Below are 72,089 nucleotides of genomic sequence, written 5' to 3' on the forward strand. Positions count from 1 at the left end.
CGTAGGGGTTAAAATTACTATTCCCACTCCAAGGAGTGCAACAGAAGGGAAAGAGTTGGATAGCGTAGGGGTTAAAATTACTATTCCCACTCCAGTGGGTGCAACAGTAGGGAAAGCGTTGGATAGCATAGGGGTTAAAACTACTATTCCCACTCCAGTGGGTGCAACAATAGGGAAAGCATTGGATAGCGTATGGGTTAAAATTACTATTCCCACTCCAAAGAGTGCAACAGTAGGGAAAGCGTTGGATAGCGTAGGGGTTAAAATTACTATTCCCACTCCAGTGGGTGCAACAGTAGGGAAAGCGTTGGATAGCGTAGGGGTTAAAATTACTATTCCCCCTCCAGTGGATGCAACAGTAGGGAAAGCGTTGTATAGCGTAGGGGTTAAAATTACTATTCCCACTCCAGAGAATACAACATTAGGGAAAGTAAATATTCCATATATTATTTAAAAATCTTAAAATGAATATCTATTAATAATTAATTAAAATAAAATAAATATGTTATCTAATATAATAATTAATATTTAAAAATTACTAATTAACAATAATTATTTCAATTAATCACCTATTAATACAAATTAATTAAACATTAACAATTATTTATTTAATAAATACAATTAATTTTACAATTATTTCCCCCCAAAATTTGTTTTTATTAATTTAATTATTTAATTATTTATTAATAAATTACTTCCCACCCTATTCCTCTATAAACCCACAACCCGCTACCGAAATAAAATTAGTAAAATTTACATAATTACCAATTAATCAATTAATAAAAATTATTTAACAATTATAATTAAATTAATTAACACATATTAATTAATTAACAATTATTTACTAATTACTATCAATAAATACATTGACATATTTAAATAATTATAATTAAATTACTTCCCACCCTATTCCCCCATAAACCCACAACCCACTACAGAATTAAATTAGTAACATTTACATAATTACCAATTAATCAATTAATAATAATTATTTTCCAATTACAATTAAATTAATTAACACATATAAATTAATTAACAATTGATTACAAATTACTATCAATAAATAAATTTACATATTTAATTAAATTACTTCCCACCCTATTCCCCTATAAACCCACAACCCGCTACAGAATTAAATTACTCAATAATTATAAAAACAAAACTCATTAAATACAATTATTTATAACATAAATACACACGTTTCACACATATTATAACATAAAAATACACTATCAAAAATTATATATTATTAAAAAATCGATATTTTTAACTATCTATATTATATACTTCGATATTTTAACTATCTATATTTTTAACAGTCGATATTACTTCACTTACCTTAAAAACAATGTTTTTGTTATCTATATTCTGTCCTGTCGATATTATGTCCAATCGATATTTTGGACTCAATATTATGTCTGTGCACCATTTTATATGTGCTGGTGGAGAAAAACATCCACATTCGTTGTTCACTACTGTGAGGCCTACACCTTCCATAGGTTAACATTGAGGAGTCCTTATTAAATTTAATAGGTTGTAATTCCTATATGAGAAGAGGTAGATCTGTCATCTTTAGGACCTATTGAAGTGTAATAATAAGTCCTCTTAAATGGTAATGTCAAATTTTTCATTACAATTTTGAAAATGCCACTTTTAGAAGGTTGAGAATGTCCTGCTCTTAGCCCTGTGTTCCTGCAACCTGTCTCTGGGAACCGTCTGGGGAGGGTGATAGCTGGACTTTGTGTAGTCCTGCTAGACAGGAGTACAATGGGAGCTAAGGTGTGACTTGATGGGCCATCCTTGGATGACGGGAGGGAGGAGCTGTGCACTGCCTCAAACTTACACCTGAACAGGCTGTGTCCTGTCCCCACACAAAGGTCTGCATAACCCCCTGTAGTGAGTCTGGAGCCAGGGCAGGAAAGGAGGACATCTGTGCACTTCAAAGGCCCTTCTTGGAAGTCTCTCCCACTTCAAAGACACCACTGGGTACAATAACTGAACCTCAGACCCTAGCCCTTCAATACACTTCTTCACCTGTGCTGTTGATGAACTGTTGCTCTTGAAAAACGGCTGTGCTGACTTGCTGCCTTTTCTGGTCTGGATGGGGAGGACTGGATCTGCATCTCTGACCCCCAGAACCTAGAGTGACTCCAAGAGCTAGGTGGCTAGCCTCCTGATTTTAATTCTCAGGGCCATTACTAACTTCCAACTACCCTGCTCCTGTACCTGTACCTGGACTCTGCCCTGTGAGCTACACTGCCAAGTGGTAACCCCCAGTCTTGGACCTTTGACAGTGGTTTTGAGGGGTTTTCTTAACAGAACCAATGCATCATGGCAGCATCAGAGACAGAACCGGCACATCACCGTCATTATTTGATCAGCACCAATGCATCTTTGTTCCTTCGTGGATCAGAACCAGGGTTTGCCACTGTTGCGAGGACCAGAACCAGCACATTGCTGCTTTTTTGTGACTCAGAGGCTCTGTTCTGCCTTCGATACCACCACTACATGGCGCTCTTCAAGTAAAGTCCTTGCATCTCCTTCAATGACAGCATCTACGTCGAAGCTGTACCTCTGCATCACATTGGCCAACGCATTGCTGCTGTTGCATGACCAGGACCAGCACATTGCCACTGAATGTGTGGATCAACTTCGGCGCATCGTCCCCAAGCATTCCACAGCCTCTCTGCTGACAGAACCTATGACATAGACACAGCCTGAGCTAAAGTACTTTTGCGCAGCTGGCCCAACTTGGTCCCCAGATCCGGCCCATGCTCCATTGCATTTGGACTGAACTCTTGACTATGACCCGGTCCTGCACAGCCAGATATCCCCTGTTAGCGCTTAGTGCTTTTAGCACTATTTTAACTCATTTTGTTAAAAATCAATATCTTCAGTTTTATTTATTGGATTCTTGTTCTTTTGGTGTCAAATAATTTTTTTAATTGTCATGTTTTTTTCTAACTTGATTAGGGATTTTTCTTGTATTGTATTTTAACTTAATTTCTGTTTGTCTTCTACGTAAATACTTTACACACTGATTCTAAGTTAAGACTGACTGCTTGTTTGCCGAGTAACCCAGGGTTACACCCAGGTTAATTTCTTTGTGGTTCACCCTGCAAGAGATTGTGGCTGTTACTTGGCCAGTGCTCACACCCCAGTCAACCAGCAACCCCATTTTTCACAGTTGCATGCCTATTGCAATGCAATGGCTTCCACTGTTACATATTTGCAGATGCTGTATGTATGTATGTATAGGCATTTATATAGCGCACTACTTACCCGGAGGGTCCCAAGGCGCTTCGACCGCTGCGAAACCCTTCCTGGCTTCCCTGAGAGATGGTCCCTTAATGGGTATCTCCAGGGTGAGACCAGGCATCCCCGGCAGTCTGGTGGGGCCATTAGTGAAGATGAGGCAAGCTAATGCCCAGAGTTGCTGAGTGTGATCGCTGATCAGAGTGGGCACCGAGGCGAGAGAATTATCGAGTCCGCTGAGCCTGGTCCAGAAACCTGCCGCGCCGGGAATCGAACCCTGATCCCGGGCCGTCCTCTGCTCTCGGGTCTGCCGCCTCTAACCAGTGAGCCACACTACCTCACTGCTCACTGCCGCTCAGATCACCCTCCAGTCTGATGGTGATATTGGGTAGTCTGTTTAGAGCCTTTGCCGCTGCATGATGGAGGTGAGTGGATGGGAATCAGAATCAAGGAACTATGGAAGAAAACCTACTTACTACCACAACTTAGAACTTGCTCAAAACCATTTAGAACTGTAAAAACGCTAAGATTCATGATGGAGGTTAACCTGTCTCAGATCCCAAACATTGTTTTTCTATCCCTCCTTATGTCATCTTACAGTGGTTCACACGATTTTGTTTTTACCCGTGTAAATAAAGTTGAATCTGTCATGGCCCTCGAGCTTCCCAGATTAGATAATGGTAAGTCCCTTAGATTGGACCACTAAGAAGTCTGAAATTCTGGCTCCAGGCTGTTATGCATTTGGTTCTATAAAATAAAACAAAAATTACAGTTGGCAAAGATTTGACAACATCACTCTTAGGGCCAGATGTACGACCATTCAGTTTAGCAAGTCGCAAATTGCGCAGAGGTGGGACTCACAATTTGTAACTCACTAAACTGAACGTACAACAGTGTCTCAGACACTGTTTGCGATTCCCAATGGGGTCGCAAATTGCATGCCCCATCAATATTCATGAGGCAAGAGCAATTTGCAACCCCATTGGGAATGGCTAACACTCACAGGGATGGGGATGGTGGTCTGCTGACACCAGCAAATCTGTGACTGCTTTTTAAAGAATGATTTAAAAAAAAAATGCAGCCCAGTTTCCTTAAAGCAAAACGGGAGGCATTTAAAAAAAAAAAAAAAATGAAACTTTATAGTTTCATTTTTTAAAGGCAGGCAGTGGTATCTGGGAACACTGACTGCTTTTAAAAAATATTTTTTCACCAATTCACATGGGGACCCCTTCCTGTTTCCGAGTGGTTTACCACTTGTTAGACCTGGCACCATTGGCGTGGGTCTCCCCTGCATTTTTGCCTTTTCCTCCTGTTTTTGCTATGTATTGGACTCCGTTCTGCTGATCTAGATGCTTTGGGTGCTTTGTCACTGCTGTTCAGTGCCAAAGTTCAAGTGCTCCCTTTGTAAATTGTTGTTATGGATTAGTGATTCCATGATTGGCATATTTGATTTACTTGTCAGCCCCTAGAATAGTGTACCATGTGTGACCAGGGCCTGTACATTAAATGCTGCTAGTGGGCTGCAGCACTGATTGTGCCAACCACAGAAGCAGCCCGTAAAATGTAACTCTGGTCTGCCATTGCAGAGTCTGTGTGCAGCCTGGGACTGCCATGTCGACTTGGCAAGTTCATACACTTGCCAGTCCATAAACCTTCACTTTTCTACATATTCTTCACCCCTAAGGTAGGCCAAATGTACCCCTTTGGGCAGGGTGCATTGTATGTGAAAGGTAGGACATGCTCTGATGTGTGTGGCATGTCCTGATAGTGAAATACTGCAAACTAAATGTTTCACTATTGCAAGGCTACCTGTTCCCATAGGACAGAATGCGGAGTTTGTTTATAACATCTTATAAACATATCTTCCCCTGGGAACAAGGTAGAAAAATAAAGTTGATTAGTCAGAACTCAGAATGTTACAATACATCTTTTAGTAAGGGTGATTTTTACATTTTGTGTTTGAAAATACCACTTTTAGAAAGTAGGTATTTTCTTGCATCCAGTGTGCCTCTGCTAGGGTTGTGTATTGCTTGTCTGGCTTTTGGATGGCAGTGGCTCCAGAAGTCTGATGAGTCAGGGTTGGGCTGAATAAACCTGGCTACATTTAGAATAGGGGGAGAAGATTTCCTTTCACCTGAATGGGCCTGGTCTGCCTTCAACAATGCTGTCTCCACCTCCTGCCAGGAAGTTGCACCAGTGAGGTCAGAACTGGTTTTGGCTGGATACAAAAACCCTGCCTTCAGAGAACAAAGGATTTGTGTGTACAAAAAAGTGGGGCCAGACCCCAGACTTCTAGATCACTTCTGGGAAATCAAGAGGAACCTTTTCCAAGGAGAAAAGCCGGAGTAGCTGAGAAGGAATTCTGCCCCTGTGCTGTTTGCTGTCTGGGGTTGGCCTGCAGTAGCTGCTTGCTGCAGAGGAAAAAGAGAAAAGGACTTTGCTGGTTGCTTTGTCACCTGCTTCAGGAAAAGATATACAAGGGCTTGAAACTGAACTTGCTCCCGTTCTGAAGTCTCAGCGACACAAAGACTTCTCCCTTCTGTCTCTCTGCATCTGTAACTGCTGTTTCAGCTGCCACGAAAGGGAATTGCAACACCCACGCCGGGGAGCGATGCCATAATCTGCACTGAAGCCGTGGGGACCACTCGTGAAGAGCATGATGCATCGCCCTGACTTGCACTGTAGGCCCAACGCCTGGTGACGCTGAAGTCGGCATCAAGGCCGCTGCCTAGGCCGGAGCCGAAGACACTGCTTGTGACATCCACGAAGCAACATCCCGACTTGCACCGTAGCCAAGACCTCACTGACGTCGGTGCTTTTTCAACGTGGAGCCGAACCTCAGCATTGGTGACTCCAGAATCCATCGACATCGCACTGTTGTAAGGAACCAATGCCTTGCCGCCATCGTGACGTCACCTCCCCAACACAGTAAGAAACCAACGTTTCACCTCCCCCGCACAGCAGTAAGGAACAGAGGCTTCATCTCCCCTGGAGTCGTACGGAACCAACGCCGCTCAACGCCAACAAAGCATCTCCTCCCGACACCGTGCACCATCTTTGCTTTAAGGTTTCCAAGGTACTGTTCTTTGTGGGCCCGATGCTGCACAGCGGTCGGCGTCGTACTATGGGATTTTCATCTGTCACAACGTCGTTATAACTCCAGTTGGAGTTACTTCTTGCTATAAACTTTATTTTAGTGAATAACCTATTTTTAAGTATATCTTGATAATTGTGCTGTGGATTTTTGTCATTTGGTCGTGTTTTGGTTTAGATAAAGATTACTTATTTTTCTAAACTGGTGTGGTGTTCATTTGTAGTGTTTACACTGTATTACTTTTGTGCTCTCAAATGCTTACACACTGCCTCTGAGATAAGCCTGTCTGCTCATGCGAAGCTACCAAGGGGGTGAGCAGGGGTTATTTTAGGAGTGTATCTCCCTTACCATGACTAGAAGCAAGCATCCCTATTTGGACAAAGGTACCTACCTCTGCCATCTAGAGACCCCCATTACTAACACCACCTATTTAAAGTAGATCGAAAACTGCGATTGTTTTGGGACCGCAAATGTGGTTGCAAAACAGTCATATAATTGGTGTTAGACTTGCTATTAGGAAGGGACGCCCTTGGCACTCCCCTTCCGAATACTGAGTCGCATACCATATTTTGCGAGTCTCTAATAGGTTAGCCACTCGCAAAATATGGTTTGTGCATGGGGCAGACTCATTTCGCAAACCTCTGAATTCCTGTTTGCGACAGCAAAAAACGGTTGTACACCTGCCCCTTCATCCTCTTTCCCTACATTTGTTCTGGAATTGGACGAGGGACCTATTTGATGTCACTTGTATTGTACAGTGATAAGTGGTTGTTTTGAGAGGTTCTTTGGTTCCCCAAGAGCAAATGCTAATGTTTTCTGGAACAGTGTACAGATGGTTGTTCCTTCTCAGGGTATTGCTGCCTGGAATAAAACTCTTGTCCAGTGGCAGCTCACAATCTACCATCGAAATTCTGCAAGTTTAATCTGACCTGTCTTTATACATGTATCTCTTCTAGTTTAATTGGTGACCTAGCGAGGATCCAGCAGTATTTGCATTTCGCTTCAGTTAAGTGTGTCACTAAACCTGGTTGGGCACATTATTCAGGACACGTTCAATCATGAGAGTGCACATCATTTTGCAGGAAAGAACGTTGGAAATAAAATATTTTGTGAAACTGACATTTTCCTTAGGTAAGACTGTGCAGTATATGCAAATGTATGCAATATACACATGTACATCTATTAAAGAGGAGCAAACCACTTATCTTTCTGAATACTGTGTAGTTGGGTAGGCACACTTAATGTTTGATTGGATCAAAATGTAATGTCTTTGAACTAACCCTGGGTGTTTGACTCCCCTCCGCTTGCGGAGTTTTCAGAGTTTCCTGCACTCTACGTTATTGGGAGCTTGCGGAGTTCCGAAAAACTCTGCTTTGTGCAGCTGAGCAGATTTATTTTCCCTGCTCGCATTCACCAACGTCAAGATGGCGAGTGGGGAAAATCCGCCTCTCAGCGAGATTTTTCCTCGTTTGCGATCGCCAACATCAAAAAGGCGAGCACAAGCGTAGAAAATAAGCCTCCCGGCGTAGTTTCTCATTGCGGGGGGGGGGTCAGATTTCTCATTGCGAATGGTCGCGTATGCTCACGACTGCTCGCATTGACAAACTACTCAAGCGGCAGAAAAGGTAAGTTTGCGCTGTGCATGGTGCTGTTCGCAATGATTGCACAGTGCGGACAAGCATCTGGCACTGTGCAATCACCGCAAAGAGCATTTTTCTACTGTACTCCGCCGCTCACGGAGCTCCGCGTAGTGCAACTGAGGTTTTTTTGCACTTTGCGTAGCTTTGCGTTGTGCAACTCCGCAAACTCCGCCCAGGGTTACTTTGAATGCCAAGTCATAAATGATCTATACGGATACATTTCCATAGTTATGCATATACCGTGTGAAGTGGATTTTTAAATATTTGGTCAACTGGAATTTTATTCTATGCCTATCCATAGCCCATAAAATACTGACTCATAATCTAAGGGGTGAATATGTGCTCCTTTAGGAACAGGGAGTTAGAAGACTCTAATATCATATTCCTTCAGTGGAGATAAAGACTGTTTTTATGTTATGCAGGCACAATAGACTCATTTCTTACCTGAGAAGCAAACAACTTTACAATGGCTAGGATTTCATCCTAGAGGGAGGTCGGAGTCCAGCACGGAATGAGCAAATCATCAGTGCTAATCACTGTAGACAATGTGGAGGATCTCACAGAGCATGAGTGTGCAGTACTTCTGTTAATCGTGGTATCTTCATCTGAGAGAGCAGTGTCTCTACTTGATATTGTATGCGTGGAACATTCTTCCCTAATAAATTAGGTGGAGGAAAAGCCAACTTGGGACTATATGCACAGAATATACTTATAGCGAGGGCTTCATTACAATTTTTCCTCTGTTACTCCTTGATCACTCCCCTCTCCCCTGGTACTCACGCAACTCCCACTCCAGTGATTTCTGACTTCCCTGCTCCTTACTTGTTCTCCTACTCTTTAATTGTGTGCCTTCTTCCGCCTTCTATGCCCCACCTCTTTCTAGTCCCGCCCTCCATCCCCCATGTTCACCACCTCCCAGGACCTACCTAATGGTGGCTGCTGTGCATCCGCGCTACTGGTGCATTGAAGGCGCACTAAAGGCAAGCTTTTATGTACCCATCTGTGCCTGGACTGCATCCAGCACCGCTGTTACACATCCTCCCACCTGCAAGCACTCAAAACCAGACAACGCCACAGCAGTTGCCTCCAAGTCACACATCACTCAATGTTAGGACCTTTTTCATGCTCTCACTGCCACTTCTCTTGCATAAGAACTCCTACTCCACCCACCACACACCTAACACTACCTGTCATGCATGCTCATCGAACACAAGATCTCTCTGCAAACATGTATCCAAGGTCTGGGACATCATCAACACGTACTTCTCAGACATTTTCTTACTCAAGTAAGCTCATTCCATTATCCATTCCCATCATGACCAACAGCCATCCCATAAAGATACCATATCTCCCACCAGGGCAAGACCAACAACCTTGGAGGAGGTTTCACCATCGTCCACAAGGACTGCATCACCTCTACCTTCTCCACCTACAAGAACACAACGTTAATGGAAGACATGCACTTCGGACTACATGCCAGCAACAACACCATCATCAAATGCACCCTAGCAGACCAACCTCACCAGAAGACACACCATGATCATCATCTTCGTTATCAAATTTCATCAGCCCTATCGCCATCAGCTCAAAGGACTTCTTTCTACTTGGCAACCTCAACTTCCACCTCAATGACCCCACAGCACCCAACTCTACTGCCCTACCCAGGAGCCTTTACATCCTTGGACTCACCCAGCTTGTCCAAGGCCCTACCTACAACGCAGGACACACTTTTGACCCCTTCCTCACAGTCAGCCACAAGGTTACTTTTAACCAGCTCTCCCCCCTCACATGTATTGGCCACTCCATCGTTCAGTTCTCCATCAAGGCACACCAACTCCCCACTCCAAAGCCAACTAGCAACCCCAGATGCAGCTGGAACAAGATAGTAGAAGCAGACTGGACCAATACCCTCAAAGCCACCCAACCAGACCTCACCAGAGATCTGGAGACTAAAATAAGAACCTTCAACAACTGAGTCACAGTCTCTGCTGACACTCTAGATGCCTAAAGGATGTCAGACAATCAAGAACCATCTCGCAAGCCAGCTGGAATACTGAAGACCTGAGAGACTCCAAACGTTACTGCAAACAGCTGGAGAGAAGATGTAGATCTAGCCGGGACAGCAACACAAGAAACACCTATAAATTTGTGCTTGGAAACTTTCACTCCCAAATCAAAGAGGCCAGGAAATCAGCCCTTGTACTGAGACTATAAACTAGCTCCAACAACTGCAAGTAGCTCTTCAACAATGTCAAAGAATTCTCCAAGCCCTAAGGAACCACCAACACCATAACCCTATAACAGGACCTCTGCAGCAATCTCTCTGACTTTTTTCAAAACAAAATTCTCAGATCTGCATCAACTTCGACCCCCAACACATGACACAAGACCTCAACAACCAGCTACCCACTACCACGAAGTCTGACCACCAGCTACAAACTGGAGCCCATCACCCGAGAAGTGAAAGCCAAACACATGATAACAATGCACTCAGGGGCCCCTATTGACCCCTGCCACCACCACATCTACAACTTAGGGGGAACCCTGATCTGCTACAACCTCACCACCATCATCAATGCCTCCATCCATAGCAGAATCTTCCCAAGCAACTGGAAACATGCAGAGGTCACAGTTTTCCTGAAGAAACCTTCAGCAGACTCAGAAGAGCTCAGCAACTACAGACCCATGTTGCTCCTCCCTTCCTATCCAAAGTCATGGAGAAAGCAATCAACAGGAATCTCTCCAGCATTTAGAAAGCACTATCTCCTAGACATCAATCAGTCAGATTTCCACATCAACCACACCGCAAAAACTGCCCTCATCGCAGCAACTGAAGACATCCAAACCGTGGTGGCAAAGGAAAACTCGCAGCTCTCATTATTCTCGACCTCTCTGCAGCCTTCGATAGTGTCTCCCATGACACCCTCGCCCGAAGACTCCACAACTCCAGAATACATGGACGCGCCCTGAGATGTCTTGCCTCCTTCCTCTCTGACAGAACATAATGATTCACACTCCCGCCGTACACCTGTGAACCCAAGAACCTATCTGCATTGTGCCTCAAGGGTTATCGCGGAGCCCTACCCTCTTCAACATCTACATGGCACTATTTGCCCATGGCAGAAGATTCAACGGAATCAACGTTGTCTCCTGTGCAGACAACAGTTAGCTTATCATCTACCTCATAAACAACAACTATATCACCAGGACCAAGTTCACAACCTGCATGTCAGGCATGGCAAACTGGATGAAACAGAACTGCCTAAAACTCAACACTGACAAAGTGGAAATCCTGATTTTCTGTAACTAGAGCTCTCCGTGAGAATACTCCTGGTGACCAACTACAAAGGGACTGACTTACATCCCCACAGGCCACACCAGAATCTTTGGAATCATCTTGGATGACAAATGATGATCAAACAAGTGAACAGCATAATATTTTCCTACTTCCTTATCCTATGTATGCTCTGTAAGATACTCAAATGGCTCCCAAAAATCACCAGACGCCCAGTCACCCAGGCCCTCATCACCAGCACACTGTACACTGGTATCTAGAATGAACTCAAACAAAGACTCCAAACTACCCGGAACGCCGCTGACAGACTCATTCTCAAAATTCCCTGCAGATAGCTGTACTCTGCCGATTCAAACTGCCCACACACACATACAAAACTCTCCATATTGTTGGCCCCACCTAGCTCATCCATCCCCTCAGCTTCCACAATCCAACTAGGCAAGTGCGCTCAGCCACACTCTGCCTCGCATAAATACTATGCATCTGCAGAAACAAAACAGGACGACATCTTTTTCCTACGTTGCTGCCAAAACCTTGAACAACCTTTCCCATTACTTCAGGACCTCCTCAAATCTACTCAAGTTTTGCAAGAAACTGAACAACTGGTTGTTCAACTAGGAGCTCTGATCGGCCTACACAGGTGCTCCAGCCCCTGAATTCCCCCTCTGGTGATAAGTGCACTATACTAATCCTCATAACAGAATACAACACTACAAAGCGTGGGCCCAAGGGAAATTATCAGACAACCTAGACATTCTTCAGCTGGAAGCGTGAGCCAGGGGAACTTCACACAGGTATGAAAACCCCATTGTAGCAGCCTGGGACACTATGCTAATGCAATTCAAAGACCTAATGGCTGGGAAGCCCTGTGTACCTAATACATCCTAGAAGTACTCTTCCCAGTGAGTGATTAGATACTCTGAATGGTCTAGGGCTCCCCTACCCAGGACATCTTTCCATCACAGTGCTCTTCCAAATGTTGCATACTTAGAATGTGCTGAGTCTTCGCCTGCTTCCTATACATTGCTCTCCGTAGTGGGTGATAAGATACTCAGAATGCGCCTGGGATCCCCCTGCCCAGGATATCCCTTCCCTCCATTCAACCACCTATTTATGTTAACTGCTTGTGCACTCCACTTTGTTTCACCTCTCCAAGTTGAAATTCCCTAACTATACAAACCTAGCGTCTAGTCATATTTAGACAACTGATGTAATGTGAACCTGGATGAGCAAAATATATTAGACTAAAAGCTTTAAGATAATAGAGGTTTGCCAAAAGAGAGTTATAGTTCGAGTGATAACGAGAGATTACAACTATATTTAAGAATCTTTTTGCCTGCTGACACCTATTTACGTTTGTAGGAATGTAGGATCTGCTTTTATGGTTACCCCCACTTTTTGCCTGGTGCTATATTTTTTCTGACAAGTATGACTGGGATCTTGCTAATCAGGACCCCCGTCTCTCAGCTTTCTTCCCCAAATTGTTATGGTAAGTACTTATCAAGTCCCTTGTATATGGTACTAAGGTACCCAGGGCATAGGTAGCCCAGGGGTCCCGCATAGACTGAAGCATGCATTATGCCATCTATGGGAAACCATTCAAACTGACACTGCAGGCCTGCCATTGCAGCCTGTGTAAGCTGGTGCTAATACTACTTACGACAGATATAGGTTCCCTAAAGCTAGGGTCACTGCGCTGAAAACCTATGTCACCCTTACAGCAGGCTTTTTTAGTCCTGAAGGCAGGGTGCTCAGTTCAAAGTGAGCAGGACACCCCTAGAGCCCCCGTCACCCTGTCATGTTTGGTATCAAACATGTTGGAACCGTACCCCCCACTGTAAACTGTATGAGAGGTATGATTCCAAGCACTGTAAAGGCCCTCCGTTAGGCCCTCAGTGCTCCCTGTACCAGTCTTTGAGACCCGGACAGCACAACACGGCTGCTGCTGACCAGAGACATGATTCTGCCCTTCTGCTGTTGAGCCAAGCTCGAGCAGAGGAAGGCTGGAAAATGGATATCTCGTCACAGTGAGGTGTGACCACCACCCAGACAGGGTTTACTAAATTGGGGCCGGGTAGGAGCCCTTGCCAGCGCCGCTCAGAGTGCTTGAAGGGCACATTTGGTGCCCTCCTTAAATAGTCCAATTCAAACCAGCTAAGGGAGCCTTTGACTCCTGCACCGGCGCAAAACTGGACAAAGGACATGGGAGTATCCTCCTGTTTGTCCAACTCCTCCACTGGGAAGGAACCTTGAATCGTCCCAACCCTCTCCTTAGGGTACTTTAGGGCTTACCTGAGGGTGGGTCCTTAGATTCATTGTGGGACACGATTAAGTTCAGACACCACTTCAACTTCGACCATCTGGCCACACCCTGACTTCGGTCCACTGTGCTCTGAGCATCAAAGCCGCAACCGGGAAGACTCCTGCTGCTCCTGATCTATTTGCCCTTATCTAAGTGTACATCATATACCGAGCCAGCCTCTCACAACATTGCATTTTATGTCTGTAAATGTATAAGAATTTTCCAAGTGTACACTGTGAAGTGATGCTTATTGATTTGAATTACTGTGATCAACAGCATTGATTAATCTTAAAACTTAATAAAAACTATTTGAAATTAAGTGTCTGTGATTCTTATACATACAATATGTACAAATATATTTGTAAGGCAGTAGAGGGCATTTTCCTGGCAGTGTCAAAACAGTAGTTACGGGAAATAAAATACAAATTAAATGAATCAGAGTTGCAACATACCGTCAAGTCAGCAATGCACATGAACACCTGCTTATCACACCCATTTAGCTGTCTTCTTTTGCTGGAAATCAAGTGTATCTTGGAATCACCATGTATTAATCAATAGCAGAGTCTAATCCGTCCTCCTACTGAATTATTACTGGGGAAAAAGAGAGGGAGAAAATATACCCAGGATTTGTCTTTATTTTCTTGGAAATAAAACCCGGAAAGGCGGGAAATTTAATCTAGATTTAGAATCTCAACTCTAGATTCCCGTCACAGGTGAATTAGACCTTTGTACCTGTCATAGAGTGTAGAAGGCAATCTTTTTCAACAAATCAATTCGGATCACTTCCATTTCCTTCCCCAAAGAACCACTGACAAAAGGTCAAGTTTGAAGATTTATTATAAAGCCAAAAGCAATTGTGTATATAAACACCTCAGTAAAAGGTTCAGCAAATACACAGGTACTAGTACAAACATAATCCTACGGAAAAGTCTCAAGCGACTGAGAAACAGCACTAAAATAATTTCCAAGACCACTAAGCTTGCAATCATTGCTATGATTTGAGTCTTGGTAGGCATGGAAGAAAGGAAGAAATACATCAGGATAAGTCTATCCCTACACTAAACTAAGTGTCATCCCTACAACCGGATCTTCCCTAACAAAAAGGTGTCAGCCGTGGTGACTTCCAAAGAAGTTCACTCACTCTGTGGTACGGGTTCCCAAGGCCTACATGCTCCGAAGATAACCCACGTACACCAAAAGAACTGTTGGCACGGAAACTGAAAAGTACAAGAACAAGTTTATTAAGACCCCATGGGGTGGTGGTACATTCCTACAGCACCCTTCGGCAATGCAAGAAGTATCACACCGAACGTTGGTGTGATTCGTTCTTTTATACAGTTTACAGGTAATAAAAAGATAGGCGGTACAAAGTTACAGAGCTTTATGTACATATATGGTCATTTTTGGAACACAGCCAACTCATGGGAGGAGTTACAACTCCACTGGTCAGTTTGGCGGCACATTCCTAAGGGGTGACTGGTCAGTTGGAACTGCGCATGTACAGGCTTGACCGTTGCTAAAAATAGCCTGTTGCTGGGCAAAGTCGAGTGGTCAGTGGTACGGACAACGGACTAAAGGGCATGCTGACCACGAGGCCGCTCATTCTCTAAAATGGCCGCCGTACCATACAAAATGGCGTCTTCGAGTATAGCCAAGTGAAGAGGAAAAACGTGTAGCAGAGGTAAGCGCTAACTCGGCCATTGTCAAATTACGACAGACGACCCTTTTAGCGTTTAGCTGGAGCTACCTCATAATGGACGTAGTCGGGATGTTCATCTTCAATATCAATTAGCATTATTTGAGCTACTTCTTTATGAAGCATTATTTTGTTTTGAGCAAGAGCTCGTCTTGATGGTATGCAAGCCGATAAACACATGGAACATAAAGCTGGGCCACATTGTATACATAAACATACAAAGAACAGTATCCCAACAATGATACATAAAATCGTCAGCAGTTTCCAACCCCAAGTAGTAAGCATCGACCAGAACCACCCTGAAAGAGTCCAAGTTCCATTGTCCGGGTGTATTTCAGCAGCTATTTTGTGCAACTTTGAAATGGCATCATAAACAGATGGCGAATTGTCAGGTACATATACACAGCAGCTACTTCCGATAATTCTACATGCCCCCCCATGGTCAGCTAGAACCACATCTAGAACCATACGATTTTGGAGCGTAACAATCCTAGAAATTTGGAGTTCTTCTGTTATGTTCCCCAATGCAATAGCAGTATCATTGGCTACAGCCTCAACAACACGGGTCAGCCGTCTTATTTTCCGGCTATTCAATGCAGCCCCCACAAAGGAAAACAATCCTAAATTAAAGTCCACATATTGCTGTAAGGCAGTGTCAGTCTGATCGATATCATCCAGGACTACAGCACGTTTGACACAATTTAGTACAAAGTCATGATAGAGAATATAGTCGTTATGATACATTGGTGGGGCGATAAATACAGGGGGCAATACAAACAATACATAACATGTGCCTAACCATCCTAAAGGGAGTTGATGGTAACCTTTATTGCCACAAATAAAATACGTATTTCGAGATGCCACAAATGATATACCGTTTGGACTGTCAAATGTAAGTGTAGTGTTACATTCACTTTTCCCCACCGGGATTGTGCCTTTATTACGAATGCAAAGGTCTGCCTTAGTAGTGATGACATTAATAACATGTGTACTGGACATATTAATGTTCCTTTGATTGCTGTAAACACGAGGTGCAGATACATTGTCGGGGCGGTATTCTTCCCATTCAAATCGAGTACCCTCAGCTCGTGGATACCCATCTCGGTCATGGTAGCAAACTTTATTCAAACGGAAGAGCACCCCCCCCTTCGTTGGCCATCGTAAGGTGAAAAGAAGAGTGTACCAGGCGTTTCAGGAACCATTATGTGAAAATGGGAGCGGGATAAGTGGAGTGCCCCCTTTCTTCTGATGACCAGGCAACATCCCACACACCCAACAATTGGAAGTATTTGTCATGTTATGAGTGTGATGCAGAATCTGAATAAAACTATTGTTCAAAAAAGTCTGTCAGTGCAGTTCTTCATGGTAAGGCAAAGTGAAGTGAAAATGTTCGGATGGAGCTGGGGTAGTCGGCAGCAAATGTTCACGTACAGGCACCACGAGTTCTACTATCACTGCTATCACCACAATCGTCAAGATGAACAAAATGGCACCAAGAATTCTTTTGTCTCGTGATGCAGTAGACGCCATAGTTCAAAGGGTTCACAATGTCTCAAATATATCTAAAAAAAGAAAAATACGGTGCTGAGCTCCGAGGTAGCCGTTGTTTTCTTCTCCGGGGTCAAGACGGGTGTCGCTACTCTTGGCAGAACTGATCCCCCCCCCTTGAGATTCCCGGCTTCCGTTTCACAAACCCCAGAGCGGTAACCAACCAGTCTCGAAAACCAAAAATCTTCTCCTTATCGTGGCCGCAGATCGTAACGCTGTCGTCCAGAAACAGTGTGGTCCGGGAAGGCTCCCTCGACTTCGGCCGATGTCACAGCTGGGCTCTTTTCTTTATCCAGAATCTCCTTATAGTCGGTCAGCACGGCAGGATTCACCAGATCCGGAGAAACACGACGGCAGTGAGTTGAATGCACCCACCGCTTTCTGTTTGTCACTCGTACAGCTGTTCGAGTAGCCAGGAGGACCTGCTCGGGGCCACGCCACCTCGGTTCCAAGCTATTCGCCCTCTCAAACGATCTGACCATCACAAAATCTCCAGGACGGAGATTGTGAGCCTCACCAGTAGAATTGTTAGGGAGCGCTTCTCGAACCTGTTGATGAATAGAAAGCAAATCATTTGTTAATCGTGCCAAATAATCGTTCATCATTATACAAGGCACATCATGAATCAATCGCGGCTTAGGCACTCCCCATATGTTCATAGGCCTTCCAAACACCACTTCATACAGTGTGAGGCCTGTTCGAGAGTGGGGCACTGATCTAAGAGAGAGCAATGCTAGCGGTAAGGCATCCGGCCACTTCAGAGACGTGGACGCCACAATCTTAGCTAGTTTCAGCTTCAACGTGGCATTGTACCGCTCGACAAGACCTGCTGACTGAGGGTGGAACACAGCATGAAACTTCTGCTGGATCCCTAACCCCTTCAGTACATACTCCACAATTTTCCCAACAAAATGAGGCCCATTATCGCTCCACAAAAATTTGCAAACTCCAAAGCGAGGAAAATACTCCTTGAGCAACACCTTAGCTGTTGTTAAAGCTGTATTATCCTTCGTGGGGAAGGCCTCAACCCATTTGCTAAAAGCACACACCACCACCAGGACATACTTAAGGTTATTGCAGCGCTCAAGCTAGATGTAATCCATTTGGAGTACCTCAAATGGTGCAGAAGGTGGTACGAACCCTCCTCTCGGAGTATGGGTCCCTTTCGCAGGATTGTGTTGTAAACATATCAGACAGGTCTGCACTACTCTCTTGGCAGTATTAGCAATCTCGGGATGCTCCCAAACTCGTGATAACAATCGAGTGATCGCCAGAGCTCCCACATGTGCTAATCCGTGTGTCATCTGAACCATCGCCTGCAAGTAAGCTGCAGGCAGTTTCCATTTCTCCATGTCTTTGCTTCTCCAACAACCCTCATCATCTAACACCCCATCTGCTGCCCACGCCGCAAGTTCTGCTTCAGTCGCTGATTTTTGGATATCTAGTATCTCTGCTCTAGCATCATACCATCGCTCAGCCTGTGATTTTGTTACATACATGGGGGAGTCAGTTCGGGACATAGCTGTTTGTCTTGCTATGCTATCTGCAAAAGCATTTCCTTGACCCACTTTATCAGTGATCTTTTTATGGGCACTGCATTTAATTATCGCTACTTTCTTTGGGCAAAGCAACGCGTTTAGGAGATCACGCACTAGTTCTCCGTGCATAATGTGTACTCCATGAGAAGTCAAAAACCCACGTTCTCTCCAGAGCAGCCCGAAATCATGCGCTACTCCGAAGGCGTACCGGCTGTCTGTGTATATGTTCACACATAGGCCGGCACTCAATTCGCATGCTCTTGTCAAGGCTATCAGCTCTGCTGCCTGAGCCGATTTTTGTGGTATCCGTGCTGTTTCTACCACTGTCTTAAGTGTCGTGATCGCATATGCTGCGGAAGTCGTACCATCTGGCAGCCTTAAACACGATCCATCAACCCACAGTTCCCCATCCACATCTGGGAGTGGCATATCCTGTAAGTCGACACGACCCTTTGTCTGTTCCTCAGTGAGGAAAACACAGTCATGATGTTTTTCTTCCTGACCCTCCTCGACCGGATAGGGCAATAAAGTGGCAGGGTTCAGGGTCGCACATCTTTTCAGTGTGATATGTGGCGCCAAAAGTGTAAGCTCATATCCTGTCAAACGTGCACTCGTAAGATACTGTGTCTTTGTTTGATTCAACAGGGCATCTACTGCGTGGGGAACTAACACTAGCAATTTATGTGATAACACTATTCCCTCACTCTGCCGTATAGCTACTGCCGTTGCTGCAACTGCTCGGAAACATCCCGGCAATCCTCGTGCTACAGGATCAAGAATAGCTGAGAAATACGCACATGGCCTCTGCTTATCCCCTTGTGCCTGCACTAACACTGATAATGCGCACCCATCTTTCTCGTGCACGTACAATGTGAAAATCTTTGGGTAATCTGGTGTACCTAACATGGGTGCAGAGCAAAGGGCCTGTCTCAATTGTTCAAAAGCATTCTGACATTCATCTGTCCATTCAAGGGGCATTGGTGTAGTTTTAGACAGTAACGCTAACAAAGGTTTGATAATATGTGAAAACCCCATGATCCACTGTCTACAAAAGGACGTTAATCCTATGAAGGCGCGTACATCTCTCTGAGTGCGGGGAACTGGTGTGTCTAGAATCGCCTGAATTCGATCCGATGTTAATGCACGCCCCTCCTTAGACAAAAGATGACCGAGGTAGGTCACCTTGGGTCTACAGTATTGAAGCTTTTTCTTCGAAACCTTATGATTGTTTTGTGCCAAAAAGGAAAGCAACGCAAGCGTACTCTCCTCACATTGTGCATAAGAGTCTGCAGCTAACAAAAGGTCATCGACATACTGAATAAGGGCAACTCCGGATTGCAACACAAAAGAATCAAGCTGCCTTTTTAAAGCCTGGCTATAGATACTAGGACTCTCAGTGTAACCTTGAGGAACACGACAAAATCTATACGATTTATTATTTAACGTAAAGCCAAACAAATATCTGCTATCAGGGTGGACATGGATCGAGAAGAACGCATTTTTAAGGTCAATGACACTAAAGGTCGTTGCCGTTGGGGGAACCAATGTGAGCAATGTCGTAATGTCAGACACCACCGGGTATTGGGGGATGACAATTTTGTTAATTTCTCTCAGATCAATAATAAATCGATAGACCTTGTCGTCAGTATCTTTGTTAAGAATCGGAAGAATAGGGCTGTTGCAAACATTGTAAGGAACCTCTTCAACTACTCCTGCAATTTTCAAATCTTGGACAATGTGCGTCAGGGCAATTTCACCTTCTCTAGAAATCTTATACTGAGGTACACGTGGCAAAGGTACTCCCTCCTTTACAGTAATTCGAATTGGTTGAATAAGCATCTGTCCCCCATCCGTGTCAGAGGTTGCCCATAACGTGTGAGGGAGAGAGGCCAATGCTGCAATTTCTTGTACAGTGCAAAACCTATCCGCCTCGGGATAATTGTCATTCAAAATAACCCGCACTCCCTCGGGAGCGCAACGTATCGTTGCTCGAAAATATTTAAGCAAATCAATGCCCAAGATGTTATCTGGTGTATAGGGCGACAACAAAAATTGGCCAAAACTGAAAAATTTATCAAGACAAAGTGCAAGAGGTTTGGATAATGGGCTGGGAGAGGGTGTGCCATCAAACCCTACACATGTTATCATTTCGCCAGACAGGGGAGCCCTCGGAACCAAGTTTTTTTACAAAGCGCTACGAGTAGCCCCTGTGTCGACTAAAAACTGATCAGTAGAACCCAAAATGCCCGCTGATACATATGGACCACTCTGATCTACTGGCACTTCAACTGATTCCGTACCCCATCCTACGCAGTCCTATGCATGCACATAATCCTGATGCTCCACATTCTCACCCTCCGATATCTGATACTGATTTTGCCTATCAAAAGTGTTAAGTTCATCCTGGCCACAGCCCCTCTCTTCAATCCTTCCTCGATCACCTCCGCTGCCTCTCGCCCCGAGTAACTTCCCCTCGACCGTCCACCTCCTCGACCACGCTGACTACGTTGCTCACGAAGTACCGGACAATCATCAGCCCAATGCCCAAACTCCTTACAATAAGCACATTGGTCCTCCGCTATATCCGTACGCCCGTACGACGCATTACCCCCTCCTCGTCTGCCTCTCTCATTCCCTCTAGATTGCGTTCCACGAACCTGTGCCAACATCACCTTCGTTTTCAATTCTTTCGCTTTCTTATCAACACTTTCTTTAGCCTCCAATTCCTGCCGCTCATAATACTGAGCCATAGTTAACAAAGACGCAGGGGTCGCCGTGGCCCAGGAACTTTCACTCAATTTTAATCGTTTTGCAATCTCCGGTAGGAGATTAGCCACATACTTATCTACAAACAAATGCCTACCCGTATCATCTGTTAAGGATTGACCACTGTAATCGTGAAACGCCTCCTCAAAGCGTGTAAAGAAATCTGAGACTGTTTCATCTGACTTTTGTTTGCACGAAGCCAGCATGGTCCAATCGATCTTTTTAGAAGGAACGAGCGTTTTTAGTTTAATCAAAATAGCCGCCGGAAGGTCTAGAATCAAGTCACATGGCTTACATGCAGGTTCCCTATCTAAATCAGCTTGGCTTATTTCTTTCCATGTTCCCCCGAGTATTGTTTCATCATTATTTTTACGAATTAATCTCCACATATCAGGTGGAAGAATTAACCCAAAAAACAGATCTATATCAACAAGAGTCATAACACAGGACGAAATAGCACCTTCCACCCCTTCATAAAATGCGGCAGGATTTTTCCGAAGATCAGGCAAAGAATTTTTAAGCGCCATAACATCCGCTCTATTCCAAGGCGTATACACCCAATTATATATAAAGTACCCCTTTGCATCCTTCGACATTTTATCCTCATCTGTACCATCTCCCTTAGGGGGAACATACAAAGGTGCAGCTTCACGCATAGGCATAACATGCACATTAGAATTCTTATCTGAACCCCGGAGAGAACACTCCTTAGACTGCTCAGTGGACTCCGGGCCAGGCTCCTTATTCTTTTTCCGCTCGTCCTGTAATCTGGACGCCTCATCCCGCAGCTGCATCAGTTGTTTGAAAAATGTATCAACATCTGCAAGAACAAATAAACCTTTACCGAGATTCTCATGATGAACCGACACAGCCTTAGGTTCTAACGTATCCGAATATTTACGAAATGTAGCAACAACTTCATCAGCCAAAATAGTCAAAAAATACATCAATTCTCGTTCTGTCCATTTACCCCTCTCGACAAGAACGTCAGACACAGTTACAAAATTTGTATTCAGTTTACGGGCCCAACTACGCAGATCCGCTGTTTTTTCCACAGATAACCTGACACTGGGCTTGTCCCCTTTTCCCGACTTATCCTCTCCTTCATCGTCAGACTCTGCGGTCGGAGCCGTAGGAGGAACGTACGGAGGCGGTGATCGATCTAGTAATGAAAAATCACCAATTTCATTAGTAAGGACAGGATAAAGTGGTCGCCGAATAGGAAATTGACCGGTCGTTTGCAATTTACGTTCCCGTTCCTCCCTCTCTTTCTTTTCCTGTGCCTCTTTTTCCTCAAGCTGGAAAGCCTTATCTCGAGCAGCCCTCCGCTGCTCTTTGTCCGCCAAGGCAACTTCACGTTTCATACGTTCACGCACCGCTTTCTCCCACATTCGTACACAATCAAACATATTCTGTCTAGACCTGCGCTGAAACAAACGTAAATCAAACGACCCATGTAGTGGCCATTGCAATTCGGGATCGGTTCTGTTGTATTTATGCCATAATTTACTGTACATTATAGGGGGAAGACCATATTTTATGTACATTTCACGATTTGGAGTTCCTTCTGGGGGAGCCGGCTGTGCTTCCGCTAACCTGATTGAGGTACCATTTCCAAGACAGCACATCCCGAGGAGTGTGCTAAAAACAGGCATGTTCAAAAAGTATCACGAAAGCGTGATACCGTATAAACTGGCACTTACAGTACTTCACACAAAATGTGCCGCTCAGAAGAAAAAACAAAGTTAGAGAAACATCTCTACATGCCTGCCTATGTGGAGTGCACTACACATATGATTCAAAGGTCACAAAATCACAAATGTTAGCTAACTCAAATCATAGACACAATCATAGAACTTCAGTAAGCGTCCGTAGACTACCTTACCGATCACAAATCATAGAACTTCAGTAAGCGTCCGTAGACTACCTTACCGATCACAAATCTTACCCAAATCAAATATCCAGGTTCCAACTGCCAAGGTCTTTAATCGAATCAGCCAAACGGCACTTATCCAGCAACGCAGACGATCAAGAACTCAGTCGGAGACCGGCGCCACCTGGAAGGTCAGATCGGAAGGGAGGGAAGAAACACAGTGGGTGCCAAGACTCGGGTCACTCAGTAGCAGCGTACGCGTCCATGGCGAGTTTCCAAACCTTCGTCACGACCTCTCCTTCGGGCATCCGAGTCGCCGATGAGTCCCTTTGTGGTCGCCAATTTGTGGTACGGGTTCCCAAGGCCTACTTTATCCAAAGATAACCCACGTACACCAAAAGAACTGTTGGCACGGAAACAGAAAAGTACAAGAACAAGTTTATTAAGACCCCATGGGGTGGTGGTACATTCCTACAGCACCCTTCGGCAATGCAAGAAGTATCACACCGAACGTTGGTGCGATTCGTTCTTTTATACAGTTTACAGGTAATAAAAAGATAGGCGGTACAAAGTTACAGAGCTTTATGTACATATATGGTCATTTTTGGAACACAGCCAACTCATGGGAGGGGTTACAACTCCACTGGTCAGTTTGGCGGCACATTCCTAAAGGGTGACTGGTCAGTTGGAACTGCGCATGTACAGGCTTGACCGTTGCTAAAAATAGCCTGTTGCTGGGCAAAGTCGAGTGGTCAGTGGTACGGACAACGGACTAAAGGGCATGCTGACCACGAGGCCGCTCATTCTCTAAAATGGCCGCCGTACCATACAAAATGGCGTCTTCGAGTATAGCCAAGTGAAGAGGAAAAACGTGTAGCACAGGTAAGCGCTAACTCGGCCATTGTCAAATTACGACAACTCGGTTCGGACTTAGCCTCTTGAGTTCATCTCACAAGCAGCTCTCTGCCTACCCAGCATCTTTCTTCACCCTTGTGCGCTTCTACTCTGCTCTCCTCCTGGGGTGCTGTCCCTAATACGAAACCCACAGTTCGGTTGACACGCCCCAAGGGACGCCCCCCTCGGAGTGTTAGTTTTCAAAGGGTCTTCTCCTTGATGTCTTCATCCTTGTTCGTTGATAAACGGCCTTGGGTCCCACAGTCGTCTCCGCTTGAAGTTGCTTCCCTAAAATTCCACAACCACTCCTCCGGGTCTGCAACTATCATTCTAACCCTCATATACAATGGGCCCTTCTTTACTATCTTTGGCTAACATTGCACCTGCAAAGGAACGCACATAAATTGGTTCATGACAACATGCTACTTGCAATTAATTCTTCGAGGCAACCTCCTAGGAAAAAGGCAGTTCCATGATTTAACGTTAGCAGACACATTCCTAACTCGGCCTACACAAACCGTTGTCCCCACCTGGGCCTCTGCACGTCTCGAGATGCCACCCCCTAACTTTTGGCAAACAGTTTTACTCGTTAGGCCTACATCATTATAGCAAAAAGAAAAGAATAAATTTCCCAACTAAACACTTCTATGCCGTTACATGAATACAATAATGAATTGCTAAACATACATTGGAATACCTGATGCTTCTTCAAACGCTCTTTAACTGAACTAGCATTACATTCACAAATACATTTCTAGATTACATGACACTGATAAAACGCGGCGATCTAGGCTGCGGCAGTAGGCTGTGCTCTGTTCCTGCTCTAAACTTTTAAAACTTCGCTGCTACTGATTTACCAGCACGCTGGTTAAACATTTTAAAAATTGTTATGTGATTTCTCACTGTTGTTCACTCTTAAAAACTCTGCTTTTTCAAGCGGCATATGACTAAATCCCCTCCCTAGATCAATGCTACTTTTATCAACGAGCGCCAAGAAACCGATGGTGATAGTGTGCGGTATAAATAATTTTAATAGAATAGAATAGAATAGCATTAGTATTACAAAACACGCTATGTGGCAGCTATGGAAAATTCTGGTACATGAGTTCATAGCCTTGTGACACACTTAAACATGATTATAAGCCTCTATATATGCGGGTGCATATTACTTGTGAATATGATGCACCCCTACAAATTCTACTACAGTTTTGGATCGAAACCATCCTCTGCTACCAACTGGAAAGGCGGGAAATTTGATCTAGATTTAGAATCTCAACTCTAGATTCCCGTCACAGGTCGATTAGACCTTTGTACCTGTCATAGAGTGTAGAAGGCAATCTTTTTCCACAAATCAATTTGGATCACTTCCATTTCCTTCCCCAAAGAACCACTGACAAAAGGTCAAGTTTGAAGAATTATTATAAAGCCAAAAGCAATTGTGTATATAAACACCTCAGTAAAAGGTTCAGCAAATACACAGGTACTAATACAAACATAATCCTACGGAAAAGTCTCAAGCGACTGGGAAACAGCACTAAAATAATTTCCAAGACCACTAAGCTTGCAATAATTGCTATGATTTGAGTCTTGGTAGGCATGGAAGAAAGGAAGAAATACATCAGGATAAGTCTATCCCTACACTAAACTAAGTGTCATCCCTACAACCGGATCTTCCCTAACAAAAAGGTGTCAGCCGTGGTGACTTCCAAAGAAGTTCACTCACTCGGTTCGGACTTAGCCTCTTGAGTTCATCTCGCAAGCAGCTCTCTGCCTACACAGCATCTTTCTTCGCCCTTGTGCGATTCTACTCTGCTCTCCTCCCGGGGTGCTGTCCCTAATATGAAACCCACAGTTCGGTTGACACGCCCCAAGGGATGCCCCCCTCGGAGTGCTAGTTTTCAAAGGGTCTTCTCCTTGATGTCTTCATCCTTGTTCATTGATAAACGGCCTTGGGTCCCACAGTCGTCTCCGCTTGAAGTTGCTTCCCTAAAATTCCACAACCACTCCTCCGGGTCTGCAACTATCATTCTAACCCTCATATACAATGGGCCCTTCTTTACTATCTTTGGCTAACATTGCACCTGCAAAGGAACACACATAAATTGGTTCACAACAACATGCTACTTGCAATTAATTCTTCGAGGCAACCTTCTAGGAAAAAGGCAGTTCCAAGATTTAAAGTTAGCAGACACATTCCTAACTCGGCCTACACAAACCGTTATCCCCACCTGGGCCTCTGCACGTCTCGAGATGTCACCCCCTAACTTTTGGCAAACAGTTTTACTCGTTAGGCCTACATCATTATAGCAAAAAGAAAAGAATACATTTCCCAACTAAACACTTCTATGCCGTTACATGAATACAATAATGAATTGCTAAACATACATTGGAATACATGATGCTTCTTCAAACGCTCTTTAACTGAACTAGCATTACTTTCACAAATACATTTCTAGATTACATGATATTAGTGACACACTTAAACATGATTATAAGCCTCTATATATGCGGGTGCAGATTACTTGTGAATATGATGCACCCCTACAAATTCTAATACAGTTTTGCGCACCCTCAAACTAAAACTACGAAACAGCACGAGAACATTGGAACCTTCTTTCAAAGTAATCCCTCCATCATTGCACAAATTTAGGTGCCCAGATGGTTCCATTTACTTGTAATTCACACATTAGGAGCTATCATTTAATATGGTCAACAATTTATTGTACACTCTACATAATAAAATAAATGACTGCAGCAGGGATTAAGAGACATATGCAGCGTGGCAATGTTAATCGCTCAGTTATGAATTACTGCAGTGCTAAAGAAGCAAACATACAATGAGCGTTACACTATATTTCTAGATATCTCTGCAAAACTCCAAGAACCTTGAAAAACCTTCACATGTGATTCTACCGGCGTGATAAGGACAGTTGATTAATTCCCACAAATGAACCAACACATCCTTCTATCCTGTATAGTAACCTGATTTAATGACATTTTATTTTTAGTTAATTAAAATCATACTTTTGATAAGATCAAATTGCAATAAAAAATTAACTTTTCAAAGGAGTATGAATAAAGTTAACAATAAAGTAAACAGTGTAGAGAAGATTGACCGTCAAGGAGTTCCGACTGTATCAATTCATTCTAAAAGCTGTGTGCATTATTGTCACAAAATTGGGGACCCCTGTTTTTTGCTAACTGGTACTGATGATAACTGACTCTGACTGTCACTGGGCTCTGTTTAACCAGGCCCAGGGCCAGTGCTATCCTGGAGGCACACTTAGGATACAGTGATAGCACCTACATACACTTGGGTACACTATGGGTTAGGGTACCCCTATGATTGGCATGACCCCCTTTATAAGTCCCTGGTACATAATATGGCATGGGAATCAAACCTACCTTTAAGTCAGTAGGTTAAAATAGGGCATGGCACTTTAGAGGCCAGCCACCCTTTCTGCACTTGCCTGTGTGCACTGCTGAGGCATGAGGTCAGTTTAAAAGCAGTCCTGTGTTGCAGCACTGTTTGTAACATGTAAATTGTGCCCAAACTCGACTTTGGTGTTTGAGGCACCTAAATAATAATAAACTACAATAGTTTGGCATATTATGTACCCCCAGGGACTCCCCTAGGTGTCTCAGTGGTGGGGGCCAAGTATCTATAAAGAAGACCCTTATAAAATAGCTTTTATATGCCTTGAGTTTAGTGAAATTGCACATTTTAATTCCCACGTTGTAGAAAAGTGCTTCCCAAAATTAACTTTTGTACTATGAGCACTATGAAGTAAGGATCTGCAATATCTTTGCATATTCAGAACTGCTAAAGTCTCCCCTAAGTGTCCCAGGGGTGAGGGGTCCTGTAGATATAGGCAGGGTCCTTATTTTTTAAGTTTCAAAAGGTAAGTTTAATAACAGTTTGTCAGAAAATGAACAAATATGCAATATTAAGCAGATAAGCATCAAGTTTAAGCAGTACAAAACAAAATTTTAATGGCAATTAAGCAAATGATTATGTAATAGAAAAAAAGGTCCATGGTAAGAATAACGAAAGAAAAAGGCGGTATACAAAAAGGAAACCAAGTGCGGGATTCAATATTTATGAAATTAAAGTAGGGTTACAGTAGATGAAGTTAAAAAGAAAAATTAAAGCAATGGAAAAAACATAGAGTTCAAGGGGGCTGAGCAACTTCCTGAATAAATGGTGTTGGAGCAAAAGATCTTTTAGCACTATCATCCAAAAAAAAATCATAACAGGAGACCATAAAAGTAATCTTTTGTGTTTCAATGACAGGAAATACAAAGGTTGTGTCAAGTCTGGGAATATGGCAAACGGAGTACCACCAAGCTTAATATGAGAGTTTAGAGGCATCCTTCCATTTTTTTTTTATCTGTTTAACCCCTTGGCTGCTGGGGTAATTTTCCTGCTGTGCTGGGGCAGGGGTGGGCACGCACAGCGCCCCTGTTCTGATGATGAGCTCAGCTCGTCATGAGCTACAGTGCTTCTGTGCTCATGACGAGCTGAACTCATCTCGGCCACACCTATTCTCTTAGAACGCTCAGCACAGCAGGGGAATTATCCCAGCGTGCGAGCGTTCTAATGGCCATGACGAGCTCAGCTCGTCATCAGCACACGAGCACTGTGGCTGATGACAAGCTGAGCTCGCCATCAGCATGGGAGGGGTTAAAAGCGGCAACTAATAAAAGGTCAATAATTTGTGTTTGGGACTTGGGCTTGTTCCAGCTATTAGAGAGACTACCTAAAAAATATCAACAAATGTAAGGGGGATTCTGGTGTTAAAAAGGGCATTAATTTGGGTCCAAATGGATTCCCAAAAATGCATAACTTGTGGGCATATAAAAAGCAGATGATGAAGACTTGCCTGTAGACTTGAGCAGGACCAGCAAGCATGTGAAGTTTCAGAATGCATTTCATGCAGGAAAGCTGGTGTGAGCAATAGTCGGTTATATATAAAGAAAATGGTTTGTGTGGCACTAGCAGCTCTGGAAGACTTTCTAATTTTCAACCATATTTTGTCCCAATGAGCTATGGGCCATTGAGTATCTAGATCTGTTTCCCAAGAAATCTCAGTCTTTGTTTTGGCTCTTGATGAGAGTGGGGATAGGAGACAAGTGTAAATGGTGGATGCCTTAGACGATCGACCAAGAATATTGGACCAGGCGTGATCAATTGGTGGGGGGGTGTGAGGGAGGAATTGAAAATATGAGTAAGATGCTAGTATGAAAGAGAGTTGGATTAAAAATGTATACTAAAATGGTGAAGGTAAGCGAAAAAGAGAACAAGCTTTTGAGAAAGTTAAAAAAGTATAATTCTCTAATAATTGATATACCCATATAATACCTCTATCTCTCCAAGTTCTCCAATAAATCGGTTTTCCCTTGACGCGAATAAAATTATTATGTCAGATAGTGGAGTTAAGGATTATGTTAAAATCGTGTGGTTCGATATGAAGAAGTTTATTTAGGCTACTACATGAGTGTTTAATAATTGGTGTATGTAAGTTTTGCGGTTTCCTCCATGAAAGATAAATATTCTTGAAAAGAAAAAGGGGAAAGGAAAGTATTCTCTAAATCAATTCATGGGGTCAAATCAGGAGAAGGAATAGATAGCCACTTAGGGCCATATGTATCAAGATACCAATTAGCGATTCTGTAATAGCGATTTTTAAGAAATCGCTATTTCCGAATTGCCAATTGGTATGTATCAAGAAAATCCTAATTTTGTCGCGATTTCTTGATATTCCTTAATTGCGAATTCGCAAATTGTGAATTCGCAATTAAGGAATACATTCTCATTCATTTCTATGGGCCTCCTGGCCCATAGGAAGGAAAGGGAATTTATTCTCAATTTGCAATTCGCAATTTGCTAATCGCAAATTGAGAATAATTTCAAGGGAGCAGGGGTGTCCAAAGGACACCCTGTTGCACCCCTGAAATAAGTATGGGTGCACATGTGGTGCACGTACATGCCCTAAGGGCATGTATGTGCGTCACATTGCACTTTGAAAAATGCAAAAATTGGCATTTTTCAAGAAATTCTCAAATTACCACCAACTTGAAGTTGGTGGTAATTTGCGATTCCTTAGGGACAATTAGCTATTCTTTTTAGCTTCATACATTGCATTTAAGGAATCGCAAAATTTGCGATTCCTTAAATGCAATTGCAAAATAAGGAATCGCAAATTTTGCAGTTCCTTATTTTGCAACGGATTTTCATTCATACATCCAATTTAGCAAATTTGCATTCGCAAAGGCCGAAATTCTGCGAATTTCGGCCTTTGCGAATGCGAATTTGTATGATACATATGGCCCTTAGATACATATTTTGATAAAAAGGCTTTAGGGTATTTGGGTAAATCAGGGACACGGACGACGCCTTCGGTTTTCGGGCGTGTCAGCTTTAATAAGGACATTCTAGGTTTATTGTTCAGCCAAAGAAAGGAAATGAGAATTGAATTAATTTTGTGAAACCATTTAGCTGGAATGGAAACTGGAATATTAGAGAGAAGGTAAAGAATAATGGGAGTTAACATCATTTTAATGTCCCCACCATGAGAGGCATAAAGCATGCCATTCGGTCGTGAGGAGACTAAGTTTCTCAAGGAATTTATTGAAATTTTGAGAAATCGATAACTTAATGGAGAGAGTGAACCATATACCGAGATATTTTATGTGAAGGGGTTCCAGGTAAAATTGGAAAGGGAAAAGTCTTCTTCATATGTTTATTTAGTTAAAGGCAGAATTTCACACTTGTCATTATTTAATCTATAACCCGAATCTGAAGAATATGATTTGACTTCCTCAAAAAAGGCCGGTAAGGAATTTTGAGGTTGGGAGAGCAATAAAAGAACATCATCAGCATATGCTGCTAATTTGATCAGTAAAGAATTAGAAATATACCCAGTGATGGTTGGATTCTGTCTTATTTTAGACAAGAAGGGTTCTAAAGCTAAATTAAAGAGGAAGGGAGATAGGGAACAACCTTGTCTTGCTCCACTGTGGAGAGAAAAGTAGGGAGAGGTAAAGCCATTGACAAAAATGGTGGCTTTAAGATTAGAGTAGAGCGAGTAGAGCAGAGAAATGAAGGAGATGACATTTGGACCAAAACCAAACCATTTTAGTGTTTGAAAAATAAAGGCCAATAAACTCTATCAAATTCCTTGTCGGCATCCAGAGCAATTGCAGCAAGGGGTTCGGATAGATTTGGCAATGTGGATATGACGTCAACAAATAGGCTGGTGTTGTCATTAATAGATCGTCCTTTAACAAAGCCAGATTGTTCCTTAGCTAAAAGGTGGGGTTGAAAGAATTCCAATCGGAGAGCCAATGACTTTGAGAAGATTGTATAATCTATGTTGACTAGGGAAATGGGTCGGTAATTCATGCAGTAGCGTAAATCCTTCCCCCCTTGGAATGAGACAAATTAAGGCATCAGGGAAAGTGCTAGAAGAGTTGCCAGAAGAAATGAGGAAATTAGTGTGTGTATTTTAGGTACTATTATTTGGTTATTTGGGCAAAATGTAGAAAGAATTCAACCTGTGAAACTGTCTGGTCCAGGGGCCTTATCCATTTTAAGAGACTTAAGAGCACTAAGTAAATCGGTTTGAGTCAAATCAGTTTTAAGAAGGTCAAGGCACAAAGTCAGGAAATAGGTTTTTTTTAATTGAGGAGAGATAAAGATAATTATCCTCCTCAGTCGGATATGACTCAGGAGTATACAGTTGTTCATAAAATGTAACAAATTCTTGTAGGATATCAGTGTCTTTGTATTTAGAAGTGTTTGTGTCTGATAGTATGAATTCAATGTGAAGCTTATTTTGTTTGGTCTTTAAATAATTGGCTAACGATTTACCCGATTTGTTCTGTCTGCCATTGAATTTAGCGCTTGTTTTTTAAAGAAACAGAGAGGCAACATCAGTGGTATATTCATTATATTGAATTTTGGCCTTAATGAGATCAGTTAAGCAATGTTTCGATTTGGAAGTGTAATAGGTAGGTTCCAAATTCTTAATTCTTAATTTTTGAAAGGAGTTCCTTACTTAAAGCCCACACTCTTTTCCGTTTAGTAGAAGTGTATCAAATGATGGAGTCACGAGCAGAAGCTTTAAATGCGTCCCAAATTATATGAAAGGGCATGCTAGCTGTATTATTTAGAAAAAAGTATTCATTAAATAAAGAAATAAAAGAGGCGTTGAATTGAGAATCTAGAAGTAGGATGGGGTGATCAGAATGATGTAAAAGGTCTAACATAATGGATACAGGGGCATTGTCAGAGATGAATATAGGGCCTATATCTGCAGAAATGAGAGATTGGGAAACATTGTGTGATGTGAAAAAATATTCAACTCTTGATTGGGTCTGATGAGGTGAAGAGTAGAAAGTATATTCTTGTGAGGAAGGGTTACACAATCTCCAAGCATCAGATAAATGTCATTGTTTTATAGTTTGCGTGAAAGATTTATGTGCTTTTGAAGGAATGAAAGGGGCTGTGGATTTCCGATTTAAAAAAGGGTCAAACAATTGATTGCAGTCTCCAGCTAGAGTTATTTCAGTTGATTTAAATGGGACCAGAAAGAAGCATCACCATAAGTAGGGGCATAAACATTAAAGAGAGCGAGAGGGATATCATCAATCTCCAACTTGGTATATAGCCATCTGCCTTCCTCATCTCTTTCTTGCAAAATGAGAGAGGTCATCATTGATTTATGAATGAGAGTAACAACACCATTTCATTTGCCGTCTCCAGGTGAATAGAAGAGCTCACCAACTCAATTTTTCTTAAGCTTTAAAGACTCAAATTCAGTAAGGTGAGTTTCTTGTAGAAAGACAATCTTAGCATCTAGTTTAGCTAAATAAGATAATACTCATTGTCTCTTAATGGGGAAATTTAAACCTTTAAGATTCCAAGTAAATATCTTTAAAGCCATTAGTCAAGAAAATTGAATAAATAGTACAGTAAACCAGTCATATTGCAAATGCCATTAAAAAAACAGGTAAAATGCAAATAGATGAAAGTAAACCTTGAAACCTAAAAATAAGAATATTTAGAAGAAGGAAGAGGGAAAGGAGAGTGTACGAAAAGCAATTGAAGAAAATAGAAATAATATCGGTATGAGAGATGATAAAGATGAGCATATAGGAGCATAAGAGAGTACAGAAATAAATTGAGGAGAGGAGGAGGGAAAAGAAAAAAGTATCAGCGTGAGAATAGTAAAGGTAACATTGAATAGGACAGCGAGGAGGAAGAAGAGAGGGAATAAAAACAAAGAGAGGGGGAAAAAGAAATAGAACGAGATCCAATTAAGAAAACATAAACAACATACTTACAAAAAATCCAAGACACATGTAAGAGGGGGGGAGATGAGGCCACATGGGAGAATGACGTATCCCATCATCAAACAGGAAGCAGATGGAACTAGAGCTGACAAGCAATACAACAAGAAGGGGTAGAAACAAAACCTGCAAGGAATAAGAAAGGGTTTACCAGAATATCCTAAACAAAACAGCCAAGCAAACAGAGAACATTATCAGCAACAAGTAAAATATAAACAGAGCCAAAAACATTGTATGAGGAACATGAGAGAACTTATGGAAAATGAGAAAATGAAACGATTATTTGTTGTGCATTATAGAAGTTTAGGAAGTGTCCCTGGATTCCGAGTGACATGAGTTGAGAAAACTTTTTAGTTGTGTACGATCTTCATAGGGGGTAGTCTTATTATTCATGGTCACTTTGAAGAGACATGGGTGGAAAAGTCCATAACATGCACCAAGAGAGCAAAGCTGTGGTCTCAATGCCAAAAAGTCCCTTCATCTGTCAGCTGTAGGCTTTGAATAATCTTGAGAGATAAATAGAAGGACACCTGCTCAAATGACTTGGTTGGCTGCTTTAGTTGCTGAAAGTACCTTGAGTAAGTCAATATAATCTAAAAAATATAAGATTACTCCTCTCGGTTTCCTTGTAGTAGATAAAATTGTAGCAGAAGCAGGGTCCAAACAGTGCGCATGTTGGATGTTGAGATGTTGGAATTTTAGGGCAGAAAAGATTTGAAAAAGTTGATGGGGCATTACTCTCTGAGCCTTCTGATAATCCATATAGGCATAAATTATTCTTGTTTCCAAATTTTTTACTTGCTTTTGAAGCGTTGAGACTTCAGAGTCAAGGGCATCCATTTCACTGCTGGCTTAGGACAAAAATTCAACATTCTGTTCTGCTGTGGTATTTCTGTCCTCAAGGTTCGACCATCTATCTGTCAAAGTCTGGAGCTTAGAATTGGTTTCCTCAACAAATGGACCAAGCGCCCTGATTTCCGCTAATAATAGGTCCATGGAAACGGAGGATGGTTGTTTGGGGGGAGAAGGAGGATCCTTCTTTAGACATTTACTAGGACCTTTGTTTGTAGCAGAAGAAGCCCCAATGGAAGAAGCTGTGGCGCCCTTAGGCAAGGAATTTGTAGAATCTTCCATTGAAAAACAGTATAAACGAGATTTAGAGTGTGATGAGAGTTTGCGGCTTGAAGGCGAGGAATACGATAGAACTTAAAGGAGACTGCCCATATGTACAGTTATATGCAAAGAGAAGCAACTCATATCACCTGGGGTGATCAGGGCCTCCTTGTAGTAATGTAGAGAAAATGGTAACAGAAATTCCCAATTGAAAAAAGAGTATTCCTCAATATGCTAAAGTGGGTAAGTGAGAGGCATATAAGATTGAGGTTTAAGTAGCAAGTAGCAAGGTTTAAGTAGCAAGTTCCTCAAAGCTGAGCACTGAGCTATGGTTTGCCACAAGAAGAAAGAAAAAAGAATGCAGGTCAAAACGTATATATGGAATGCTTTTTTTCTGAAATAATGAGGCAAAAGAAGCACATTACATTCCATGTTTAGCTGGCATCAAGTTTCAAAAAGTTGTAGAAAATCATGACTGAATAGTCATGAAAATGAGTGCTCGTGGGTAAAATACGCCATAAAATTACCTCAGTGAGCATAATTCAAAATGGCGGCTTTTCAGAGGAAGAGCCGCGATGTTGCGCAAATGAAGAAAGGAGTGGTTACAAGCGACGGTTGCACTTCAGAGGATACCCATCCTGCGCAGGAAAATTTCAGACACTTAGGCTCCCAAAGTGAAGTCCGTGCAGGCGCTGCAATTCTCACCAGGATCGTTGTTCTTCTCGTCGTCGCGAGAGAGTCCGGGACCAGCCGCCATTTCCTTTGGGCGCTAGCCACACCCCCCTCGGGTAGGGTCCTTACAAAAGATGTTTAAATGCCCTGGTGTTGGAGAAACTGCCCAGTTCATTTTCCCCATTCTAGATGCCCAGCCACGTAGGTTAACATGGCAAGAAGTTATTAACTAATTATTCCCGCCAGGAGAATCATAAAACTATACTTAAAGGACTTACTAGAAAGTATTGATAAACTCAACAAGATGCTGTTGTTGAATTTATCCTAAAATGTAAAGACAAGAAGTTATAAGACTTTCTTGTCTGTAAGCGAAAATTCAACCTTCCAGTGCTCTATGCTGATTGATCAGAGTTAAGTGGATTAGCCAGGCTGCTTTGATGAGACGATAAGTAGCCCCTGGGGTGAAGGAGCCATTCTGAGATGAGAGGGTTCTGCTGCATACGAATGCCAAAGCAAGGGGGATGGGTTGTAAACAATTATCTTCAATAGAAGAAGTAGACAGGTAGGAGAAACTAGTTTTCATTTACAACCCTACTCTTTGAACCCAGGCAGATGGCAGGCTTAAGGAAGGAATGTGCAGATGCAGAGGGAGGGAGAATATGTAGATGATGGTTGGTTTAGCCAGCTCTTGCTCTCTGCTGGGACTTCAGCCATATTACATTTTGGAGAAATAGTGCTTTCTGGGAGACCATTGTGTCAAACTTTGGAGGAAATATTCATGCATTGGGATGTTGTTCTGCACCTCATTGGACAGGGGAGCCCTCCTGTGTGACCCCAGAGAACACTGAATAAGTATCAGAGAGAGGCAGTGCCTCTCAGATCTGCTGCTTGAAACTATAGAAGAAGAAGGGTCCATGCTTAAAATTTGATTTGCACCAACCAGGCCCTGCATTCTGACTGACTGTGCATGCTGCGCAATCTGATCTACAGCACTGTGGATCAAACCTGCTTCAAAAGACTAAAGAGTAGACTCCCTGCAAGCTACAGGTTAACAGATCCACCTGGACCATCGCCATCAAGAATCACCAGCCTGGAGTACTACCAGTGGATTTGTAAGGGTTTTGTCCAAGTGGATTATGTGAATTGGAGTCCCAAACTTTCAAAGACCATCTTGGCTCTTCCAGACCCTTGGAGTAAGTTGTATACACTTTGGGACCCCCAAAGGAACTTCATGAAGAAGTTCAAGAAGTTTGGAGCAACTTTGGTAAAAAGTTCCATAAGTGGCCTGACTCGACCTGGTCAGACAAGCCGGCGACCGTCAGCCGCAAGCCGGCCTGCCTTTCAGGTCTGTCCTGGTGAAAAGCTCCAAAGGTCCGACCACAACAGTTTGAGTGGGAGCTGATGGAAGCCCAAACCAGTGAATCCTCACTAAATCCAGCCTGGTGAAGAGCATCGAGGGACCCTGTAACAAAAAGTTCAGTAAAAATGTCTACATCTGAACATGGAAAAGGTGACCGGTACCAACCGCAAGAGTTAAGCCACCCACCTTCAACCGCGAGCCGGCCTGGATCTCTGGTTCTCCCGCTGGAAAGCCCCAGAGGTCTGACTTGCATAGGTTTGACTGGGATCTTGTCGCAAGGCAAACCAGTAACCCTCACCGAATCTGGACTGGCTGAGAGCTTTGAGGGACCCCATGAGGAAAAGCTCCAGAACATTTCTAAGTCAGAAGCTAAAAACTTTGACCGAGGCCTACCGCAAATGGTAGGCCTCCAGGGCTCCATCGCGGTTGGCCTGAAACTTCGACTTTGCCCTGGTCTAGTACTACCTAATGTCCCAATAGGTTTCTATGTGCTATATAGTGTTACATCTTTAAAAATTCATACCACCGATTCTCTACATGTGTTTTTTTTTGTTTTGGGGTCATTTTAAAGATAAAAAATATTTCCTATTGTTATAAATTGGTTTTGGATTTTTATTGAGTGTTGTGTCTTAATTATTTACTGAATTGATGTTTTAAAATGCTTTACATACCTGTCTTTGTAGTTAAGCCAGCCTGCTCGCAGCCAAGCTGCCAAGGGTTGAGCATGAGAATAATTTTCAAAGACCTATTTTGACCCTTGTATATTGTGTTAGTGGTATTATTGCCAGTGGTAGATGCGGATTTACCAATACTAATGATCCACTTTCCTTAATTATTATTAGAATTCAATAGTAAAAAAATAAAAAATTAAGCTAGCAGCTTGTTAAACAGCACTGCTAAACCTGTGCATGGCGTTTAGATGGAACTCTTTAGTTCGGATTTGTAAAACGCTGCTTATCACCCGTGAGGGTATTCAGGCACTGGGTGGGGGGAGCTGCTGCTGTAGGTCAATTAGTTGAACAGCAAGGGTTTTGAGCTTTTCCTGAACTCCTGTAGGATGTGGGCTGTTCTGGGGTGGAGGGGTAGACCATTCCAGGTATTCACGGACCAGTAGAAGAAAGAGCAGCCCCCACTCCTGCTTTTGTAGATGCTGGGCATGTGGTCTAGAGAGAAGGAGGCAGAGAGCAGGTGTCTGGAGGGTTAGTGGTAGTTCACTCAGTGATTGAGGTAGGCCAGTCCTTTGTTGTGCAGGACCTTGTAGGATGTGGTTGCATTTTGTACTAGCTCTATTTGCTGAAGGGGAACCAGTGTAGTGATTTGAGGTGCTGGGAGATTGGGTCCTGCTTGGTAAATTGAGGATGAGCTTGGCTGCTGAGTTCCGGAAGGTCTGGAGTCTATTAAGCAGTGGTGTGGTGATCCCCACGTAGAAGGATTTGCCCTAGTCCAGGTGGCTGGTGATGAGGGCCTCAGTGATGGTGAGTCTGATGCTGAATAGGGAGTCACTGGTAGATTTTCCAGAGCAAGCAGTGAGTGAGGAAGCAGGAGGACAAGATCTGCTTCTTCATGTGAGCTTGCTGTTGAGTTTGATGCTGAAGTTTCTTGCGTAATCAATGGGTTTGGGTGGGGGATGAGTTCAGTTGTCCACTAGGATTCATCCCAGGGGGAGGTGTTGCTCCTGAAGATGAGTACTTCTGTTTTGTCGTGTTGAGTTTGAAGCATCTTTTCTGCATACAGCTGTCGATACTTGTAATGAACCTGTGGAAGTTGTTTTTGGTGTTTGTGGTGTCCGATGACAAGGATAAGCTGGGTACCATCCGTGAATGATATGATGTTCATACCATGGTGTTAGAACTGGGGGTCTCTAGTTGGCAGAGGTAGGTACCACTGTCCAAATAGGGACCCTTGATTCTAGTCAGGGTAAGGAGGAAACCCTCTGAGATAACCCCTGCTCACCCTCTAGGTAGCTTGGCACGAGCAGTCAAGGCTATTCAGGAGGCAATGTGTAAGTATTTGTACCAACACTCTCAGTAACACAGTGAAAACACCACCAACTGACTCCACAATAGTTTAGAAAAATAAAGGTATTTAATCTAAACTACACAAGACCAAAACGACAAAAATCCAACATATACAGTTCAAGAATATGGTTTTAAAAGAGTTCTTAAGGTTGTAATGTAAGTTCTTTAGGTTGCAATAAAATAATCCACAGATATGTGAAAAGTTCACAGTTGCGTCACGTTTACTCACAGTACCTTTTAGTTGCGACAAAGTTCCAAAAGCTGAAGCAGGTGCGGTGGAAAACAAGCGATGCGTTGCTCCTGAGACCCTGGGGAGGCGATGCGACAGCCCCGCTGCAGCAGCGGGCGTGTTGCGACGAATATGGTCTGTATGGGGAGGAAGGCCACTTGTCTGGATTCCGGTGCGTAGGTTCCGTAGGAAGTTTGTTCTCGCAAAGGCACGGTGCGACGATCTCGTAGGGGCTGTGACGATCTCCGGGGCGACGATGCGCGGTCCAGCGGTGATCCTCTCTCTAGCAGCTCCTCGATGCGATGTCTTCTACGACGACACTCGCAACGACGTGATGCGGTCCGCAAGCAAGCAGTGCGGTGATCTCACCCAGCGACGACAGGCCCTGCGACGACACTCGCAGCGATGTTAGGTTTCCCGCACCGATCGGGTGCGTCCCGCAAACGAAGGATGCGACGGCTCTGACAGCGGCAACAGGCGCTGCGATGATCTCGACCTTCGTAGCAGCGGGAAACTTCTCGCACTGTTGGGGATGCGCTCCGCAGCGAGCGATGCAATACTTTTCAATTGCAAAAGTCTCTCAAGCTTAGTGTCAAGCTTCCCAGCACAGGTACAACTTCCAGAGGCCCCACAACTGGATCAAGCACTCTAGGAAGGACAGAACTCTCTCAGCAGAGTTCAGGGAAGCTGGGGGGTGAAGTCCTTTTGTTCCTGGGACTTCAGAACAGGGAGCCAGCTCTTCTCAGGCCCTTGGAGATTCCTTCAAGACAGGGGACACAGCACAACAGCAAAGTCCTTCCCCTCTCCCTGGCAGTACAGCAACAGGTCAGTCCATCAGAGCAACAGCAGGACAGTTTTCCTTCCATCTAATTTTCTGTTGTCAGGGGTCCTGTACTTATACCCCTAAAAGTCTTTGTTCTCTTTGTACATGTGGGCCCTGAGCCCGGTCTGAACCAGTTCTGGGTGTTTCTTGAGTACTTTGTTTTCCTGGCTTCTCTTTTGGTTTCAGAGTGAGGGGCAGGGTCGTCAGCCACCCAGCAGGAGGTGGAGCCAGCATTATGGAAGGCAGGCACAGCCCTATTCAGGCCCAGGTGCTATCTCCTCCCACCACTCAACTTGCAAATGCAGGCATTCAGCATAGGACTATACTCAGCCAGCCTCCTGGGGAATTCCCAGCCCCTGTCACTCTCAAACCAGACAGTCAATACACAAACAGGCCAAGGCACACAGAAGTGTCAGACAAGAGAACAGCAACTTTCTAAAAGTGCTGTTCTCAAACACAGGATTTAAAAACAACCTTTCCTAAAAGATGTGTTATTACATTCTGAGTTCAGGGATACTAGATACTTATGTCCTATCTTGTTCCTATGGGAAGAAATGTTGGAAGCCACTGTAGCCAGCATCCCCCATGTTAATCTAGGGAGCAAGATAGCCTTACAATAGTGAAAAACGAAAATGGCTGTAATTCACTACCAGAGCATGTCACCTGCACTAGTACATGCTCTACCTTTTACATACACTGCACCCTGCCCAGGGGGGTACCTTGGGCCTTTCATAGGGGTGGCCAATGTGCACAAAAAGGGAAGGGTTAGGCCTGGTCAGTGGGGACACTGACCAGGAGGACATGGCAGTTCCTAGACTGCACACAGGCACTGCGGTGGCAGGCCTGAGACACCATTTTAGGGCTACTCATGGGGGTGGCACAATCAGTGCTGCATGCCCACTAGTGGTACAAAAGGGGGTGGTGATGGACAGAGCATCTGAATCAATCAAACACTCACACCCAGTCAAAAGATCTGGGTTTAAACCATCACCGTTCTTTAGCCCACTCTGCCACCCCAGTTCACCCCCTTTTGTACCACTCCTACTAGTAGCATTTGTCATCACCCAGTGCACTTTACTGGGGACTTCTTAGTCATACAAATATGCCAATCATGTAGATCCAATAACAATAACAATTTACACAGAGAGCATATGCACTTTAGCACTGATCAGTAGTGGTAAAGTGCGCAGAGTCCTATTGCCAACAGCCACGGGTCAGGAAAAATAAGGGAGGAAGAAGCAAAAGGTTTGGGGATGACCCTGCAAGAAGGGCCAGTTCCAACACATGGGACCTAACCAGGGTGGCCAGAGGGGCCATTTATATATTGAACACAGTAGGGCTCAGTGAGGACCCTTGCTGAACTCCGCAGATGATATTTTAGGGGCCCGATGTTTAGGGAGGAAGGTGGATGCTGTGGGTTCATCCTGTGAGGAAGGATGCTATCCAGCCGAAGGCATTCCCATCTGTTGGAGTCCGTGCAGTAGAGTGTAGAGGGACACAGTGTCAAAGGCTGCGGAGAGATCGAGAAGGATCAGGGCTGCAGTTTCTCCTCTGTCTAGTAGGGTCCAGGCATCATATGTGGCTGCAATTAGGGCTCTAGTTCAGCATTGAAATTTCAAGGCTTGGGGCACTGAATATTTTTCCTTTCACAGGTTTTACACAAACTAAAAAGGGCTCCAAGTCTCTGATCTAAAAGAGTTTGAATTATAGTTAGAAAGTTCCAAAAAGGGACTTGTGCTTTTATATTACAACTTGTGCACATCTATTAAATGGAATAATGTCTGCTGATCTCGTTTAGTTTTTGGATGTCAGCACCTGCCGTATTTTATGAATCTAATCATGAGCTGAGGGTACTCATTATTGAGAGAGTAAATTACTGCACGGTGCCAGGTGCGTAGGTTATGCAAGCTAATACACGCCCATAGCAGTTGTCTACTACACCAAGTAGCACCAGGCAAGTGCAGTCTATATGCATCAGTGACACAGATTTATGTTTGCAGAGTCTGCTTTCTTTTGTGCTCGTTTTTGTATTTCGTGGAAGTAAAAAATCCAAGGTTCGAGTGTGCCCAAAACGCAGCTACATAAACTTTATTTTATAGTAAGCTGGATAGGAGTCTTCTAGGTAATTTTTTGGCCAGAGTTATTTGTAGCAGTTAATACTAAACCAAGTGTGTCTTCTGCTTCAGGGTGCCAGTTTCTCTTTTGCAGCGTAAGGTAGTTCATATTTATTTTCATCACACTTTAAAACCAGCATATGGAAGCTGTTTTCCTCACAAGTCTTCGACCTAAACTGCTTCCGTTGCAGTGTGGAAATAAATGCACAAATGGTAAATTCCAACCTTATTTCTGAATGGCGAGGAATTTTTTGTAAGTTTAAATAGTTATCTGTAAAATATAGCACGTTTGACTAAGCTTTTCATGGAAGGTTTAAGCGTCACATGACAGAATAGAGAATAATTAGAATTTTCCTACTTTTGATTGTTAAAAGAGAGTTTTTATGTCGTGTAAGAATTGAAAGCCAAGTGTAATGAATGGTGAGACCTTCGGTTTTAGTGTTCGTTGATGTGGTCTACAAATCCCTCCTTCTTCGAGCAACAAGTCTAGATATTTGTAATGTGTGGGGTTTTCTTTTGATGTATTTTCAATGGGGCATGAACGTTTTTTGTCTATCTGCCTGTTAAAAGGAACTGTTTTAGCTTTTTTATAGTTCATGTTTATATGGTGTCCCTGGCAAAAAAGGGCTTATATATTAAGGAGCTTTTGTAGCCCCCCCCCCTATTTGTTTCAATCGCAAAATGTTGTCTGTGCAAAGCAACGAGGTAATAGGACATTAGCACAATTTGGGCAAGTTGATCTTAGCTGCGTCTAATTAATGACTCAGGTCTCCTGAATACAGGTGAACCAAAGCGCATCCTTGCTTCAAACCTGAATTGTTGTAGATCTTTGCAGGCAGTCATTGATTTTCTCCTATTTTCACCCTTAACCAGGTTGATGAATAAAGAATGTGTATCATCCGGAGATTGTGTTTTAGAATATTCCAAGCTGTTAGTTTTTGACATAGTAGTTTTGTGGAGCACACTACTCACCCGTGAGGGTCTCATGGCCCTGAGGGTGTGGGGCGAGGATTTCGGGCCGATCCAGTCATCTGAAAATCCAGGTCCTGAGGCACTTCCTGAATGATTGCAGAGTGAGGCTTCATCTGATGCTGGGGGGGGAGTTCGTTCAAGGTCTTGGCCACCATGTAGGAGAAGGATCTGCCTCTCGTTCGGGCTCTGTGGATGTGGGGAATTCCCGGCAAGGCAAGGTCAGCAGAGCAGAGGTTTCTCTTGGGGGCTTAGAAGGAGATTATTTTGTTGAGGTATTGGGGTTCGGTGTTGTGGAGGGCTCTGTAGGCTTGTGTGAGCAGCTTGAAGGTCACTCTTTTTTCAAAGGTGAGCCAGTGGAGGTCTCGTAGGTGCTGGGTGATGTGTTCTTGTCATGGGATGCTGAGGACGAGTCTGGCTGCGGCGTTCTGGATGGTCTGGAGTGTGTGGAGTACAGATTTGTTGATTCCGGCGTAGAGGGTGTTCCCCTATTTCAGCCTGCTGCTGATGAGTGCATGGGTAACGGTGTTCCTGGATTTGAAGGGTTCCATTTGAAGGTCTTGAGGACGGTGTTCAAGCATTTTGAGGATACGTTGCTCTATCGGTGCATGATGAGGGAAGAGTTGAGTATGGTGCTGAGGTTGTGGACATGTTCCGTGGTTGTGGGAGGGTTACCGAGGGCGGGAGGCTACCAGGTATCATCCCACGTGGAGGTGGTGGATCTGAGGATGAGGACTTCCGTTTTCTCCGAATTGAGCTTCAGACAGCGGCTGCTCATTCATAATGCAATATCCTTCATTTCTTCCTGGGACTTGTGCCTGGTGATGTTGGGTTCCTTGGTGAGGGAGAGGATGAGGTGGGTGTCGTTGGAGTAGGATACTATGCTGAGTCTGTGTTTTCTGCTGATGGTTGCAAGAGGGGTCATTTAGATGTTGAAGAGCGCGTGGCTGAGGGAGGATCCTTAGGATACTCCGCATTTGATCTCGGTGGGTTCGTAGAGAAAGGGCGGGAGTCTAATTCTTTGGGTTCGGCCGGCGGGGAAGGAGCGCTTACACTCTAGGTCTATTTATTTACTTAGTCAAAAGCGGCACTAAAATCGATGAGGATGTATTCAAGAAGTAATTTTGATTTTGATTTATTGTTTAGCATGCCAAGTCTTACCAAGATGTCAATGGTATCTGCTGAGGTACGGAAAACAGATTGGGTAAAAGGTATTACATTAGAGTTGGTTGCCCACACTCCAGAACTTTTCAGCAGCGGATTTACAAAGTACTTAGCTTCAGTGCTAATATCCTTTAGGAGCTTGGGTCTGATGTTGATCCTTTTTATACACTGGCTCTGATATCAACCTGTACCATGAGTCTGGGATTCTCATGGTGTAAAGTTGGAATACAATGATCTTTGCCATACTTAGAAAGGGAGGCTAGTATACCTTTCGGGCCTGGTGCGCTATGAGACGTAAATTTTGTGATATCATCTTGTATTTATTCATGTCTGCATTCCTCCCTATGTGGCAAAGCATCTGCATTAAAGCTAAATTACTCTTCTTTCTGTATCAAGGGGCGTCCATACCGCTTCAAAATATAATTGGTCCAGGTATGAGGAGTTTGCTTTCCTGTTAATCATGTGCCAGAATATTCGTTGGTTTTTACTTGTGTTAGCAGTCTAACCAGTCCATTTCTTCTTGTATCCTTTTGGCTTCCAATATTTCTCTTTTATCATTTACACAATTCCTTAAACTTTTGTGCTTAGTCCTCATTCTCAGGGCTATTGGTTTGTGCTCTTAGTTCCTTGTGTAAGAGAGAACAGGTGTTCCTCAGAGTTTGGTTGTACCATCTGTTGGCCTGGTCAAGGATGGGTGTATGTCTTCTTTTGACCTTTTACTTTCACTTAACTATATTACTAATGAAATACGTAGAGTTTGCCAGATAGTGACTATTTTCACAGTCAATGTTAGGCAAACCATCAACTATGTATTTCAATTATCATATATTATCTCAGATTTAAACTTCTAACATATTATTTTATTGCTATCAAAGTCATTACTTTGACCTACAGCTCTTACTTTGACCAGATTGAGATTTGTATTTGCAGTGCAACAATCTGTGGGAAATGAACAATTTCATAGGGCTTTGGAGAAAAAAAGAGGTTGTAAAATGGGAGAAAAGCTGCCAAGAGACAAAAGTATTATTCAAGACAGAGCGTTTGTCTGTACAGTGGGGGTGTGACATGGGGTGTTCACTACAGAGGTGTCCATTTAAGACACAAAGAGACAGGCTCTCAAGAAGGATAACAGATATTCTCCATTTTTGTCTTTTCTCTGATGGTTTGAGACTTTAAGTACTATCTTCCAGATGACAGTTTCCATGTGATGTTGAGCTCCCTTGTGGAATCATTTAGGCTGGAATTGAAATCACATGGCATTATCCAGTGGCAATGCTTATATTGAAGCATCAAGACTGTCAGACTGGTGATGATTGTGTTGATGTTTTTGTTTCTTCAGTTTAGGTCGTGGGTTTATGTACAGGTTAAAAAAAGTCATTGTATTACCCGCTAGCCCGATGTCCAGTTTTTGAATAAAATTACTAGCATCAGTGGGCTATCAATCTGTTTCATTTGCTTTAAAAAGTTTGGTTGCTTTTATGTAGACTGCAAGACCCCCATTGGTGTTGCCCGTTATGTTTGTTCTCTGTGCTAAAGTATAATGTTTGAAGTATCCTGCTACTGTTTGTGATATCTCACTCCATAATTCCTGCATACAGATGCGATTAAAGAAAAAATCAAGGAAATGACCTGTGAGCTTTGCCTTACTTTAATAATACCACCTACATTCCATAACAGAAGGATTACTTAAGGGGTGGTTTTGCTCTGTACCAGGTGAGCGGTTGGCAACGTTTCATTGGTTACCTGCTTGGTTTAATATTGCCAGAGAACCCATTCCAGCAGCAATTATGAGATTCCTTCTCTGCCATCTGAATCATCTTACAGTGTCTGTCTGCCCTAAAGCCCGCGGTGATTGTGATCAAAGAGGAGTTCATTGTGGTTGTTTGCAGTGGACCAATTGCATCTATCTCTAACTATTGTAGACTTGCTTAGTGGATTAATTTTTGGTATCACATCTTGTAGGACTGCTGGGTACCATTCCAGTGTATTCTCTGTTACAGTGATTCCCCAATGATAGAAGATTTCACTTTTTGAAATTATAAGTTTAGCGATGTCCTTCCTCATATGCCCAGGCAACTAGGGGGGCTTCATTTGTTACTTGAGAGGGAGATGGTTGAAACTGGACAGCTGTGGTATGAGTTGATTTGAGGTGGCTCAAATACTCATGTGTTGACAACAATTTTGCTACGTTGCTCCTATTTAGGATGTCGGCCCAGCTTTCTTGATGTACATTCTGGTTTAAAAAGTGTGATTGAAGTGGGTTTAGTTTGATGAAATGCAGCAGGATATTACTCAGGGTCTACAATAGCTAAGATCTTATTTCTGGCTTGCTGAGAGAGGTGTTGTGGTTGTAGTGGTAAAAAACCCAATGAATCATGTTCTTTGTTTTATTTCTCTCTTGCAGGTGGTATGAGGACAATTGCAACTAAGGGAGCAAGGATTTATATAGTGGTATTTCATGGACCTTTGATGTTGTTGCTTATTGATGTTGTGGAGAAATTTGAGCCTGTAGTACAGGTTGATTACTTTTATCTTGAGAAAATAGTGTGGTAATACTTTGTTCACAATTTTCATTTTTCTTTTGTGAGTTTTGCACCAACGCTGTTGGTTGAATGGGACTTGTGGCAGTCAACAGAAAATATTCTCTTTGGAAACAGGGCAGGTCTTTTGGGTGAAGTTGATTTCTTCTGGAATCCCTTAATTTCTCCTCATTAATTACTAGGATTTTGGGTGAGGGAAAATATTGAAAAATGTGTTAATTGATCTGTTTTGTTGTTTAAATTCCACCTCTTTAGCCATTTTTTTGCTAAGTTTCCTGATTGTCTTACTTTTCCTTTAGATATCATGGAAGATTGAAGGTGACTGATGCCTGATTGTCTTACTTTTCCTTTTAGATATCATGGGAGTTTGAAGGTGACTGATAGTCTAATGCTTTAACCATTGTATGTAGAGTGGTAAAGAGCCACTTTCAGACTGCTTTGGATTTTTGTTCCACAGAAGAAAAGAGCTAATAGGCTATAAGTCTAAGTCTGCCGTCCATTTCACTAAAGATAACATGTCAAATGGTGCTGTAGTGCTTTGTTGGAATGTGGTAGCAGCTCAGGACTCCAGGGGGAATGTAAACCAATCAGCCAGAGGCAATATCAACCAATTATCCACTTTGAAGTGATCACACAAAATTTGCCTTGACCCTACTAATTTAATCAAAGTTCACCCAAACCAGATGAACTTTTCTCTTCCGCTGCTTGGTTCCACTTTCATTCTATACATACTGTTGTTAATGTGCAATGGGTGAGTAACAGAAACAGTGTGAGCAGTGAAAGCAGTTGGAGAAATGCACTCATATAAGCCCACAAACTTCGGCTGATCAACAACATTTTGCTTAAACATTCACCAGCACCCCGTCAAAACTTAAATATTACAGTAAATCCTTTTCAGTATGTATTTTGAAATGTTGAATTAATCATTGATAGTTACTGATAATCATCACTGGCAGTTGATACTTTGCAATGAGGCCATCAGAAGGTTTGTTGTGCACTATGGAGGCACTATGGAGGTTGGTCTATGTGGTGATCTAGCAGGAAAGGAGAACTCCAACTGAAGCCCCGCTGCTTAGTTTGGAGCAAGTGCTCTGCCCCGCTGAACTGCCACCCTTACCAAACTGCCAACTCTGTCCTCCTAGTGCTCAACTCTTTGGGCCGCCAGAGGGCCCCATGTGGGGATATTGGGATCATTATGGTATCCCAGCAGGGCAGCACTGGACATTGGAAAGTGGTGAAATGCCGCTTGCAGGCCTGGAGCGAGAATGCCAGCTGCTTCCACTGCTACTGCGGTTCCTTCTCTTTTTTCCATATAGTTGACAGCCCAATGCTGTTCCAGCTCCCATGGCTGCTCTGCATATGCTCTACTCTGACTCCACCTGAGATATGTCCTCTCTGAAGAGAGAGCTTCAGAAAAACGTCTCTGATAAAAAAAACCTGACCTACACGTAATTTAAGAAAAATGGTTTTTATCACACCTGTGATTGCTTTTTGTCCATTCCCTCTCCATGTTCACATTAAAAATAATTACCACCAAGACAGAAAACATAACTTTTTTTAGAAATAAACCATTATTTATCCAACATACATTCATACATACCATATACTCAACAGCCTCCCTTAACACTGATGATCCTACGTATATTTCCATTAAGATCACTGAAATACAAATGTACACGATTTTATACCAAGGACAAATTATAATCATATTGTGACATCTAACGTCTGAGCTTGTTTAAGATAATTCATGCAAAAATGTGCACTAGCTTCAACCAAAGTTGGATACTTGGGGATGTTTTATCCTGGAGACAGGGTCCTTCTGCTGCAGGTAGATTTACTGTATTAAAGAACACTTTCTAAGGTCTGTTCCTGCTCGTAATTCTACATTCATTCCCTTGTTCTCAGTTCTGTCTCAGCCATAAATCCAGACCAAAACTGTTGGTTTTTATCATTGTCATTGTTTTGTGTGAGAATGGTATGGATGATTGCATGCTTGAGAAGTGGAATTTAATGTTGATGGCTATGTATGTAATACACTTCAGACTCACTGATGTGTCTCAGTTAAGGCCAAAGAGAGAGAAGTGAATTACATGACGGGTGGCTATTAATAGTATGAGGAGCTGGAGTGAGGCTGTTTGCACATGTGTGCAGTATTGTAGATAAGGGGATACTTTTTTGCTGTATACAAATAATCCCCTTGTGAACAGTAAATGAACAATCATGTGGCACAAAATTTGAAGGAATTCAAAGACACTGTTGGCAAAAAAAGAGGATTAGAAGGTGGGGAGAGTGAAGCATGTAGGTCTCAATATCAGAGTCTCAGGAATATCGCCCCAAAGGCCCTAAAGTGCACATTCATAGTCTGAGGTGTATTAAATCTCTGCTTAGAGTTGGTTGGTGGATAGTGTCATCATAGGGTCTGCCATTTGAGTCTCCCACCTGGATCTGGTCTGCCACCTGGATCTCAACGGTGGTAAGTGAAATTTAAATGTACCTCCTATCATGTGTGTAAATCTTTATTGAAGGAAAATAATAGGATAGGGATAAGACTAAAAACAAATGTGGTGTTAAGTCACTGGTCCACAACACCTAGTGGTCAGGTCAAAATGTTTCAGCCTGGAAGAGCCCTTGAATGTCTATGGCCTTTGTCTGGACCAGAGTGGAGGTCTTACACTTTAGGACTTTCCATGATTGTGTGCATGGCTGGACTTAGTCACCCATCTTCATCAGCAAGCACACTTTGCTTGAGACAGAACGTGGTTATAGGTGCCACCTTTTAGCCTATAACTGTAAGGGCAGCAGGAACAGTAGTAACATACATAGGAGCCTATTTATGAAAACTGACACATCGCTGGGTGAAAACAGTGATGCGACAGTTGCCACATGATGGATGCGTCATATTTACTGTATGATGCATCATGCCGCAAGGAGTTACAGATACATCAGTATTTCTGATATATCTGTAGGTGCAAAAGTGAAGCATTGCTTAGGTGTGTCCGAAAAAAGATGCAACTCCAGCAATGTGTCCTTTCACATGGGGCAAGCCCATGTGAAAGGGCCTGTGTCAGTCTTATGCCGCAATGGTGTCCTAGAAGTGGCACACTGAAATCCTATAGATTTCATTGCAATACTTCTACGAGGCTTTTTTGCGGGCGAACGCCTACACTGCATACATTATACCTGGTGCAAATATGTGACGTTACAACGCATGCCATTACATCGTATGCCGTTGCAACACCAACGTTTACCCCGCCTTTCTATCGGTGGAACAATGGAATTTGGAATAGATGAATGTTCTATTCCAACTCCAGTGTGTGCAACAGTAGGGAAGGTGTTGGAGTTAAATACAACACCTACCCACTGCTGCACTCCTTTTTCATTGCAACGGCATGCAATGTAATGACATGCATTATAACCGTTGCGTACTAAAGGCTGTTTCCCGCAGATATAATGTGGTGCAGAAGTTTTCTAAGTGATGCATCTGCCTAGATGTGTCACTTTATAAATAGGGTGTAACATGGCGCGTTTTTTACGCCGCTGGTGCATCACAAAAAGTAATGCACCAGCGGCGTAAAAGTGATGCAAGGGCCCATCAATAATCCCCATAGTTTTCTATGGCTGATTTCCAACTCATCCAGTGAGAAACTGGAAAAAAAGTAAGCAGTGAAGTCACTGGTAACAGTATGAGGATGTGGAAAAAGGACTAAAAGCCAAGGGCTCTAGTATACTAGGGAGCACTCTTTGTTAGTGATCACGTAGCTAGATGAGAACTGCAAAAATCGTAAGCAGTGGAATCCCTGGTAAAGATGTGATGATGTTTATAAACATGCATTTAATGGGAAAAAGACTAGGAGCCAATGGCTCTAGTGCACTATATAGCATTCTCGATGGGTGATCATGCATTTAGATGGGAACTATAAGACTGGCGTGCCACTCTCTCCAGACAAATATACAAGTTAAGTGACATTTCTATTTATTCACGACTGTATTAGTTACATTAATGGTGACAAAAAATAATATAATGAAGGACAGTTTACTTAATACAACTTAGAAAACATGAATCAGTACTCGAGAGGAGATGGATGCATTTACATTAAACATAAATTTAAAAAGTACCATGAAGCATTGTAGGACAAAGGTAAGGGCCTATAGGCAAGGTACAACCCTTTTTTAGTTAATTTAGGCCAAGGACCAAATAAAATAAAACAAAAACAATGAATGATTTCAGGCCCCTAAGCAATTGGTAACGCACCTTCTATCAGATACACCTACTTGGCTCAGAGCTGTCCTTTGCAGTACTGATGCATGTCTCTCTCACTAAAGGTTAAAGTGGTCTGGAGGGATGCATTTATAGCTCGCCTGGTGACCTTAATTGAAAAAGTGCATCCAGAATGTGGAGATAAGAATCCTAGACTGGCTGCAGGCTCGTGTAGAAAGAAAATGTACCTTGTCATGAATAAATGTTGAAAAGCAGCTCTTAAAGTGAGCGAGGAGATCATAAAACAAAAAAATTTGACATGAATCAAAAGAAGATTGCTGCTTCTGTGCTAAAATGTCTCCGGTTATGCCCACTAGCTGAACATTTCACTGAGAAGTGTGTTTCAACTAACAAGAGGAGTTTTACCTGCAGGTGCATTTCCATACTGAAAACATGCCATCCTCACTAGTTGGCATAAACAACAGATTCCGACCGCGAGTGGGGCCTGCTTATACCCACGAGTCTCTCATAATGATGGCTGCAGGGGTAATACAAATTATTTTAGAGCGAAGAATGAGACGGCATGTCAAGGATAAATGCGGCCGCACCCCCCATGAAAGGTAACAAGTAGGTTTGTATAATGAGACCATTGTCTCGAGGCGGCATCTCTCTAAATATTTGCTTTCTTAAGGGTGTGTTCATATTGCTAACGACAGAGTGTAACCCGTGGTTTGTTCGGCATCAGCAAAGGTCCACAATCGCAAGTAAGATAAATTTAAATGCACACGCTGGTGAAAAATGCCCAATGTCTGGTCGTGTGTGGCATGCATCAACAAAGGGCTGTGGCCACGAGTGAGATGTGTATAATTGCATGCGCTAGAAAAGTTGCCAAATGCCCATGTCCATCTTAATAATACTTCCCTCAAGAATTGCGCTAATAAAATTAAAAATTGTAAAATCACTCTATTCTAAATCCCTCAGAGACTGTGCTGGTGTAGTGCGAACCTTGGCATAATAGTACAGGCTCTGGATCTTGTCCTGAGGTAGTTAAATAGAGAAACCAAAAAGTATATAGAGGAAGATATACAAAAATATCAAAAAGGTAGGGATCCAGACAGAGACATGATAGGTTAAAAGGTGTATAAAAAAAAAGACATAGTTGCTATAGATGCAAATCCATCTATATGTGTGTTGTCGGGTCGCACATGTGAATGATGTTTATCGGGTCATAAACTTAGAGATACTTTAATATTGACCTATTAACTAGATCTATGGTGTGTACAATATGCGAGGGGATGTGTCAACATTAATCCATCTCACTGGGAGACAGTGCACGTTCTGTATGGTCCTAATAGATCATGGGAGGGGGGTTCTATGACTCTAAGTTCGTTAGGAGGTTGAATTGGGGCATTTGCAGTTAAGAAACGGTGTCCTAAGGAGACCATTGTAATAAAGGATACTTTTGGGCATCTATGGAGAGGGGTTTATACAGGTCTAAATGAACTTGTGGCCAGAGGCTGGATGAAGACAGCAGTGGAGTATAATCCTACTGGTTTCTCCTAGTGGTTCTTGTTAGTTTACGTCTCTGGTCTTTTTACCTCCTGGATGTTGTTACTGGCTGAACGCTAACCAAGGAATGTTATCATTTAACCCTATATCAAAGCTTCTGAGGCGATATACCCATCTTGGTTCTTTTTGAAAGAGAATCCGTTCAGTGCTGTCTTGAGAAAAGTGTGCTCTCTGACAAAGACAGGTGAAAGAGTCCACCCATGGACACAACCCTGGAAAGCCCTAAAGTGTAAGGCCTCCGTCCCTCTGCTCCTGACGAACCCATAGACCCAAAAAGGGCTGTTCTAGGCCGAAACATGTTGACCCGACAACTAGGTGTCGTGTATCAGTGACTCACCTGCTTTTGTTTTTAGTCCTATCCCTATCCTATTCCTTTCCCTCATTAAAGATATACTTACAGGATAGGAGGTAATTTTCATTTCACTTACCGCTGTTGAGATCCAGACAGTCTCCCTCCAGGTGGAAGTTTTGATGTCACTTGGAGAATGGGACACTCAAGTGGCAGACCCTATGATGGCACTATCCAACAACCCACACTAAGTGGATATTACATAAACCGCAGACTGTGACCTTGTCATTGAGGATCTCCAAGACGATATTCCTGAAACTTTGGTATGGAGGCCTACATAGTTCATTCTCCACCCTTTTCTTGATTGAGGACACATTTCCTTTGGAAACTGAATGAACCTCTGCTTCCTCCTCTTTCCATATTTTTGATTTGCACTAAAAAAAGCAATATACTGGCTGTACTGTGCTCAGTAGCAGATTATAAGGTACAGAGGTGCACAATATGAAAGTGGTTTTGGATAATCAGGTATGAGGATTCAATGTTCAAAGCAGAGGCTGTTATGCTACGTAATGCTTGCAAAGACAACAGGCTAAAACTATGGTGTGCTACTGCTAATGGTTCCTAGACTGCGTAGGTATCTAGGTGAAAGGGAGGTAGAACAGTGGTAATCACTTAAGGAGCCTCCAAGCCCTAACTGAGCAAAATAGCACGGGTGACTCAGAAAGTCACCATTTGCTGCTAAGTCCTTACCTCGATAGTTGGTGCAAGGTTAATTAGAAAAGAGTAATAAGGAGGGCTAGATGGAGGGTCATCTGATTTCTGTCTTAAACAGCCTGAGGTGCAGCTTTAAAATGGCAGCTAATAAACCCACATTCTTTTTGAAAACAGACAAATAAAGTCACCTTTCACCAATGCAAAAAAGTGAAAATCAAGGCAAAAAACACCATTCTAAGGTGCTATAGAACAGTAACCCTAGGCATAGTTTGAGTAGTAGCACTACGCGTGGCTACGCAAAGTGCACTTCGCACTACGCGAGATACATGTAGCACTACGCGAACTACGTAGTACGCTGTTCGGGATGATTGCACAGTGCCCAATGCTTGTCCGCACTATGCAATCATTGAAAACGGCATCTTGCACAGTGCGTGCTGTTGTTTTTCTGCCGCTCAAGTAGATTTTTTCTAAAGCGGCAGCTTTCTCAACGCGGACTGGTAGTTTCTCATCGCGAGTGGTCGCGAGCATACTCGACCACTCGCAATGAGAAACCTGACCTCCCTGCGTTGAGAATCTCACCAGGAGTTTTATTTTGCACGCTCGGGATCGGCAGCTTGATGATGCTGATCGGATCGAGAAAAAAATGCTAACTATGCTACGCAACGCGATTTTGCACTTCACGTAGCGCAAAGTAGCACAAACTATGCAAACTTCACAAGCGTATCGTAGTTGTCTGCTGGTGTGTGTGAGAGAGCAAGGCTAGGTGATCTGCATAGTCGAGGTCCTTCAGTGTAGAGAAGAAGGTCCATCTGATGCCTCTAGTTTGGTCTTCAGTTTTGTGTTGCCACACAGGTTGAAGAGCAACACTAACATCCCAGATCCCTTCCTAAAACAGGTCTTGACTTCGAAGCTATACTATCTCCCACCTATAGGTAAAATTATCATAGAAGGTTGTTTTCGGGGAGACCTATCTGTTGCAGTATTCCGTAGGCTCTTGATATTTGGCAGAGGTGTCAGCGGGTAGTGTCAATGGCTTTTTCAAAATCAATGAAGTTGATAAATAGTTGTCTCAGCCACTCTGTGCACTGCTCTATGATATTGTGTAGAGTAAGCATCTGATCAACACACCCTCTGTCTTTTCGGAACCCAGCCTGCTCTTTTCTTAACTGCTTGCCCACAGCATCATAATACATGACACTCAACATCCCAAATGCTGCACTAATCAGGGTAACTGAAGAGGACCTAGCTTTTACTGAAGAGTTCACCTACTTAGGCGATGGTATCCAACATGATGGAGGAGCAGGCAGTGACATAGAGAGCAAAATAAACATGGCCAGAAATGTCTTCAGGTTTCCGAACAATGAGTGGAGGAAATCCTTTCAAACCAGTACCCAGAGAAGTATCTTGTGCATTTTCTGTCTGGAACCATCTTCAACCAGGTACTGCTCGCCAGATGAAAGCAAGTGAGCAAGAAGACTATGTTTAAGAGAAAAAGATGTAGATGGATAGGACACTGTAATCAAAAACAAGGGAACCTCGCCTAGGACTGAATATATAGTTAGGTGATCACTCTAATTTCTTTCAAAACATCATCATTGTCCCACACTGAGAATTTTATTTGAAAAGCATATGTCTATTTATTATTTTTTGGGGAATATTCATTCATAGATTCGAAAACAATAAAGACATCAATATATATACACTCTATTTACTTCAAGAAACATATGTGAAACCGCCCTCTCATAACTTCAATGCATTCAACACTCTCACACCCATCCAGACCATCATCAATTATACCACTAGACAATATACAGCAAACACAAATAATTACAAAAAATTAGCATTCATATATATACATAGAACCAAACATAGAACCAAAAAAAAATAGGAAAAAAGGGAAGAAGCTAAATAGACATATGCTTTTCAAATAAAATTCTCTGTGTGGGGAGGTTCCCTTGTTTTTGATTAATTTGAATTTGAATTTGAATTGAATTTGAATGGGGATTTATAAAGCGCGTAGCTACCCTGAGGCGTCCCAGTGCTGAAAATCGACCTATAGTTCCGGAGGGGGGGCAGAAGAAGTGAGGTATTATGGGAAGAGCCATGTTTTTAGTTGCCTACGAAAGGCCAGAAGGTTGTGTTCTCTCCACATGGAAAGTGGGAGGGCGTTCCACAATTTTGGGGCATTGTAGGAGAACAATCGCCCCCCCGGAACGGGCCTTTTTTATTCTAGGAACGCTGTCCAGGGAGAGGGAGTCTGATCTGAGTTGTTTGTTAGTGTTTCCCTGCCTTCTCCGCCTAGTATTTGTATTCAGGGACCCTCGTGTGTTTTTGATGGATAGGACACACCATCAGAAGAAAACAAGACTCCATCACAAGAACATCTCTCTACTGGACCTCCGAAGGCAAACAGAAGAGAGGCAGGCCACAGAACACCTGGGGAAGTATTATAGAAGTACCCCGGGGGCGCAGTGGGCATTTGAGCACCCAAAGGTAACTTTGGTATTATATAATGGGCTGCAGAACCTTGTGCGTCCCCTTCTGCAATACTGAAAGCACTGCTGCACCTACACTGCCAGCACTTCCTCAATAGGGCATCCCTTCATTTGCATGGGGGCAAGGTCCCATGAAAATGAGGGAATCCCTTTACCTCTACGCCAGTGCCGTATTACAGATGCGGGTGCAAAGGCACAGAAGCTCTCAGGAGGTCCAGTGCATCCATGATTTCAGACCTCTGGTGGGGAGAAAGGAGGTCCCATAGACACCCAAGACATCCCCTTGCAGGTGGGTGCAGTCACTCACTGCAACCAACTGCAAGGGGATCTCGAATCCCCTTTCAAAGTGCAGACAGGTGCAGCCAGCACTGTGAAAACACAGAGCAGCTTCAAAGCAGCCGCTCTGTTTTTCACATGGATGCACTGCCTTCAGGGTTGCGCAAGTTCGTGCCTGCCTTGGGGGCAGCACATTCACCCTAATACGGCACATTTTATTTGATTGCAATGGGTGCACATTTTAAAAGGTGCACCCATTACAATCAAGGAAAATGCACAATATGTATAATATGGTCCATGGCAGCAAACTGAGGAAACAGAAATGAAGACCCTTACCTACAGTTAGGGCACCATACAGAGACATGCCCTAAATAGACAGAAGTAGAAGACTTCCATTGATGCCCTTTAAAACAGCAGCAAATTAGTAAATATTTGACTTCAAGACCCCATCACTAGGTTCACATGGAGCTCAATCGAGCTTGGAGAGGCTAAATCACATTGAGCTCATGCAAGTTTGGTAAGACTTCCTTGAGTTTGATATTGATAAAGATAAAGTGGCATACACTTAACTATACCTTAAAGCAATTTGCAATGTACTGGAATAAAATCTTAAAATAACTTCGAATTTTGTCCCAACATCATTAAAAGCTCCAAATCAATGTGCTTTGTGTGTGTCAACTGGCTAATCTTCAAAAACATGTTAATAACATAGCCAGAAATGTCAACCATGAATCTAGGTTCATCAGTAGAACACCAAGCTTTCCCTACTTTAACAGGACCTTAGAGAAGTTGTCCAAGCGCTAGTACTTTTCAGATTAGACTATGGAACATACCCCTCTAATACATTCAAAAAATTCACCAGGCCCCTCCTAAAGCTATGTTGCACACAGCAATGTGTCTTATCATGGGGATCAACTGGCTCAAATACATCACTGCAATCCTTGAGTTGCCTATTGCCTCCTCAGGCCAGATGTGCATACAAACATGCATGCTTAATTTTCCAAACTTTCAGTCTGATGAGTCTCATCTAGCCAGGTAGCTGATGATCTCAGAGGGGTCTCGCTAAATTGGTGTCATGGACCCCACAAGCCTTACCTTCTGCCCGTAGAGTATTCTTGCTGGGGTGATATAAATAACCTCCACCGTCTCCCACCTGTTCCCCTGTCCTACCTTAAGTAATAGCAGACTGGGGTGTGGTGAAGACCAGGGGAAGGAATCCTCAAGAAGTGACATGCCATATGGGCTGCTGAGGCGATGACTGACACCCAGTGGAGTTGTTGCCTCTCCTGACCTTCAGCCTGGAAAACCATCAACAAACAATTACTACAGCCCTAACCAGCATTCGCACACACACACTCAAAAAGGAGGGCGGTAGAAAAGGACAATAAAGTCACCTGGAGTAATGTGTCTCTGTATAAGATCTCCGGTAGGTGTGCCTGTACCCCAAGGACTTGGAATGGACAAAGAGCGCTCCTGCACTGAACACCAAGGTCTCAAGGGGTTAGAGAATTCCCAAGAACAGTATTCACTGTATAAAGCGCTCCTGCACTGTAACCATGGGATAACAGCGGCAATGCGCTCCTGCAATTACTGTAAGGGGGAAAAGGATAAGTGACTATCCGCTCCTGCGCTCACCGCAATTGGCAAGGAAAAAAGTACTGACGAGGCACTCCTGCCTTGAAGTGCAAGGAAAGGGTTAACGGTGATGTGCTCCTGCGCTCACCGGGATGCCAGAATCAAGGGTGGTGATGCGCTCCTGCGCTCACCGGGATGTGCTCTGAAAGGACGGTGACACCCTCCTGCATTCACCGGGCTGCCGGAAATGAAGGGTGGTGACGCGCTCCTACGCTCACCGGGATGTCGGCAAAGAGAGGGTGGCAATGTGCTCCTGCGCTCACCGTGATGTCGGCAAAGAGAAGAGCGAGTGTTCCCGCACGCGTCTCTTCCATGTCAAATACAGCGCTCCTGCGCTGACAGAGGCGGAGGCTGTGAGAAGTGCTGCAGAGTATCCTCGTGAGTGCAGCAAACAACAACGAAAATGCCGGCTTCGAGAGCAAGGCAAGAAGGATGGTATGAAGGACCACTGGAAAGGAGGTAGAATCTTAGCGTCTGGATCAGAAGCACCTTAGATCGAGCATTGCGGGGCTTTAAGTGGTGTCACCCAGAAGTGCTCTGGTGGTGACCCATTGGATTGCACCCTGGTGGGAGAGCTAGACAGACAACCACTGAACAACACGCACTCACCAGGATGCAAGGGTACATGACAATTGGTAGTTCCAAAATTCTCATACTTGAAATCTTTTTTTCCCAAAAAACATGCCTGTACCAGTCATTCTCTGGCCTTTCCAACCAAGGGTGATATTCTCAAGAACGTGTGATAATCATCACCAAAATCCATTATCGCAATGTTTCATATCGCAGTCTATTGCGACAAAATAATACTATGTTAACGTCATATTCCCAACCTGGCAGCACCATGCGATCGTAGCAGGATAAAGTGCCAAATGGCTACGTAAAATTCAACGGGTGCCGCAAAAAAGCGAAAAACCTAACGCGAAAAAAGTTGCGTTGCCCCAAATCACGATACAAAATTTTGCGACAACCAGCGACAGGCCTGCAATTCCCACGCCGCATGCGGGAAAATGAAGTATATAAGCAACAACAAAAACACACCAAAACCAAACTGCGTAGCACCCTGGATGCACCCGGACCGAGTGCAGAGGACAACCCGGACCCCACAAGCTCCACGGAGGACCAGCAAGGAACCCTGTGTTCGGGGAAGGGCAAGGAGAAGAAGAAGAGGAAGACTGGGCTCTGCAGGAAGACCGGATCATCGTCATGGAGGTGACAAAACACTACCAACAACTTTTTGTCACCTCCACTGCATCATTGGCAACACAAACGGAAATATGGCAGTCCATTCTTAACAAGGTGAATGCAGTCGGAGTGTTGAGGAGGTCAATGGAGGAGGTCAAGAGGCGCTGGCATGATATGCAAAGCTAAACTAAACTGAAACTTGCTGCCAACAGGAAGGCAGTAAAGGCGACTTGAGGTGGGAGTCCTGCACCACAGGAGGAGCTGGATGAGCTGGAGGAAATGGTGGCCACAGTCATCAGTGTGGAGATGGTGCAAGGCGTCATGACCCCAGACACAGCTCGACATGACCTGACCCAACAGCAACAGGGTGAGTAACGACCAGTGACTGGGGGTCAGAGGGAGAAGGGCACAATGGCACACATGCACAATCAAGTGTAGCACACTGCACACACAATGATTATGGAACATGTCCCTGACAACCTTGGCACACCTCAGCACACATAGAAACACCAAGTAGGCCCCCGTCCACTAAGTAAACAAAGGGCCCGCCCTCCCTATCACCAATCCCACAACCTACCCATGCACATGTGCTGAGTCCAGCAAAGCAACGGCTCTGTGAGCCTCACTGACAATGCAAGTGACACTGCATGACTGATAGCATGGCTGCATTGACAATACATGACATGGTTCACTACACGACACTGAGGTGGCCTAGTGTAGATCACATCCTCAAAGTAGCAGGTCAAACTCTGACACATCCACATGCACATACAACCCCTGACATCAACAACACATCTGCAGACAAACAATGCACAAGTGTAAAAAAATCGTCCAAGAGCACAAATGACCCAACTCGTCCACACCTCAGCACCCAAAAAGCACACAAGTCAAAGGCACACCGCCTAACAGAAACAACAGTTCCAGCGGAAAATTAGGCTAATCTATAATAATATTCAAATGCACAATCGCAATCACAAAATCGGGTTAAGGTGATGTCAGAAAGATAGAGGGCCTTGCAGACTTTATGTTCACATCTATTCTTTTTATCAGATTTGTAAAATTCAAATTGATATATACACAAACCAAGAAAAAAACAATAGCTCTTATGTGTCCCCAAGTGAAATGTAATCATAAAACAAATAGTGAAAAACATGTAACGTGTATAGCTTGGTTTCCACAATTTTTAAAAAGGCGATATCACCTTAAACCCATGATTGCGATTGTGCATTTGATTATTATTATAGATTAGCCTAATTTTCCACTGGAACCGTTGTTTCTGTTTCATATGACATACTCTGGTTCCTTGTGAGTAGGGTGGCCCTTGTTCTTGTTTTCGCTTCAAAGGATAAGGGGCTGCTAAATCAGAGATGCAGGGGCGACTCTCCCACAATGCAGCACACACACATAGCAATCACAGCACATCAACACTGACAACAATGTGGTACAAAGTGCAACACTTACAGGACAGAGGATACAACTGCTGCCGCCTGTGGGTAGAAACTGGCGAATCACATCTGGCATTGCATGAAACTGTGAGATGATAATGTATGAGTGCAATCGCATATCCGTCATGTAGTCAAAAGGTCCACTGTCTCCCAGCAAATAGCCAGCTGCTCCAAAACAATCACAATGTACATTGTCATGCTGTCTGTCTGGAAACATGTACAATGCGTCAACATACATGGAACACACTGTTAACCTGCATCTCCCTATTACATTGCAGAGGGACAATCAGCACCTCCTGCAGAGCAGACCAGACATATCTTAAGTGATGATGAAGAGGACCTCCTGGTCATCTGCACCGATACCCTCCAACGGATTGTAGACAGCCTCCGCACCCCAACTCCAGGAGCAGATCAGCCCAGCTGCATCGAGGTGACCCCACACCCTGCACACACCACACAGCAGGAAGCACACATCACCAAGGCTGGCTCACAGGACCCCCACGACCAACACATGGCATTCCAATGCTGTGTGTTTGGGTGCCAGGAGAAGATGGCTGGTCAGCTGCAGTTGGGGTTCAACCTCATAGCAGCCAAACTAGAAACCATACGTGGGTGTCTGAGTCCCATCAGGGACAACTTACAGTCCCTAACAGACACCCACTGTCCGCTCCATGCTCTCCAACAATCCTTGGCTGACATGGCTGGGGCCAATACTCGGATACAAGAACTGTCTAGTCAGACAGGCTCCAGCGATGACAGCACAGAGTTGGCACAGATTCGGAGGACAATTGAGACCATGGAGCTGATGCAGGCTGGAAGGATGGCTGCCATGGCAGAACACCAGCGAGATGTAGCTGGGATGTTCCATGCTCTGCAGATCCTCATCTTGCTATTGCTGCCACAGAGCCTGTCCCAGATAACTGCTGCAGGAACTTCAGCGCACACATCTCCGCCCCCTGATGTGTCATTGGCACACAGTGATGCAGCCCTACTATCTTCACCCCTAATGTGTCAGTGGCACACAGTGATGCAGCCATAACACCACCACACACACCTGACACTCCGGACACAGAAGACACATCAGAGGAGTAATTTGTGGATGGTAATGACTGTGTGAAGAAGGAGGTAGTAGCATCCATCCCCACTACATGGCCTGGCCCCTGCCTGGATCAGTCATAGGCACCATGCCCTGGAACAACACCTCCCACTGTCTCCCGAAACACTCAGCGACCCTGGACCCTGACATGGGCTACCATATCTGCTCTGGTTACCAATGACACAGCAATTTGGCTGCGGACTGAATTCTTCCTCTTCTGATAAACTTTTCATTCCCCCAGGGACTTTGGTTGGCCCACCACTGGGCAACCATGTAATGTGGGCTTGGCATGGCCATGTACTACTCCAGCTGTGACACCCAACAGAATGTGAATAAAACATTTGAAATCACACAATTGTGTCATGTTTATGTTCACTCTTAGTATAAAAGTATGGTGGTATACAGGGACATTGATTTCACTAAAGGTACACCCTGGTAAATGACATAAATGCGCATGTTTGACCCTGACCCACATGGTCAATTAAATGACTGTGAAGGTGTGAACTAGCTGTGGCCTCATTGCACATAAACAACAATCTCACAACCCCCCAACATAGCCCTACGTCCCAGTATTAAATAGAGCTGTGTAGAAATTTCAAAATTGGTAGCAGGCCAGAAGTAGTGTCCCCCATCACATGTGGCAACAGAACATCTCTTCGCATAACCTACTCCGACACATCTGTGTGGACACAGCCTGTTTGGATGGATCACATAGAGCCACATGGCATGAAGTTGGACACCATAATCACATTGCTTAAGACACGTAAGAGCATAGGTCTACCAGCAACTATCCCAACCACAATGTCTGCCTCACAGAGGTGGAGCTGTCAATAGGGACTCACCCCCAATGTACATGCAGCAGTTAGTTCCTCCCTGTGTACTGCCAATGCTCATTGAGGCACATGATTTGTCATTCTAATCAACACGCATCACAGTTGAACACGGTGAAGTTGCATAGAATGCATTAGAATGTGTGTGTCAGTAGGGGTAAGGCAGGGGCCACAACATGCAGACAAATGCTTAAGACACTCACAGGTAGCATAGGAACATGTTGAGGTGCAAGAAATGTGAGGCAAAAATTAACACAAATCATTACGGATGGCAAAGCGCTCAGCCCACCTTGCCTTGCTGGACGAGCCATGTGATGTTTGGCTTCTGCTCATTGCCCTGTCAGGTGCCATGACTCACAGCCCATGGGATCTGCATAGTGCTGTACCACCAAACTGCACCAACTGTGTGCTCTGCTGACAGTGAGCAGATGAAAGGGTCCAACAAGGTCACATGTCTTACTACATTCCCATGTGTGTACTCTCCCTCCAGCAGTATGTCAGACTTGTGAACTTTGCCAAACGACGCTGCGCAGCTACCCCCATGGGACTGCATCACCTTGCACAGGTGTGTACCAATACGCGTAGGTAAACGCACATGCCTTCTGAGTTTGGGCGAATGCAGACATGTCCACTGATGTGGTGGGATATGTGACCATTCCTACTAGATGCAACAAGGTGTTGGGACCTCTGCTCTGGGTGACAATCAGTTGTGGCTGCAGGAACGTAATTACTGGTCCATGAATGCAAGTGCAGCTTCATGGGCAGTCAGTTGGAGCAGTGCGTCATTCTCGAGTTCAACAAACATGAGGTAGAGCCGGTCCATTAACTGTTCCGGACAGGTGTGCTCCATCGACGCCGTTTCCCCAATCCGCAACACAGCCCAATAGGGGATGACTTGTGCAATCTCCCATCCATACTGCAATCTCCCATCCATACTGCCAGCACATGCACCACATATCAAGGCATCCCCTGCATGGGTATCCCGGTTACACTCCTGTTCGTGGGGCAACAGGGGGGCACACACAAGTCATAATCCAGTTCAGCTACCGTTGTGTTGGATAGACAGACCTCCATGGTCCACTTGAATGTGCATGATCGACATAGAAACTAGGGCTGGACGCAGCTGATGTACTCAAGACGGAAACTCAGACGGTAACTGATGAGCAACGGTAACTAGACACAATATCGACTTCAAAATATAGAACGGACAAAATACCGAATTCAAAATATAGAATGGACATAATATCGAATGGACACAATATAGTGGTTAATAATATCGAAATGCAGTTAAGTAATATCAACAGTCAAAATATCGAATTACATAATATAGGCATTAAAATACATCGAATTTTTAATACTATCGAATTTGTTAAGTGTTTGGTATGTTAGTGAATGTGCTAAGTGTATTTTATTTTTTATAAGGTATGTTTAATTTTTTTAAAGTTGAGAAATGTATGTAAATCATTTTTGCGTATATTACTTCTGTATCGGGTTGTGGGCTGATATGGGAATAGGGTGGGAAGTCATTAAATTATAATATATATATTTTTTAATTAATTAAAAATAATTAAATATATGTTAATTATTTTTTATGTAATTTAAATTAGTCGCGGGTTGTGGGTTTATAGTGGAATAGGGTGGGAAGTAATTTAATTTCAATGAATGAATAAAATATGTTATTAATTATTAAATTAATATTTATGTTAATTCATTTATTATTAATTGATTATACTCTTACTAAGAACAATACATAATTAATTGGTAATTATGTTGATTATGTTAAAAAAAATAGTAATTAAATAGATATTAATTATGAAAATCAATTGTTTTGCTTTCCCTACTGTTCCACTCGCTGGATTGGGAATAGTAAATGTTACCCTCCCGCTATCCAACGTTTTCCCTACTGTTTCACTCGCTGGAGGGGGAATAGTAATTTTTGCCCTACCGCTATCCAACTCTTTCCCGACTGTTTAACTCACTGGAGTGGAAATAGTTAATTTGACCCTCCCGCTATCCAACGCTTTTCCTACTTTTCCACTCGCTGGAGTGGGAATAGTAAATCTTACCCTCCCGCTATCAAATGCTTTCCCTACTGTTCCACTTGCTGGAGTCTGAATAGTCATTTTTACCCTCCCGCTATCCAACAATTTCCCTGCTGTTACACTCACTGTGGTGGGAATAGTAAATGTTACCCTCCCGCTATCCAACGCTGATGTAAATTTAATTTTAGAGATTATATATAATATTTATTAATTTTAAGATTTTTTTATTAATTTTAAGTATGTTTTATTTGATTATATTGATTCTTTAATTAAGTTAATATTACTTCTAACATATTTTAAAAATTCAATATTTTTTACAAACTATATTTCAAATGATATTTTGTCTTCAATATTTTTGTACTTACCATATTACTTTTAACATATTTAAAAATTTCAACATTTTTTACAAACTATATTTTAAACAACGATATTTTGTCTTCAATATTTTTGTACTTACCTGTTTGTAGATAGGGAGTCCATATTCTGACCTTTGATATTTTGGTGTCGATAGTCTGTCCATTCTATATTTTTGTTGTTGATATTTAGTCAGTGATCCATGCGCAACACTTCCAGTGGCAGTGATCCCAACTGATGCAGCATTTGTGCACGGTCTAGTTCCACATAACAGGGGTTGTGCATGTGCCCGGGATGACCTGCCATTGCATTTGTTAGTCTCGTAGCACCGCCACTCCTCAGACCTGCGGCAGTTATGTGGATGATGTGCCACAGCTCGGAGGAATGAGTCGTATGTGTGTTCAACGTTTGGACGTATGGGTTGTTTTTTACTTATGTGTCAAGGGCATCCCATATAGGTGTACCCCAAGCTTGGACAACTGTGTGTGGGGTGTGGACACTTGGTCTTTCATTAGCGCAGTTCGTGGTGTGGGAGTCGTCAAAATCTGGTATGGTATCTCACTCAGGGGGTGCCAATACGCTTTCAAGACCAAGGTCGGAGGTTCAGATTTCCTTCCGCCCGGTGTATTAATACAAAGGGGCATTCATACCTAATATTAGTCTGACTACTGCTTGCGGTTCTGAAATATGATGTGGCCTTCGCACTGGAGGTGATGCCAGGCCTTGGACTTATGCAATAGCGATACACACGCAACAGGTGGCACGATGAGCCAAGAGCCTGACTGACCTTGCGCTCCTTGTTCAATCTCTCGCTCTCTTTCTCTCTCTTTCTTTCTCTCTCTCTCTCCCTCTATCCCCCTCTCTCCCTCTCTCTCTCTCTCTTTCTCGATCTCTCTGTCCTTTGATGAGTGCCTGACACACCTTATTATCTTGGATTTCGTCTTGCAGGCTGTGACTTACAGATTGTCAAGGGATGACCCGCCATGACTCTTCCAAATAGTTGTTTAGAGTCAAATTTGATCATGATATTTTGTTTGGACTTTCAATGGTGAATGAATGATTCTCTTTTTTCTGACCACAAATCAATGTTAGTTTTTGTAATTGTGCAACATCAGGCGAATTATTTTGTTCATGATTCCATGGAGTTGATGATCAATATCTTGGGCGCCTTATCGCCTGTTTTGTGATCTTACCACAGATCTGGCTGGTCGTTGAGAATGTTGTCCCACGGTGTTGTTGCAGCTTTTTGCACGGGAACGCCTACTCTTCATAACATTAGTGTTAAGTGCCGGGGTCATCTGTGGCGATATGTTTTTTGCGGCTGGTATCGCAGGTAAACTGGTGATATAGGCTGTTAGCACCAGCTTGTGAATGGGACGATATATTTATCGCGACTTTGGCTGCGATAAAGTGCTGCTAACTCAGCTATATGTCCTTGAGAATATGGCCCCAAGTCTGTAATCCCATGCCTCTGGGTATCAGCACCATTACCTCCTCCTCCGTTCAAAAGAAGTTGAACTCCTTCCCTGCTGGTATCACACCCTCCTCTGCTCACTCTTATTACTTGTTTCGACTCTGAAGCCTGTAGTTGGATTTCGTGCTTGCTGAACCCCTGAATCATACTTTTGATTGGTTCATGTAAAGACACTAGATCCCGGTGTGTTGTTTATGTTTTTTGCGGTACTGCTACTTGTATTTTTATCAAACGTGTCAATAGTTTTGATCTGCTTTTCTTTTACTTTTGGAAAGTTTACATAATTGCACCGCTGCTTGGTTTTAGCGTTCCATGCATGTTTGTTAGACTCCGTGGTCACTCTCTGCTTGATGTAATATAAACCATCGTTGTAACGTTCATTTAGATTTGTTATCCTTGCTTTGTAATTAGAACTGATCTTTCTTTATCTTTATGGTTAGTGTGTGTTTTGCTCTTTTATACTCTATGGTTGTTCTGTCCAAAGCACCATGTTGCCTTTTAAGTGCTATATAAAACATTCAACAAATAAACGAGTATTAAGTAAACAGACCGCATGCGGAACTGAACTGTTTCCAGCATGCATTTTCACAGTTTTGTGACATGGGGAAAATAACCGTTTGAAAAAAATGTAAAATTGTTTCAAGTGCCTTGCTCACAGCATAGCGTAGATCAGTTTTATGGCGCATCATTTTACATCTTGAAAGCAAAGGAGTGGAGTGCCCTCCGGTGTTTTATTTCACGGGAAAGGGGGCACAGCAGTGTTTTTACAATCCTGCAAACCTAGATGCCACATACACTACAGGAATGCGAGCCTTCGGAAGCAGCCTCTGGTACAAAGCGTTCCGACGCAGACCTTCTTGGAAAACCAGTAAAAATAGAAACACGATTCAATAACAATAAAATACACAATTTCCATCATAAGCACGAATCCATTTAAGTGCATGCACTCCATTCTGGCTCTTTTTCGCACGCAGCATCTTGTATCATGGCAGGCGACGCCTTTGCCCTCAGACCTATGGGTGAATTGGATTTAATGAAAATCGACCGGCACGCGCTCTGCTTCATTCATCATAAGCTAGACGGATCATTCTGAAATCAGATCGCGTTCTGCACTGTCTCACTCCTGTCAACTATGATGCACGCCTCCGTGGTCGCACCGGGCACCCTTTTATGGCAATAATCGAAAGAGTAGCACTCACCCTTCTTACACCAGTGAATGGAACCGCAGTGATGAGATGGCATGTCACTCAACATGAGGTGTAGCCAGCATTTCACTTACATACTTGTAAAAATAGAAATATGCCTATCTGTTTAATTTTGTAATTTTTTTTTTAGACAACTAATATGTTTAAAAACAGCACGGATAGTTCTACGGCATAATGTAATTTTAACAGAGAGGATAAGATCAAAACGAATGGGACATTATTGAAATGCAAAACCGAAGTGAAGTGAACTGTGCGGATTAATTGTAACACTACCTTTGCTGTGCGTCATACAGATACCGGATCATTTTAGGACCTTCAGAGTACCCACTGTTCACAGGGCTAGTTGGGGAGATGTATGAATTACTCTAATAAAGCCATCTAATACAACAAGGGCTCAGGCGTAGAGGACAGGAATCTTATTATTTGCGTGAATCACGGAATATATTTGAGTTCTAGGGGGCAGATTTATGAAGGGCTTGCGCCACGTTTACGCCGCTGTTGCGTGACGCAACGGCGCGGAAACGTGGCGCATCCCTGCGCCCTATTTACAAAGATGCGTCACGTTGTACAGCACTGCGCCATGAGGAGGCGTTCCTGCGCAGGGGGGGGGGGGGCGTTCCTGCGCAGGAACGCCTCCTGAAAGTGGCTGAGTGAAATCTATGAGATTTCACTCAGTCACTTTCAGGGCAATGCTGCGTCAAAACCCTGCGCCTGCTTGAAGCAGGCGTAAGGCTTGAGGCAGCATTGAAAGAATAGGCCCCCCCAGAGCATTGCTGGAGCTGCGTCGCGCTTGCGACGCAACTCCAGCAATGCGTCACTTTTACGGCACAGATGCGTGACGCATCTGTGCCGTTTTTGCCCCATGGTGCGCCGCATCATAAATGCGGCGCACCATGGGTGGCGTAGCTGTGGCGCACTGTGGAGCATGTTAACTGGCGCATCCCTCGGGATGCGCCAGTTAACATAAATCTGCCCCTTGGTCTTTTATGAAGCTCAGTGGATGCCTTGAGGTCACTAAAAACTTGAGTAATGAGATCTGTTTAGTGACTTTTACAACCTTTAAAATCAATAATTACAATTGGTCCTAAACGAACATACTCACTATTTTTTTGCAAAGTAACCCCAGAAAATTCTAGTGTTGATTGTCTTTAGGTCTCTAAAACCGTATCTCTAATTTCTTTCAATCCACCATGTTTGAAAGCTCATTTTTATTAAAGTAACTTTCTTGTTTATATGTGCCCAGCACATCTAAGGCATTCTCTTTGGTGAGGTGGGATGGAAGGTGTGTATTGCATGCTGGGTTGAAGCCAGCACATCTAGGTTGTTCGCTGCAGGCACAAAAGGTTCCTCATCTACTTAACGGGTGTGTATGGTTCTTTCACCCAAAATTGTGATGGCAGCAAGGCTTCATCGGGCAGCTATATCAATATACATTTAGAGCCTCGCCAGCCAACTTAAGAATAGCCCAGAAAGGCCATCTGGTTTTTGCTACTGACTGCAAATTGATATTAGTTTGAAGAAGTGTGCTTGAAGGAGCACAATGTATCTGCGGGATGGAAACAGTCAGCACCTATAACAGAACTATGTCTACTGGCTAGAAATACCACTTTTCTCCATTGCAATTTTGAAAATATAACATCACTTTTTTTTTATTTTCAAAAACCTTTATTAATGAAAATCTTGTCAGACACAATACACTGTGGAACACTGTAAATGTAAATGTATTTGAGCTTATATAGCGCACAGCTACCCGCAGTGGGTTTCCCGGCGCTTGCTTAGGGAACCCGTCCTGGTATTCCCCTGTGAGATATCCCCAGCAGGGTATCCACAAGGTGAAAGCCAGGCATCCCGCCGCGAGGGGCCGTTGTGGAGATTAAGCAAGCTATTGCCCAGAGTCGCAGAGTGTGAACCCGTGAGTCAAGAAGGCACCGGAGCGAGAATTATCGAGTCCGTGGACTTTTTAGCCCAAGACCCGCTGAGGCGGGGAATTGAACCCTGGTCCAGGGCCGATCACCGCTTCCGGGTCTGCCGCCTCAAACCCCTGAGCCACACTTCTCCACTGCGGCTCACATTGACGAAGTACAGATCAAGTCAAGCATTTAGTAACAAGTAGACTACATCTTACAACAAATGGAAAAACGTGAAAGTTAAAATCACAGCTCCACTACACAGAGGTCCCTCCCCTCCAGGGGGAACACACATAAAATAACAACATCAGTGGGGAGTGCTAAACAAAAGGCGGGGGCGCCTATAGAAAAGTAGGAGGCAGTCACAGACACAGGGCCGTCGGGGAGCGCGGGAGAGGCAGCGCCACTGGAATGGGAACGGAAAGGAGATAGGTAACCAGAGGGCCCCAAATGTCAACAGGTCGGACCTGGAAGTCAATAAGTCTCAGAACTCCGATAGGAGAGTCTGGCATCGAGAGGTACCTTCCAGTCAACTCTCAGCTTTTGGAGCAGGCCGACGATCTCAACACATGGCCACCCTGCGCCTAGCAAGGACCAGCAGCATCAAAATCAGAAGTCGAGAAGCATCAGGACAGAATTTTACGAGCCCAAGAAGGCACAGGAGAGGATCAGGGTGCACTGTGGCGCTAGTGATGTCAGAAATGGTGGAGCACACCACCCGCCAGAACTCAGGGACCTTAGGGCATAGCCACGCTAAATGGGCAAAGTCCGTGGCAGGGGCAGCGCAACGCACACAATTATCCCCAGGAATGAGCCCGAGCCTGTGGAGCTGCACTGTGGTATGGTACAGCCTGTGTGAATACTTGAAATGGATTAGACTGGGCCGGTAGGTCGGTGACAGTTTTTACGTCTGGTTACAGCAGTATAGCCAGTCGGCCTGCAAAATGTCAATACCAAGATCCGCACCCCATGCCTCCCGTGCCCGGTCCGAGGAAACAGGGGCGGACAATAGGGTGAGCGCATATAATTTGGTGACTAATTTGTGTGGCGACGGGGAAGTATATATGAAATCCAGAGCCGTTCTGGTGGGTGGGGGTTGAGGGAATGTAGGGTGCAGTTTCCGGCAAGTGGCCTGTAACTGATAGAATAAAAGCATGTCCAGCGGCCGGCGGGAGTCAGGAAGTGAGTAGAAGGTGTTCTCTGAGTAGAAATCTGCCACCGTCCTTAAACCCAACAGTGTTGCATGTCTAGACAAGCCAGAAGGCTGAAGTGAGGGAAAATCTGGGTGGTTCACTATAGGCACAGAATTGGCAGAGAGCCGGGGAAGGTTGGATAGCTGACGCAGACTGGACCGAGCACACCGCAGCGTCAAAACCGCGTCGACCTCTGCCCGAGGGCGCACCGCGGACGTGAACAAAGCCATGGACAGAGGCCAGGGAGAAGCTACAGCCGTCTCAACCGCAACGTGAGGATGATAAGGGTCGGGTGAATCCAAAAATGCAGGAAACTGGCCTGGGCACACAAGACATAGATCCTGAAATCAGGCGTGCCCATACCGCCGGCAGACATGGGGAGAGTAAGTATATCATAAACTTCTCTTGGCTGTTTACCTGCCCAAACAAGCAAAATAATTAGGGAGCGTAATTTGTGAAAGAAATAAGAAGTGAGAGGAATAGGGATGTTCAAAAACAGGTAGAGAAATTTAGGAAGGACCAACATTTTGGTGATTATAATTTGGCCCGCCAGAGATAGTGGAAGCCGGCTCCATGATGGAATCCTAGATTCCAGCCAGTCAACCACACACCGAAGTTAGACCTCCATAGTTCGTCCAGATCCCTACTCAGCCAGATGTCGAAATAGCGCGTGGGGCCAGAGTCCCACATGAATGGGAAGTCAGGTGGGAATGGCGCGGTGGCATCTGTCAAGGGGAATAGAACAGACTTGCTCCAGTTCACCTGAATGCTCTAGAGCCAGCCAAAACGTATGATTTTCCGGTCCAAGGGGCTGAGGTTCTCCTGAGGATAACGGATGTATAGGGTAACATCGTCTGCGTACATTGAGACGAGCAAGGAGCGGGACGAGAGGCCTATTCCCCTATGAGTCTGGTGCTGCCGAAGCCCGGCAGCCAGGGGCTCCATTGCGATAGGAAAGAGCATTGGCAATAACGGGCACACCTGACGTGTGCCACGAGCAATACTAATAGGGTCAGAGACCTGACCATTAATACAGAGACGTGCTGAGGTATTAGTATAAAGGAGTATAACCTTACGCAGTAAAATTTCAATGAAGCCCATATGCAGCAAAATAAAAAGGGCCACTTCAGCGTATCGAACGCCTTTGTAGCATCCAGCAGAGCAGCCACAGATGGTAGGTTAGGATAAAGTTGATGCAAAACTGAGAAGATAGTGCGGAGGTAGTGCGGGGTTACCCTACTGGGAATAAAATCTGATTGATCGGGGAGAGCAATGAGGGGCATGAGTAAAAGAAGGAGGGAGGCAATCAATTTAGCAAAAATGTTGTTATCAATGTTGATTAGGGAAAGGGGGTGGTAGAAGTCGCGACGGTTGGCAGGTTTGTCGAGTTTAAGATGCAAAGTTATCATCGCCTCACGCAAGGACAGCGGGAAGAGGCCCATATCGAAAGATTTGTTGTACATAGCCGCCAGATGTGGTTCTAAGAGATCGGCGAACATTTTGTAAAACGAGGCTGGTAAGCCATCCATGCGGGGGGTCTTATCTCCGGGTAAACTACTGATGGCAGCCAGAATTTCCAGCCAGACCAGCGCAATAGATTCAAAGTATTGATCAAAATCCTCCCGTGACAGAGGCGTACCAGCAGAATAGAGGTGAGAATAGAAATTGAGAAAGCAGGACTTAATGAACTCCGGGGAAGTAGCCCTACCCGGGCCACCATAACTGAGGGCGGTTATATAGGAGGCAGCTCACGGTGGACGAAGAAGATTGGCGAGAGGGCACCCCGGGCAGTCCCCCTCCCCAAAACGATGGGCCCGGCCCTCCCAGCCCTAAAAAGACAGTTCACGACCAGCCTCTTCCGAGAATTCCGTGTGTTTTTGTCGTGTTAACACCAGCGTCTCAGGACTGGGGTGTGCCGCCTGGGCGGC

This window comes from Lissotriton vulgaris, chromosome 4_1 (genome assembly GCF_964263255.1).
Source record: "Lissotriton vulgaris chromosome 4_1, aLisVul1.2, whole genome shotgun sequence".
NCBI classification, from domain to species: domain Eukaryota; kingdom Metazoa; phylum Chordata; class Amphibia; order Caudata; family Salamandridae; genus Lissotriton; species Lissotriton vulgaris.